The sequence below is a fragment of the Rhododendron vialii genome, chromosome 13a (assembly GCF_030253575.1).
Source record: "Rhododendron vialii isolate Sample 1 chromosome 13a, ASM3025357v1".
NCBI classification, from domain to species: domain Eukaryota; kingdom Viridiplantae; phylum Streptophyta; class Magnoliopsida; order Ericales; family Ericaceae; genus Rhododendron; species Rhododendron vialii.
Genome location: NC_080569.1, coordinates 29,582,884 through 29,653,177, shown reverse-complemented (window position 1 = coordinate 29,653,177; position 70,294 = coordinate 29,582,884). Strand labels below are relative to the sequence as shown.

Here is a 70,294-nt window from a genome sequence, read left to right as displayed (position 1 = left end):
AAAAAAAGTACAGCTTCTCCGCAAAAACCGGGCAACACTTTCCTTTTACGTTTTTCTTCCCCTCCCCTTCTCTCTCTCTCGACTTTTTCTTGGGATGTACATAGGGCTGCAAACGATCCGGGCCGCTCGCGAGCCGCTCGGAGCTCGGCTCGATAACGGCTCGGCTCGGCTCGGTTCAAGACAAAAATGAGTCGAGCTCGAGCTCGAGTCCTGGGCTCGTTTCATAAACGAGCCGAGCTCGAGCTAGTCGAAACTCGGCTCGAATTGGCTCGCGAGCTCGATTATATAATATATTTATATATATATATATATATATATATATATATATATTTTTACATATTTATATTTATTTATATATATATTTATATATATTTGTTTCATAAACAAGCCGAACGAGCCGAGCTCGAGCTCGAGTCCTGCAGCTCGTCACGAGCTCGAGCCGAGCTCGAGCCAACTAAATTTTTGCCGAGCCGAGCTCGAACACTCTAAAACTCGGCTCGGCTCGGCTCGTTTGCAGCCCTAGATGTACACCTTGCATGTATCCGTTTCGCTTTCTTTCTAAATATTCCTTTTTAAAAAGAAAGTAATTTCGAACTCATATATCATAATAATGAAAAATAGTTTTCAGATTTTTTTGCATTATTTAAAAGATTTTAATGAGATTTATCAAATAATATCAATATTGGTAGGAAAATTATTTGCGTAAACACATAATTTTTTAATTTGAATTTACCTTCTGTTTCAAAAAGAAGGTAAATTAAGCGATTTTTTTTTCCGGTATTGCTATTGTTAGTCCACTGAATTGACGAAAAACACACTAGAAGACAAGAAAAATACGTATTTTTGTGTTCTTTTTATACCCTTTAATACACATTCATACACTCACTATTATCAGTCCATTAGGCTGATTTTAGAATTTTCCTTTTTTCATTCATTAATTCTAATATATTCTATCCTAGGGGATTAGAGGAGGAGGGTGGATACTTACGAGAATCGAACTCTACCTATGCGCATGAGAGTATAGGGATATACTAACTGCACTACACTCCATTTGCATTTTTTACACGATTATTGTACACCTTTTTGTCACAGTGACATTTAAATATCTATTGATATCCATTAATTGTTATTAGGCCCCGTTCCGCAACGCGAAATAAGAACTTATTTTTTAAGAAGGTAATTTCAAGTTCAAAAATTATAAGTTTATTAAAATCTAAAAATATGCAATATGGATCTTGTTTAAAAGATCTCATTGAGATCTTTAATACGGTGCAAAAAAAATTAAAAAATTATTTTTCATTTGTATTATTTTTTAGTTTGAAAATGTGAAATAAGTACTTAGAATGATTGTCCTTAATTTGATTGGTATGACGAGTCTGCAAAGACAAGAGCTTTACTAAGAGCTCGTTCTAGAACACCTTCTCAAAAAATAAGTACTTATTTCACATTTTCAAACTAAAAAATAATACAAATGAAAAATAATTTTTTAATTTTTTTTTGCACCGTATTAAAGATCTCAATGAGATCTTTTAAACAAGATCCATATTGCATATTTTTAAATTTTAATAAACTTATAATTTTTGAGCTTGAAATTACCTTCTTAAAGGGTTTTGCTGCATATTGCCCAGTGGGCATTCTAGATATGGGTCCCAAAGGGTTATAGTTTTGACACTTGTCCTTGAAATGCACAGTAAATATGATAGTGTAAATAGCTTAAAGTTTTGCATTAAAAAGACAATGGTAGCCCTATTTCGATTTTAAATTACAATACTACCAAGCAATTCTTAGGCGGCAACAGGCAATCATTTTCCCTCGTTTTTCCTGCAACCCTTTTTCCTTTTCCCTCCTTTTTCATTTTCCTTACTTTATTCTGCTTGTACTCAGTTTTTACTGCTTCACATAGGCTTTCGAAATGCTGCCAGAAACAAGGGTTTAAAATTTGCCTTAACATTTCAGCGATACTTATTTGTTTAGGGTTTGAGCTATGGATATCTTTAAATCCTCTGTTATTTAGACAGAGATTGGTTCTTATGTACCGGCGTTATCGCTGGGCCTGCTTCGGCGGTAGGTGCCTAAGATCGACGTTTAGGTTACTTTGGTTCTTTCCTGTATCTGTTTGCCCAATGGACTTGTATTGCACGAATGACTCTTTTCAAAAAAAAAAAAAAAAACTTTGAGTGCTCTGCTACCACAAAAAAAAAAAAAAAAAGGTCGGTGTGGTTTTTTTTTTTTGGTTAAGTGGAAAATCATGCATTAATTTAAACGATCAAAGTCAACAAGCAAGATAAACGGCCTTCATTAAAGTTCAAAAAGACTATAAGAGTCGTAGACTAGATCTTAAGATGATAAAAGGTCTTTGCACACATATTCTAATAAACAGGTCATGCATAAATTTTTTGAAAAATGATTTGAAGTGTTCATTTTTCTTAAGATAATCTGAACTGTTTATTTTTCTTAAATTTTTTTATGGGGTTCAGTAAAAAAAAATCAGCTCAATCGAATGTCAGAAATAATTTTTTCAAAATTTGTAGGGCAAACAATCCAATTTCAAAAAGTTCTTATTGATATTTGATTGAGTTCATTTTTTACAGGGATCCATAAAAATATTTTATGAAAATAAACAGCTGAGATCTGATCTTTTTTATGAGACTTGGAGTGGGCTCCAAAAAATTGGATTGAGAACTAAAATCGGGTCCAAGTAAAAAAAAAAAAGCAGTAAAATCGGGGTGCAAAGCACCATCTGAAAAATAAAATCTGAAAAATAAAAAGTACGGAGTAAGGCCCCGTTCCGGAACTCAATATAAGTCTTTATTTTTTAAGAAGGCAATTTCAAGTTCAAAAATAATGTGTTTACGCATATAATTTTTCTGCCAATATGGATCTAGTTTGATAGATCTCATCGAGATCTTTTATACGGTGCAAAAAAAATTTAAAAATTATTTTCCATTTACATTATTTTTGAATTTAAAAATGTGAAATAAGTACTTATTTTTTAAAAAGGTGTTCTGAAACGGGGCCTAATAGAACAAATGAGAAAGAAAAAAACAATCAAAAGTAGCTAAGTTCTTTTCAAAGTTCAAATAAAATAATATATATGTTCTAAGGTTAAAATTGGCATTTTTAAAAATATGACAGCTAGTGTTCCATAGGTTCACAGAAAAAAAGAATAAAAAAAAGTAAAAGACTGATAAATTGTACTTTTCGGAACAGTTGTGAGAATTACCCTGTACCGAGGAGCTGCCCACTGGGCAATGACTAGCAAAACCCTTCTAAATATTGTACTCTGCCAATATTTGCCCTACTAGTATTTAACTAATATTACATGCACCACTTGACATTTGATAATAATTTGAGTGGTACTTGGGGGTCATAGAGAATTAGAGATGAGCTCGATCGGGGTGGACCCTATTAGAACTGGCTAAACAAGATACTGCCATTTCTCCTTCTCCTTGGCACGAGCCCAACTATAGCCACCCTATTTGGTGCACATAAAAAATGTACACAAAATTGTGTGGGATTCATTTCGGGATTCCAAACTAATAACCGCAACTGTTTAATCTGTTTCTGCTAATATTTTTGGATTTTTTCTCGTTTTGTTCTTATTCAACTCTTCTTCTTTTTTTTCACGTTTATCAATTTTGCGGTTAACTTTTGTGGATTTTTTAGTTTTATCTTGAATATTTTCAAAAATATTTTGTTAAAAGTCATATAATATCTTACTTTTTCGATTCGTCTTGACGAGACTAATCAATAACTCACAAACATGAAAAAATTTTGAACGACGACAAAACAAGAAAAAGCAAAACAAAAAAAAAAAAAAAACCCTTAATCAACTCATTTTGATATCGATAAATGCTCGATCAATTCATTCAATTTTTATCCCTGCAAATTCAAAGACAAAAATCGATCAATTCCTTATCGATATCCGAACGAGTTTTTCTTACATGGACTCTTAAAAACATACTTTCAAATCAATTTAACGACTCCGATCATTCATGTGAAATTACGAGATAGGTCCCACCCAATCCGGTACACACCAAATGGGGAAAAAACCCTTTCTTTGGTTTTTTTTCCCCCCTTTTTGGCACAAGTGCAACCCCACCATGTTCGGGTTGTTTCACAATTAAAACCTCGTACTACTAGTACATCAAACTTACCTCAAACAGCACGTGACCTTCCCTCACCTACCATTCCACCTAAAATGTTCGCTCATCTATTCTCTGCTTTATTACTACAAAAAGGCCTTCAATTCGAATAGTACTTGCTGCAGGGGCTAAAGTCAAGAAGTACATAAAATCTAAATCAGCAGTCAGCATCATGGCCACACCACAAGAATATCACCCTCTCCTACCGGAAGTAGTTGGTGATCATGAGGGACCTCTGGGGTCCGCCGAGGTGGAAGAGATCCTGGGGCGAAAGTCAGTGGGAGCGCGGCGGTACGTCCGGCTCTTCGGCTGGGAATCGAAGCTGCTGTGGATCCTGTCGGGGTCCTCCATCGTCGTCTCCATTTGCAACTACATGCTCAGTTTCGTGACGCTCTCGTTTGCGGGTCATTTGAGTGCGCTGGAGCTGGCTGGTGCGTCCATTGCTATGGTGGGAGCTCAAGGACTTTCTTATGGGATCATGGTAAGTACTTTTTAATTCCGAAAATGCAATGACAGGGACACGATTTTAAAGCACAAATTTGGGCTTGAATGTATTCAGAATCGTTCGATGCTTGTGTGTCCAAATGCATCCAACAATTCCAAACATGGTTGTGTTTGGAAGTGTGTTCCTGGACTTTTTCTCTTAGAAAATACATAGCTGTAATACTAAAACAACTTTAAAACACAAACATATGCAAGCTCCAAGGGGTTGGTGAAGAAAGTATGAGAAAACAATAAGTGTTTGATTATTAGGTCGCATGTTCAAATTCCATCGAGGCCATTCAACCCAAACTTTAGGGTCATTGGAGGTTATGTCAGATCGTTATCTTCAAGATCTCAAAACTAATCGAGGTGCATGCGCGCTAGTTAGTCCAGATATCCGGTTATCAAACAATTGTACGCATATGGGTCCAGGTACATTGTCATTTCCCTCCCTAATGTCTTAGCAAAATGACAAGTGGTTCGGGCCCTGCGGGATCAGCATGTTATTCCGGGTCTGGTTTTTTTGTGGGCTCAGATATCCTGTCCAGTGTAAGCTTCCTTTTTCAGTGTAAGCTTCCTTTAACCCTCGTTCAGTTTTGCCCTTTTGTGGCAACAATGATCGGGAATCGTTCACGTCTTAAATCTCATTGAGAATAATGATCACGTCAAAAATCACGTGAAGATCGAATATCGTTTGATAAGATTTTTTAATGCATTAATTAAATTTTGAAGAAATGTGTTGAAAGAATTGCAATCATGTGTCTTACACCTTTTTTTTTTATACAACATTAATATATTTTGAAATGAAATCAAATGGCATGCGATTGACGTAATTTTTTAGGTAGTCAAAGTTCTCAATAATCTCTAAAAAGAAAGGTAAAAAAGGACCCGAAATGCAGTCAAAGTTCTCAATAACCTCTACAAAAAAGGTAAAAACAAATTCGAAACTGAACGGGACTAGAAGGATGCATAATAGACGGTATTGAGTCCTTTTTTTTATTTTTTATTTGGTGCCCAGTGGCCCCGTGAGAAAAAGATAGTTATAGATTAGAGAAGCTGGAAAGTACCGAAAGGGGCAGAGTATTCAAAGCCAAGCCCCACCTTCCCAGTAAACTTTTAAAGAATGCGGATTCCCATAAATGTGATTTTCCCGAAGTACCAAAAATAAAATAAAATAATGATACTGACCAGTTAACGGGCCATCACTATGGTGTCGGATGTGGGATGATATCCACAAACTGTTTGATAGAGACACCCACATTTTAAAGGGCAAAATGACAGTCGAAGAGGTTTTTTGATAACTAATACTATCTATCACTAAAGATATGTTGACAATATTTTTTAATATAAAAAATATTCTTAACGAGTATTAATTATAAAAATACGTCATGAGACGTCATTTTCCTATTTTAAAGTTGAATAGACCCTGGTCCGGCAAGCCGTCGCTCAAAATGCCGCCTCAAATATGCTTCCGGAAGAGAGTGGAGATCTCTGTGGATATCAACGGCTAAACATGGAGGGAGAGGATTTTCCGATGTACCAATAAAATGAAAAAACATGGAGGGACCGAGGGTGATCAGTTCTTGGTTTTTTCTTTTATAATTACTCGGGTGTTCGAACAGCTTAAGCACGCTCCTCGACTAATCCCAACGTTTCATTGGCGGGCGTCTCAATTGAAGCCGGAACAAAAGCTTTGTATGGATTGGTCTAAAAGTGTTGATAGCAGTTGAGATTGCGAACATGAGACTTAGGGTGGAGAAAACTTAGTCTCAGGTTCACCACCTCTTAAAAAGTTGTTATTTCTCAAAATATTCGGATAAAAGTGCCAAAATTTTACTTTTCTGATTCCTCTCATCGAGACGAATCAATAACTCAAAAAAGTTTGACGAAAAATTAAAAAATGCAAAAAAAAATGCAGCCATAGTATTGTTTGATTAACACCTTGGGAGAGGAGTTTGAATTCCTGACCTCCTTACTCCAAGCACGTAAGGACACTTGATGCCACTGGGCCGAAGGCACCTCCTTACTCCAAGCACCTAAGGACACCTGATGCCATTGGGCCGAAGGCCTCTTGGCAGGGTGAGTTCTTGGTTACAAGCAACTCGTGAAACAAAATTGCCCCCATTTCAGTGGAAATATTATTCGATTTCTTTCACAATTATTGTTTTAAATAGCGGTGTCGCGATATGTTGCATCGGTTGCGGTATAATGGTAGCCGGAGTACTGAGCGATACGTATCAGGAATCGGATGTAGCAGTCATGATTTTTAAGTATATATATTTTTAAATCACGAGAGATGCTTCTAAAACTCATCGATGAACATTTTGCTAGTAATTGACTTGTTTTGCACCATTTTAACACTTGCCGTGGCATGTAAAAGCAGCATTTTGGATGGTTTCTCTAGACTTTAAACCATAATAGCTTTGTAATGAAAATTTATGAAAATGTAATGTTAATCAAAGTCGATGATGATTTTAGAAAGTTCATCTACCAAAGACAGGCGTCGTAGATGGGGGATTGTGGCTCGTGCTGAATGTTGCTCTGCCATTCAGGAATTGAGTCTCACGACCACGTCTGTTTTGGGACCATTTCATGAGGAAAAATGGGATCGAAAGATTTTCCTTTTGTCTAGCTCAGGCAATAGAAATGGTCTAGAGTTCACGAGGAGGGGTCCGAGTCCGAGGGGAATAACCTACAATGTTTTGATGTGTTTAAAGTCTCCCTGGCTGCAGTGCTCTATCATGTGTGGGTGAAAGGAATGCTCAAATTTTCCGGCATAAACAATGCAGGGGAGAGATGGTCACAGCCAGAATTGAATCTGATATTAGGTCCCTTATACTTTGCTAGTTGTGGTTCTTTATCCAAGAGGCTTTGTTGTAACGGCGGCAAACTCTTTGGAGTGGCCGGTGGCAAGAATTACGTTCTAAAAATAGTGTCTTGCCTCAAAGCCCAAGGATAAGTTCTTTGACTTCCGCCACATGCGTCCCAAGCGCTATATATTGATCTAAGACATTCCCATATCGATCTGTTTATCTAAAAACACTTTCTTATATATGTAGTTGGGAATGGCTAGTGCTGTGCAAACTGTTTGCGGCCAAGCATACGGGGCAAAACAATATGGGACAATGGGCATTATTTGCCAGAGGGCAATAATCTTGCATTTGGGAGCAGCTATTCTCCTCACATTTCTCTACGTCTACTTCGGGGAAGTCCTAAAACTAATTGGGCAAGCAGAAGACATAGCTGCGAAAGGCCAAATCTTTGTGCGAGGAATGATTCCTCAACTCTATGCATTTGCCATAAGTTGCCCCCTTCAGAGGTTCCTTCAAGCACAGAATATCGTAAACCCTCTGGCATACATGTCCTTCTCTGTGTTCCTTGTTCATATTTTTCTCAGTTGGCTAGTAGTTGTCTACTTGGACTATGGACTCCTTGGAGCAGCTCTTACACTTAGCCTCTCTTGGTGGTTTTTGGTCGTACTGCAAGGACTTTACATTCTTTTGAGCCCCTCTTGCAAGAATACTTGGACGGGCTTCTCGGTTAGAGCAGTTCATGGGATTTGGCCTTACTTCAAGCTAACTTTTGCTTCTGCGGTTATGTTGTGGTATGTAGCATGCTTTCTTTTTTGAGTAATGATATACAAACGCAAGGATTGTACAGAATTGTCCTTTTGTAGTCCTTTTATTTTCGAACACACTATCTTCATTGTGGCTCATAATTTCAAGAAAAACTTTATTGCATCATGCTAGATGAGTACCTAATGAAAAAAATATTTGAAAGCAGAATTTTTATATTGTAAACTCATCCAACATGATATGACAGATTTTTGCAAATTTTGTACTGTATGCGTTTGGGTTTGAAATGGAAGGACTGAGACGGCCAAATCGTTTTGTGAAAGAGTTTTGTACAAAAGTTTTGCTTAACGAGCATTACCCGTTCTCAGTAAAGACAAATAGTATCGTAGTTAGTTATGTCAATCCCTTTCCTGATGCAGTCTAGAGATATGGTACGTCCAAGGGCTAGTTCTGGTGTCAGGATTGCTTCCCAACCCCACCATCGCGCTAGACTCACTTTCCATCAGGTATTCTTAAATTCTGTTTCGATTTCCTATGTTTTCCGAATTTGAATTATCAACGTCTGATGATGCCAAATTTCAGTTTGAATTACTGGACTTGGGACCTTGAGTTCATGCTGGGGTTGAGTGCTGCAGTGAGGTAATTTGGCAAATACAAGTTGATTTAACTTAGTTGTCCGGCTTGTTTAGATGCCTAGATATTATTCTTATCTATTGATTTCTGGGGTGAATTGCAGCGTTCGAGTAAGTAATGAGGTTGGAGCAGGCCATCCAATGGTAGCAAAATTTTCGGTGATTGTAGTCAACATGACAACCATTCTCATCAGTGCATTTTTTAGTGCAATTGTTCTGGTTTTCCGGGTTGGGTTAAGCAAACTCTTTACAAGTGATGAGGAGGTTATCGCGGCTGTGTCTAGTTTGACTCCATTGCTTGCCATATCTGTCTTCTTGAACGGTGTTCAACCTATTCTTTCTGGTAAATACCTTTATCTATGGCTTTGGATGTGAGAGTCTCGCGACTCAAGAAATCCAGCAAGTATCGAGGCTTCATTGTTTTCTTCCTGACCTATGTGTTTTCCGAATTTCAGGTGTGGCCATTGGGAGTGGATGGCAAGGCGTCGTAGCTTATGTTAATCTAACGACTTATTATATTATTGGTCTGCCTATTGGATGTGTTCTTGGCTTCAAAACTAGTTTAGGAGCTGCAGTAAGTCAAATCTCTCTCTCTCTCTCTCTCTCTCTCTCTCTCTCTCTCTGCATGTGAGCACACATAGTTAAGGTCAAAATATACATGAAATCCAAAAATTTGTGTCTGAGGATTTTTCAATTATTTTTCATATCCCTTTTTTTTTTGTAAATCGAAGATCCAAAAAAAAGCACGAAAGTCGAAACCACAGAAAAGAATGACATGGGTGTTTTTGTTATCTAGGGGATCTGGTGGGGAATGATTCTAGGAGTCATCCTACAAACAGCTACTCTAATTTTCATAACCGCCAGAACAAACTGGAATGCAGAGGTAATAACACAATCTTGCTTGATGAAATCCTCTGTGTTATTCTAAATCATAATCATTTTTTTAAATTTATTTTGGCCATACGGTGACGGTTCCTCATGCCATTGCAGGCTGTCAAAGCTATTGACCGCTTAAAGACGGCTGCAAAAAGCTCGACGTTAGAACGCTTGGTCAGCGTATGACGAAGGATTTTCTTCCCGCAATTTCGGGTGGAGTTTTATCCTTTGTTGCTTGCGGGATTTTGTTTTGCGCTTTCGCCGTGTTCCTCTCCCCTGCATATCTTTGTGTCCCATTTTTTCCCCTCTGTATTAGATTTCTCTTTTGGGTCCTATGGAAGAATGAGGTTTTGATCCTTGCAGTTTATTGTAAAGTGCAGCCAAATATTATACAAAGAAGAAGTTCCTTTTTGGCTCTGTTGGAAAAATTGGCCGCTGCAATTTTGAACTGTTGGCGAAACCTCTACAAATGCTGAAATACACTTCGAGTCACGACTATGTCGCTTTCCTAAAGACAGTATTTGCCCCCACCAATTTCGGTATGCAAAGGGTTACAACAAACCTGCCTTCAAGATAAATCGAAGCCCGAACTTGATGTTCTTTCCGTTTTCGTTTGTACTAACGAAACAGACAGAATATCTGCTTGAACGAATATAGGAACCGAGAACCACTGTGTTCTATTTTCTGCAGCAAAACAGAACGCAGAATGAATGCTAGAAAATATAGAGAGAGATGTGAGAGAAATTCGGATTATGTGTGTAATTATCAGCACTGGATTCTGCTAAGTAGTGGTCTATTTATAGGCCACTACGCACCCATTGAGAATGGATATGCACCCGATCTAATCTGACCGTTGGATCGGATCCTACGGCCTAGATCGATCAGTCACACCCAGTCACACCGAACTGGTGTGCTGTTTCACTCACACCCAATCGATGCACCACAGCCCACGCCGCGCGCGCGCGTGCGTGTGTACCGGCTCTGCCGGTATGATGCGAAGCACCAAAGGGCTGCACCACACTAGATCATTAGTTACTTATATTAGGAATGTTTCCTAATATATACCACTCCAACATCTCTCAGCTTACCAATGTGGGACAAAGCTCACAAAGAGGAAAAACAAGCATTCTGAGGAAACAAGAAATTTTACAAAACCAAAAACGAGACTCTTTTATTTTGAAAATCTCCAACAGGCTCTACATCACAAAGTCTTGTTTCTTTTCTTCCAAAATTCTTTGTCTAGCTAGAAGCCTTGTTGAATATGCTTTTATAGGGAGACATGGCCTGCACTTTTAGATTGGTGATGCTGATAACTGACCCTAATAGTTTGCTCTGTGTCCATACTTGGCCACTCAAATCCCCCTTCACGAGTGTGCAGGGGCGGGACCACGATTTTGTAAACGCAGGGGCCGAACTCTAAAGAACAAGATTTTGAAATTTCGAGGTACGGAAATCTAATAGTTTGTTTGGTTTTGATTTTGAGGGAGGTTTTTTGAGTAATGAGCGGAGAGAGATAGAAAGAAAAACTTATGGAAGACCGTGCGCAGAGAGTGGGATTGGATTTTGGGATCCAAAACGAACACATTCATTTAAATGTCTAAATAACATCAATTACAAAATACAATATCTAAGTGTTATTAACAAACAAAAAATAACTAATATTGGTATTTGAAAAAATAAAAAACTGAAACAATTGTGTCTGAGTTCTAGTCGAGAGTTGTGTATTTAGCATTCCTTTGGTGGTGGTGGTGGTGGTGGTGGTAGGGGAGAGACGTGTAGTATACATATTTATAGAGAGTGTACAATGGCTACAATTCATGCCTGTTAACTAGGGAAAAGTATTACTACTTGATCATAGAGCACCGTCACGTGGTACTCAATAACATCATCAATAACACATTTGTGTGGATTTCACTACAAAGTTTGTGGCTGTCATTCAAATTTGTGGTGGAAATGCCTGTGAAGCGCCATGTGGTGGTGCTCTAATAGCACTAAATGATCACCTGTTAAATGTAAATTCAACTTTGGAGGGCAAATAAAAATTTATCGAATTTTGAAAATAAGAAATAGAGATGGAATTAAAGGTGTGTGGTTGGACTGGAGATGAATAGTAACATCCTCCATATTTACTCTCAATAAGGAAACCCGGGGGCGGAGGTATGTAGGGGCCTGGGGGACCCCGGCCCCGGCTTCCCGAGCATTCGAATTTTAAATTTTTTATTTTATATATGCTTGATTTTAAATATTATTGATAATTATTCGTGTATAATTACTTATAATCTTAATAATTTTGCTTCGATTTGATAAAAAAAATTGGTTATTTTATATTCTCATTTCACAATTTCTTTCATAAATAAAAAATAAGCACGTGAAAGTTGAAATAGCCTAAAGAATCAATTCAATGTCCAAATGTAATGAACTGAAAAGCAAAAACCTTATTATAATAATTATACGTTCCGATAAAAAATATATGTCTATTAAGCCGTTCCCGGTAACAAAATCTTAACTCCGCCACTGAAAAACTTGATCTATACCGAAAGTCGGAAAACGACTTATCGAGATTAGAGCGGTAAGCCAATTTATGTCGGCCTCTTTTACAATTTCTCTAACCGAATGCCGGAAATTAGGAAAATGATTTCAGGGAACACATGTTCAGGGCAGACAAACAGAGCCTAAAAGAAGAAGACGAGCTTTCCTCAATTTGCGCCCACTTGGAGCCATGTGCTTGCTTTTTATGAAACAAGTAAATTCCTGGTCAAGATAGTATAACCGACAATGATTTGGATGTCGGTACTGTTACATTTTTTTTAACCCTTCTAACAATCTTTGTTAGATTCTCCGGCATTTTTATAGAGTATCTGAGAAGATTTTGGTATGGATAACTCTTTTTCTAGTGAGAGAGAGAACAAAATTTATACACAAACACTACCAATGGACTGTGGTCCCAGTTGGTAGCTCATGTTTTTTCCACGTAAAAGTCAAAGTTTGAGCCTCGTCGTAGGCGTTTGGGATTCAATCCTATGAGTAGCCTTTGATATCTATGTGGAATAACATATTAACACTCTACTAACCTCCGCTCCGCTGATGTATACAATATTGGCAAACCAAAAAAAAAAAAAAAACACACAAACACTTATAAACTCACAGTTTGAGTAATATATTATTCATCGTTTCAGGAATAGTATTATATATGTGGCGTTGTCTGCGTCATACTCCCAATCATTTATGTAGCCACAAATTATTCATCAGGAATATGATCATTCACTTTTTGATGGGCAGTTAGGAGACAAAGAGTGATCACATGGTGTGGTGGCGATTTTTTATTTCGAAAAGTTACGTTCCACATTGCAATGCTACGTAATACAATACCTGAGAAGACCCAATAGTTTTTTCTTACAAGAGCGGTGGGTTCCCGAGATGGATCCCACACAATTCGATGTACAAATTTTTTTTTTTATCAGATTTGTTGTACATTTGGTGTACGCTGTTACGACCTTTTTTTTTTTTTTTTTTTTGAAATATCATTTTCATAAATTCTTTGCCTGTTTAGAGTATTTTTTTTTTTTCCCCTTCTGCTGGTGGGGTAGAGCAAATTAAGGAGTTGATTTCGGAACTGATGAAAGGTATGTTAGGTATTTCCCCCCTACTTCATATCCAAGTGCCTTTACTTTGATTCAAGTTTCACCAATAGGCAATAACTTAAGTTTTGACAGGTTAAGCTCCCCGGCCATCATACCCTAATCCTCTATACCTCTTCAAATTCTTAATTTTTGCCTTTTCAGATTTTCAATAATGATTCAAGCTGTTTAACTCATAGGGCTTGCAGGAAAACGACATTTCTAAAATAAATTAATTTGGCCGAACATGGATAGGTCCATGAATTGATCGGATTTCATTTTGAAAACTGCGTGGCAAAACTATCATTTTTTTAACTTAATAAAAAAAACCATGTAGTAAGCCAATCGCTTGTGTATTTACTAACATTTGATTGACTTTTCTTTTTTAGATTAGACAAGTTGTTTTCGGCCTGCAATGCAACAGCTATGACATGCATGCTTTGGATCTTTATGGGAGGGTGAAAATTAAAGATTTGGAGGGTAGGGAGGATTAAAGTAGGGCACTGAATTACACTATAAAAGTTGGACAATCGTATCAAGTATTTACAGTTATCCGATTGAGTTGATCAATATATTTGGATCAACTCAAATGGTTATTTCAAAATCAACGAGCAACTCAAATCATTCGCGCAAAACTCAAAAGTGGGTCTCGTACATCTGTTGGTAACTTGGTACCCTCTCAGTCAAGTGATGAGGCTTGTGCCATACGAGACTTCTCAATTAGTGCCGAAGAAACCGGTAAATTTAAATGGGCCCCATACAGGGTCCTACTAACTCCCAACCCGCCCAAGTCATCGTCATAATAAATAGGCAGACCAGGCCATAATAATGAAAGGCAACATCAATGAGTCGTCATTATACCAGCTTCTTGGTGAGGTTAAAAATATAGTATTCATTACACTGTTCGTATGTGGTGAGACTTTAGTTTTGGTCCCGACCTAGGTATGGTAAAATTTTCTACAGATAATTGTGTAATGTGATGTGACAATACTTTCTACGAAAAAGGTTTCTCCTAGCAGATGAGATATCATACCTGCATTTTCCTTTATTTCTTTTATAAAAGAAAATGCAATCCCCTAGTTAATCCTCCCTACATCAGAAATTATTCGTCTTTTTTGTGATGTCGTGCCACTTTAAAAATTGACTATATTTCATAATATATAATACGTTATTGTAGTTTTGAAATTTTTGTTTCATTAAAATAAATTGAGATGTATCAGATGAGATCTATATTAATTATTATAGGTATAAATAGTCCAATAATAATGTCACTTTTCAAATTTATAATGTCACCCCTAGGAGAGTGGCAAAATCAATTCCATATAGATATTGATAATGCCACTTCCCAAATTGATAACCATACTCTCCTTTAAAAGTGGCATTATAAATTTTCATAAAATCTACCTAATAAAACATAAGGGTATGGGGACCACATAAACACAAGTTGAAATAAGGGTTGAGATTCATTTGATCCAAGAACTGATGTGTGCTCTCCATCTCTCTTAAGAAAATACCCACACTCTTATAAATATATTACAAAAATGTCATCAGTTCTTTTTACTCACTACTCGACTTCTGGCATTGACATAAAAAAATAAAAATATATTATTAAAATACCAGTGTCTACGGCACTACCGAAATGTGTAGTGCCGTGTGCACATAAAAACACCAGTATCTCAAAAATTACTCCTAAAAAAGATAGACAATGTTTTGAAAAGAACGAAATAGTGAAAAGAGAGGAGTAATTTCGGACGGAGGGAGAAATATACTGAGAGAGATAGAGAGAGAGTATTGCACAAAAATAAAATGAAGGCAATGAAATAAAGAGAGAGAGAGAGAGAGAGAGAGGGTTGGGGTGGTCCGGTGGTGTGATCATCGACATCAGGGATTCCGTCCATTGTAATGCTGGAACCAAACCCTAATTCAAAAAGGATTTTGGGTCACATATCTGTCTCCCATTCTCTCTTCTCGGACCTCCTCAGTTTTTTCTCGTCTGGTTCTTCAACGTCTCTATCAAAGCCTCCTAAAACTCACGACATTGTCAGGTCTCTTGGATGTTGAATTCTTACCCTCTTAGGTTCGTTCAATTTCTTGCATTTTCTTGATACGTGATAAAATTTTCTTTTTCTTGGCCATCTCTGTTTCTTGGTACATTCTTGAAAATGGGATTATATAGTAATCTCTTGATGTCGAGAGGTTTCTGACAGCTAAAACCATGGAGGGTCGTGAGGGAATTATCCACATTGCTATATTTTTCTGCCTCTTGAATTTGGCCTTCAGTAAAACAGACCCTAACGATGCGAAAGTCCTGAGTGATTTCAGAGAAGGGTTGAAAAACCCAGACCTCTTGAAATGGCCAGACAACGGAAATGACCCTTGTGGCCCTCCCTCATGGCCTCATGTATACTGCTCTAACGGCAGGGTCACTCAGATTCAGGTGGCCAACTTGGGTCTGAAAGGTACCCTCCCTCAAGACTTCAACCAGCTCACAAAGCTCTACAATTTGGGCCTTCAAAAGAACCATTTTAGTGGGAAATTGCCCACTTTCAGTGGGTTGTCTGAACTTCAGTTTGCTTACTTGGATTTCAATGAATTTGACACCATCCCTTCGGATTTCTTCCACGGGCTTAGCAGTGTCCGTGTCCTTGCTTTGGATGATAATCCATTTAATGCCACTATTGGTTGGTCTATACCTAATGAGCTAGAGGATTCATCTCAGTTAACAAATTTTTCATGCTCGAGTTGTAACATAGCCGGACCTATACCAGATTTTTTCGGGAGACTTCCATCTCTCAATTCGTTGAGACTTTCGTATAACAGATTAACCGGTGAAATACCCGCGAGTTTCCATGACTCAATGATGCAGGTTTTGTGGTTAAACGATCAAGACGGTGGCGGATTGAGTGGTTCAATCGATGTAATTGGCTCAATGCTATCTCTTACTCAAGCATGGCTTCATGGAAACCAGTTCACAGGATCAATTCCGGATGACATTGGCGCACTTACTTCATTAAGAGAACTCAACCTTAATAGAAACCAACTTGTTGGTATGATTCCACCGAGTTTAGCTACTATGGACTTGCATTTATTGGATTTGAACAATAACATGCTGATGGGTTCCATCCCCAAGTTTAGAGCTGTAAATGTTACTTTATCTTCGAATTCGTTTTGCCAACTTACACCAGGGGTGCCATGTGCTCCTGAAGTTAACGCGCTTTTGGATTTCCTTCGTGCTTTGAATTACCCATCAGATCTTGCTTCTGAATGGACGGGTAACAACCCGTGTGAAGGACCATGGTTGGGAGTGAGTTGCAATTCGAAAGGTGAGGTTACTATTATAAATTTGCAGAAGCGAATGCTTAATGGTACTCTCAGTCCTTCACTTGCAAACCTAGACTCGCTTATGGAAATTCATCTTGGGGGAAACAATATTGGAGGGCAAATCCCCACAAATTTTACTCAGTTGAAAGGCCTGAGATTGTTGGATATAAGTGGGAATAATTTCCAGCCTCCATTTCCCAATTTCAGCGACACAGTTAAGGTCATTAATACAGATGGCAATCCACTATTGGTCGCTAACGGGACAAAAGCCTCTCCCCCACTAGTTAGCACCCCATCAGCTCCTTCACCAACTGTTGGACAATCCCCTCCCTCGCTATCACCGTCAAATAGCTCATCATCTGGAGATTCTCAATCACCGTCTCCCTCATCTGGAAACTCAAAATCTCATTCTCCTAGTTCTTCTGAAGATGAAATGGTAAAAACAGGATATCATAAGAGATCAAACGTGGTTGTCATTTTGAGTGCAGCCACGGGCACTGCGATTATGGTTCTTCTGTTGTTTCTTTTCTTTCTGTACCAGAAGAAAAACAAAGGCAAAGTAGCAGCTCCTGGTGCCATTGTTGTCCACCCAAGATCCCCTTCTGATTCAGATAACTTGGTTAAGATTGCAGTCTCTGACAACACCCAAAGAAGCGTAGAATCCAAAAGCAGTAATTGTAATGGGTTTGAAAATACTCATGTGATCGAGTCTGGAAACTTGGTCATTTCAGTTCAGGTTCTGAGAAAGGTTACTAATAATTTTGCACCAGAAAATGAGCTTGGGCGTGGCGGTTTTGGTGTCGTTTACAAGGGTGAGCTGGAAGATGGGACCCAGATAGCAGTTAAGAGAATGGAAGGTGGGGTCATTAGTAGCAAAGCGTTGGACGAATTTCAGTCTGAAATTGTTGTTCTTTCAAAGGTCAGACACCGCCATCTGGTGTCTCTTTTGGGTTACTCCATTCAAGGCAATGAGAGACTTTTGGTTTACGAGTATGTGACACAGGGGGCTCTAAGCAGGCATCTTTTCCATTGGGAAAGCCTGAACTTGGAACCTCTTTCTTGGACTAAGAGGCTTAATATTGCCTTGGATGTTGCTAGAGGGATGGAGTATCTTCACAATCTTGCACAGGAAAGCTTCATTCATCGAGATCTCAAATCTTCAAATATTCTTCTGAGCGATGACTTTAGGGCAAAAGTTTCTGATTTCGGGTTGGTGAAACTTGCTCCTGATAGAGAGAAGTCTGTCGCAACCAGGCTTGCTGGAACATTTGGTTACCTTGCACCTGAATATGCTGGTAAAATAAGCCTTTATTTTTGTACATCCTTTGCGAATGGTGTTGTAGGTTTTGATGTCTCATTTTCAAATAACATGCTTGCTGTAGTTAACACATTAGGCCTCTAGCTAAAGAGTTCCCTTTAACCTTTACAGATTCAAGAAATACATATCACTTTATTTATTACGTGGTTGCATTTTTCACATCTTACATGAGGAAGGAAAATCACAAGGAAAATTATATTTGATGAAAACTGGTATAACCACAAGATGTACTAAAAAATGAAGCAATATTTCTGTCTCTCCTCTATTTTAAGAATAGCTACATCTCATGCTGATGTAGAACATCCATATTGAAGCCATAAACTAAATTTTTTTCCCCTCTTGCAATTCTGGTTGAAACGGATGTGTCTAATTTCGTTCCGTTTCAACGAAGCGCATGCATGTACTTCGATTAACCTACTCAGGCAAAGCACATTCAGCACGAGAAAGCAATGTGTTTATGGCAGCTTAAGTGCTGCAACTTTTGATTTTATTTTTATTCTTTTGAGCTAAAATCACCTTTAAAAAGCTGAAAAAGAATAAGCTTTAATTTGAATCTTGACTTTGGTTTTCAATAGCCAACTTTTACAGTAAGTTTAGCTGCAACAAACATCCGCTCAAGATGAACCTAATGTCCTCCAAATGTCTGACATATGAAAATGGTAAAACGCATCTGGAAACCCCCAGATGGAATTGATCATAAAGCTGTGAGTTTTTTCTCATGCTGAGGATTCATATGGTTTGATTATTTTTTGTCATGTTCAACTTTTGTTGGCGAAGAACTGGGGGCCTTTTGGTGCAACCATCCAGTATGACACCGACATCCAACTACGAGTCCATAATCTCAATGTTAGAGGGGCTAATGTATATACAACAAAAACGTTTTCCAAGAAATATTTAAATGGCCTTGTTCATCTAACTCCTAATAACCAAAGTTTATTTGGGTTTCAGTGACTGGAAAAATTACAACTAAAGCCGATGTCTTCAGTTATGGAGTGGTGCTAATGGAACTTTTGACTGGACTGGTGGCACTTGATGAGGATCGGTCTGAAGAGAGTCGGTACTTGGCTGAGTGGTTCTGGAAAATAAACTCAAACAAGGAAAGGCTAATTTCTGTTATTGACCCGACTCTTGATGCCAAAGAGGAGATTTCCGATAGCATATTCATCATTGCTGAGCTGGCTGGACACTGTACTGCTAGAGAACCAAACCACAGGCCTGATATGGGGCATGCAGTTAATGTGCTGGCCCCACTGGTTGAGAAGTGGAGACCGTTTGACAGAGAAACAGAGGAATATTCCGAAATTGTTGATTACGCTCAGCCTCTACCTGAATTGTTGAAAGTGTGGCAAGAAGCTGAAACGAAAGATTTCACAGGAACTAGTCTTGAGGATAGTAAGGGAAGTATTCCAGCATTGCCAGCTGCATTTGAAGGGTTATTCACATCTGCTGAAGCTCGATGACTGAAGTTAGTATTGCACGATCACACCTTTTCCCACTTGAAAAAAATTGCTCATATTTAAAGGAAAGGTAATATTGGTTTGCACTTTGTGGATAAAACATGGAGCATTTTGTCTAGCTAATAGATTTTCCTGTGTGAGAACGATATGCATCTGCTTTGAGATGTCAAATTATTCAGATATGGACCATATGGTGATGTAGATATATTAGGCAAAAGGGAATTGTTGTTGCCACTTTTTACTTTGTTACTTCTTGATGAATGCTTGTCGCTTCTTTTCCGTTCAGAGAGTTTGCCAATATGCTTTATCACACAATATATTATAATGTTATTGAAGCTCTGGCGTCGACCAATTGAAAGATACCTACAAGAACTGCATGTATGGCATGAAGAACTTAGTGAAACACTCCTCTTTTCAAATTGAAGCAGCTTGTTCTATTTCTAGTATAGTAGTTGACGGAAAACATGGATCACCTCACATGCAGGCTATTTGCGATTTTGCCCTTCATTTTGAAGGAAGTTTTATTCATGTGGAATTTTGATTACTGTCAGATTTTCGGGTTTGGTATAGTAGTCTTTTTGTATTTGTATCGCCACTTTTTAGTGATCTCTATTAAGGATTTGCTTATGCATAGGCTGATTGTTCTTGAATAATTCTCTCTGAAGAATTGAAAATGTACAAGAGTGTGTGATGGCCCTTTTCACTGCTTGCGGATTTCTGGAGTTCTGTTTCTCCTTAATTGTGGATGCTCGGATGGATGTGTTGTGTCGTTCTGTGAATCAACGATTCTCAATTATGAGACACTCAAAAATTTGTGAAAGTATTTCGGGGATGTGAAAAAAAGTTACTCATGTCACCAGCGATGGGAGTGCTGTTGATTATAAGGTAGATTTTGAATTGAAAACAGTAGTCAGCCGCCACCACCGCCACCACCTCTCTCTCTCTCTCTCTCTCTCTCTCTCGAATCACCACTACCACTGATGCCAGCCTGACCTGAGACCTCCCCATCGCTTTTGACCTCTATGTTTTGACTCTCCCCAGATTCTCTCCCTCTTGCGATTTTGATCCTTCACAGGCCGTCGCAGGAAAGCCGTCGCAGGAGGACCTCATGACGGCTAGGGAGGCTATGACTTCGGCCCCATTACTTTCTGCTGCTTCTACCGCTGCTCCTACAACCGAGTGTTATGGGCATTTGCAGTTTCCTACAGCCAAGGAGGCGAAGCTTGCTGGGCTCCCCATGAGCGAGCTGCAGTTGTTGACCCTCGACAAACCAAGGGACATGCCCCAGCACCTTTCGACCTTCCCTCTATGCTTCTCCGATGCACGTTATTCGCCGCGGCCTTTGATACCACGCACCATTAGATGCCATAGTTGGGCGAAAAGGAGTCACAGTTCTCTTGACTTCGGCCCCATTACTTTCAATTCCTGCAAACGAAATTAGATAGTTGGAATATGTATGAATTGCTAACTTAGAATAGAACCAGACAAGCGAGGGATTAGCTAGCGGCCATATTCCCTTTGAATGCTACGCAAACCTCCCCGGGTATGATTTCATGCAAGGAATCCCTCGGGTTGATATCACTGCCTCTGTTCCTTCGGGGACATTCGATAAAATTGGAATGATACAGAGAAGATATAACTGCCTCTTAGAACCCCTGTCCGTTTTCACTCAACCCTTGATTCACGTTAAATTCGTTATGTACTTATAGATGTCCGGTCTGTTAAAACAAATTTTGGGACCGATAAGGATTTTGACGAGGTCTAAAAACAGGAAATGATTCTGATTACGAAATTAAGGACGGTATCGGGAGACACAGAGTTGAACGGCACCCAGCATTATACCACCATGACCAGAAGCCATGTCCATTTTCTGAAAAAAAAAGAGAGAGAGATCCTATAGAGTTACGTGGAATTACTCTCTTGCCCTCTTTCAAAGCTTTCCTTCGTACCCTTATCTTCCATACTCCGTCAAACTAAATTTTTCGGACTTCATCTCGGGCCTACAAAGAAGATCCATACCGTTCATCTTGTAAGTCTGCCCTTAAGAATAGGCAGTGTACAAAAACTCAGCTTGATCCTAGGTTGCTAGGTATATGAACAAATTGTTTAAAGATATTGACGGGCTAGTTTTAACAATTTTCTAATATAGACTACTGATATCGGATCAAGTTGATTTCTTATGAACATGTTCTTGAGAGCCAAGACATATGCGATGGATGGTATCTTCTTTGTGGGCTCGGGATGGAGCCAAAAATGTTGAATTCGGCGGGGTATGGAAGATAAAAGTACAGTATGAAGGTTAACTTAAGGGATGTGATTTTTGCACTCCAGTTTTAACCAATGACACTTCACCTTTAGTTTTGTTTTCTCACATGATCAAGACACAAAGTGGAGTGTCAAAATCAATTTCTATTAACTCATTATTATTAATCATGAAAAAGATCATTGTTTAGGGTCAGAGATACTGTAGGGAAGCCCGTCCTAAAGCCGTGTCGTGCGACCGATCCGATTGTCTATTTCTATAACATACAACTCGAATTTTAATCCAAGCAATGGACGATTTACATCAATAGAAGTTCTGAGTAAATATAAACCGTCTGTAACGAACTGGACGGTGGGATCGGCCTTGTGTATTTTGACACACCCTCAACTGCTGCGCGTGCGGGTTGGGTGGGCAAATTAAAACCCTTTCCGTCCCTTTCCGTACGTAGACGTCTGTGCCGAGTCTACTCTGTCAATTCTAAAAACCCCATTTCATTAGATCTCCCCAAAAAAAAATGCGTTAACAATGGAAAATCAATCTCGGCCAGCAACCGCCTACCCTGCGTCCGCCTACCCCCACCCGCCGCCACCCAATACTTACCCCAACTCCGCCACTGCCGCCGCCGCCACCGCCGCTACCGGTTACCCTTACGCCGCCCCCCCGCCCCCTCACCCCACCTACTACTACCCCAACAACAACCCTCACTACCCCCAGCCCTACCCCGATCCCCGCGCCACCTTCGCCCGCCGCCTCTTCGCCGTCCTCATCGCCTCCTTCCTCATCGCCCTCACCGTCGCCCTCGCCCTCTGGCTCATCCTCCGCCCCCGACTCCCCGACTTCCGCGTCGACTCGCTCACCCTCTCCAACCTCAACCTCTCCTCCTCCTCCATCACCGCCAACTGGGCCATCAACTTCACCGTCGTCAACCCCAACAAGAAGATCACCTTCTACTACGACCAGGTCCAGGCCTTCGTCTTCTACACCGACGTTTCCCTCTCTCAGACCACCGTGCCGCCCTTCGTCCAGCCCACGAGGAACCAGACGCCGGTCAGGGCCACGTTCGCAGCCGCGGGGGCGTACGTGGGCAAACCGGTGGTGGAGGGGATTAACGGGAGTCGTGGTAGCGTGAATTTTAACGTGAGGGTTTTGGCTAGGGTTAGGTTGAAGGCCGGGTGGTGGCGGGCCAGGCAGCGGAACTTGAGGGTTTATTGTGGAGATTTGGCTGTTGGGATGAACTCGTCGAGTAGCGCCGGAGGGACGCTGGTCGGTGGACCGAGGGATTGCAGGGTTGCTCTGTGAGGGCAAATTAGGTATTTTCTGTTATTTCTTTGAGCAATGTTACCGTGATCACATTTGCTGACCGTGTTTAGGTTATCCCGTGAGTTGTTATTCATGCATTGGTGAAAACCGCGACAGGTGGGGTCCATTACATGATGCTTTGGATACCAATGAGTTGTCTTTATTTTTAGCCCATTGGTGGAATGGGCCCACCTGACATGGTTTTTATCCTGCTGCTCATGTGGTATTCGAAACATGGTCAGCCAAATATGGTCACCGCATTATTGTATTTCCTTTGACTTGCTCTAAAAATAACAAATAATACATTGTAGTATGTTCTTACAAATTGATTGGCCGGATTGAGGGTGGTTGCGTACTGTAACTGTTGATTCACTCAGGCTTAAGGTTCATGTATGCTGATTGGTTGACTACTGTACAGCTTTTTGTGGTTTCCATATGTTGTTTAACGTGCGACTTCGTTCATTGTATCTCTGCCGGTTTGGTATTTCTGAGGTTAAATTGTTTGTGTAGTCTATGCGGCTGCATTTTCTTCAACCTGGAACGAGGGGGATATTATTGCAGTTAGTTTGTTAGATTTTTCGTTGACTCGTGTAATGGAAACAGACCCCTTGGAAGTTAAAAGATAAAATTGATGTCAAGTTGGCAACAGAATGGATGTACTTTGTGGTTGGTACATTGTTGAGAGTGATTTTCTTTGGATGTATGCGTTTGTTCAAAGAATGCCCGAATAGATGCCTTCTCGGCACACAGAGTCGGTTTAAGAAGTATATGACCAATGGAGTGTTTGGTGAGAATGCCCTACAACGAGCAACTTCGTCTCTTGGGCAAGGAATACCCTTCAATACATTACTCAGACAAGTCACCAATCGATAAAGCATGCACCTCCAAAGTGATCTCTGCATGTCACATCAACGACTCCTGCGTTACGTTGATACTTAGTACAATGAGATATCCAAAAAGATAGTACTGATCATTGTTAACCGTGGTTAGGTAGGGGGTAATGGTGTGTAACACACCTTGGTTAAATAGGAGCAGCAACCAAAGGGGAAGGGGTCCAGAAATTTCTTGCCTTGTGAGCAATACACTCTTTCTCCTCTCTCCACTTTTAAGGCATACATTATTGGTACTCTCTTTCTTAGCTTGGTCGAGCTCAATCAACAAAGTCCCTTCGCTCCATTGCTAACTTAACCATCGGAGGACATTCCAACTAATTGGCTTGCCTCTGACATGGTTCATTGGTTCTTAGTTTTGACAGTAGGAAAGTCATTATAGAGGAAAGTCCAAGCTCTGTTAAAGCTAATCAAGTTTTATTCCCGTGAGTAAGTAGGGGCACAAAAACTATGGGAGTCATAAGATCTTGTATCTTATAGTTTCGAAAGCAAAACCTTTTCTTTTCGCCTTGCTCTAAAAATGACAAAATATTGAAAAATAACACACAGTAGTAAGTTTGTACAAATTGATTGGCGGATTGAGAATTGGTGGTATGTCAACTACTGTACTGCTTTTTGTGGTTTACATATGTCGTTTAACGTGCGACATTGTTCTTTGCATCTCTGCCAGTTTGATATTTCTGATGTTAAATTGTTTATGTAGATTGTAGTCTATGTGGCTGCGTTTTCTCCAACCTGAAACAAGGAGGATAATACTGCAGTTACTTTGTTAGCTTTTTCATTGACTTATGTGATGGAAACAGACCCCTTAGAAGTTAGAAAAAACGGAAAGCGAATGCAACAGAATGGATGTATTTTGTGGTTGTTGCATGATTGAAAGTGATTCTGTTTGGATTTAAACTATATTTGAATGGTGCTTTGGGCTTGTTTGCCAACATTGGCAAACAGAGTGGGCATACGCTCGTTCTACATTGCACTAACTGCTGGCATAATGGTCGTAGGCTTGTAGCGTGGGTGATGGTATATCAATTTCTTAAGCGATACACAATGGGTTTGATGCCGCTGCCTTGCTTTTCATGTGCCAGAAATTGTCGGGGAACTCATTGACAATGATACTTTGACCTTATTTGTTCGTTGTGAAGAAAAAATTTGATGTGGCTGCAAATAAACATGTTTTTTTTTTTTTTGGCTCAGCTGCAAATAAACATGTTGCTTACTAGGAAATCCACTTTTGACACTAACGATGTGCAGCTATGTAGCACAAATACGAACACGGAAAGGGATATGAACATGGATACGGGGCACGACAATTCTCAAAAGTTGGGACACGGAAAGGGACACGACAAATTTCTTTTAATAACTTTTTTAGTTTGACAAATTAACATGGTATTCACTAAATACTTATGTTAGGACTCCAATCGAATCCATACTGTGTACGCATATTATATGTATATGTTTTATATTACACTTTCGTTTCAATGCTTTTGAATTTATAAATATTTTTCTCCAGAAAAGATTATAAACTTTATAGTAATCACCCCGTTGTGTCCCCTTGTGCGTCCCCGGTGTGTTTTAGGCATGTCCCACAATAAAAATATTAAAGTATAATGGGCAGGCCACGTGTCACCATAAGTTAAGCATATCTTTTCTTTGGGAACCATCTTTGCTCGAAACAGATGTTTTGAAGCGTCACTTTTAAGCATATAGTGGCCATGTTGATGCTGAGGTTCGATTTGTACCTACGCTTTCCCAAAAATATGAAAAAATCAACTGATTTTGGCACATAAGAAGGTGGAGGAAATTGAATCCAGGGCTACTTACTCTAGTATCTCTATGGAGTCAGGTGGGGCCTCGGGGTCAAATGTTTTATGGGGGGTAAACTGCGTAGGGTGGAACCGTGGAAGTGGAACCGAAATTAGTTCTGTCTCAAAACGGATTTGTGTAGCCAATCCCAAATTGATTAGGATTGACCTCGTTTTATTTTCGTTCAACAAGTCCGAATGGAGCTAGCAAGAAGTTGGTACAAAAATAGAGGTTATCTCGATGACAAATGCACATAGCTCAGAGGCCCAATTTTACATCTTCACTTCACCTGCAGTGCACTCTCACTAACAGGAGGTGATTTCTTGCAAGCCCTTTCCTTTTCCAACTTATTGAATCAAGGGACAAGGGCTTACTGAAAATCCCAGAACTGTCTCATCTCTAACTTTAGGTGTGTATTTTCTCTGTCTGAATTGCGTACACCATTACTCGTTTGAAAGGAGGAAGATCATGAATGTTTCATTTCAGGGACGACGATCTCACTAGGGACTTGGTTAATTAGGATCTTCTTTGATGAAAAACAGAGGAATGGTAAGTCTCCGTTGACTTGGACGAATGTTGTCTTATGTGCGTTGCTGATGTCTCATGTGTTTGTACTAATTGAACTTGAGTTGTACTCTTTGATTTGTTCAATAGTCACGCCCAATCGTATTGTTCACAGTTTTTATGGTCTGCACTGGGCTGAGCCCAGCAGAAAACATAGTGCGGAATTAGACATGGTGTAAATGATCTCATTGCTCTTGAAGATGAAGAAGGGCAAACTGAAACTGAAGAAGAAGAGGATGAAGCAGGAAGTTAACTTTTCCGCTTAGCTGAAGACACTCCCATAAGCCATTTTCTCGCTGTAGAATTTCTTTCAACTAATGAATATCAGAGGAGCAACAGCGGCAGTTATAGCAAGCTAACTGCTCGGAGAAAGGTTAGCGTACCACAACGGAGGAAGGTCGTACAAGTGGTATAAGAGATTGGAAATCTAATGAATGTTAGGATATGCTTCTTGAAACTGTCTCACCCTATTCAATTATTAAGGAGGATACCCCGTTTGCCTAAAGTAAGAGGTAATCGTAGAAAATGCAAAACAGGACCCTTTTGGGTATCCAAGAATATGCGAGGAACTCGAATGCTAAAACGGTCACGTGGAACTGAGAGTGAAATGCAACGGTCGAGTGTATGCCATTGCTCATCCGGATGCAGGTTTGTTGACTCTTTCGACACAGCTCAAGTGAATTATCCAGGATGACAAGTATATATTGGTTGGTAAAGAATTAGGGAATTAGTAAATGACGTACCGTCTCTTGCTCACTCAATTCCAATCAACCCTCGCTTTGAGTTTCCTCACCAAAATTTTTCTTTGTTTATGATCAGTTCAACCAAAGGTCTAACCGAAATTCAAACCCTTAATCGCTAGGTTGAAGGGGTTTTTTTTTTTTCAATTGGTAAAAGGAATGTTTCCAGTATTGGTTCAGGCAGCTCATCAGAGTTTTATGTCTGAGATCGATATGCATGCACCTCCTGCACTTGCTCTAGTGACGACGACAATAGAGTCTGGCACGATCAAACATGGTGTATACCTTGTTGAACCTGGTGTGTTCCCTTTGTTTGATCGTGTCAGACTGTACCCTTTGTTTGACTTTTAACTTGTGACGTTGTACACCCTATGAATGCGGCATACACCAGTCTGTCATAATGCTTGGTCAGGTTTTAAAACATCATTGTATTACTTTGAAAATCTCTACGCTTAATCCGAAGCTTTCTCGACAATTTTAACTGCTTTCATCATCGAGGAGGTGCCCGAACCATCGCTTAGGACTAACCCGGAGGTCAAAACTGGGGTGTCTATATACCAAACATCCATGATTGCTTTGGTAGAATTTGACAACTTTCTGAGTGGTGTTTCCTGCTGTTGTCAATTTTGTGAAAGGAAAAGTTGTAGTGCACCTGGTATATGATTCTTGAATGAATCCCAGCTTGGATTCTTTTCTTTCTTCCTGAATCCTTTTTTCCATCTGGGCTTTACACCTTTGGAATATCCCACCAGTGAAGTGACTAATAATTCATTCTTTTTCTCTTTATTCTCTTCACTTTACGGATTTTGTCTTCTCTTCTGACCTTGACTGTTCGTTGAAGAGAAGCATCACAGTTGCTCTTAATGATCTAGAGATTGGGGCAGAAATAAATCAAGATTTCAAAGAAGATCTTGTTGCCAATTTGTGAGTGGATAATGGTTATTTTTTATGTACCTGTAACATAATCATTGAAAAAGAATAGAGGAAGCTAAAAAGTTTCATTAAACCATGCAGGACCTTTGAATATTCTTAGCTTGTAAAAACGATCCACAAAGGTGAGAAAAAAGAGAGATGGAAAAAGTATAGGAGGACTGTTACGCAAACGACTTTAAAACACAATTCCGGACAGGCGGACACAATTACCCTGGTAGTGAAAGTTGAAATGCTTCATTTCCTTACGATGATCGGATCTCTGTGACCGTTCAATGCACATGGGTACACATGATGTATCTAACGATTCCAGACGCAATCGTGTTCGGAATTGTGTTTTAAAATTGTGTGCTTAGAGCTTCCGAAAAAGATTGCCCGTAAAAATGGTTGGATTCGAAACATGTGATAGCAATTAATGGTGGGAATGGTATCTGTATCATCCAATTGAATGAGCGGGATGGTATCTATTTGGCTCTCAGGTCCCACATGTATCACACAGATTTTGTTAGTTTATTTTGATAACTTAAGTGTTCGGACCAGTTTACGTGCATTTCGATTAATTTTAGGAGATCAATCTCACCGTTCAAAATTAAGGGACAAATTAAAGTCGGAGTAAGATTTTGTGTGGCGAATTTAGCATACATACAATTAGCTGGTGAATTTAGTGTTAAAATTAAACACATACAAAGTGTGTTGTTAATTGAGTGTGTTGTTAATTGAGTTAGCATGAGATCCCTCACACCAGATTAATTTAGTCTAATTCAAATTATCTTCACTTATGAAACCAAGTCCTAATCCCATATAAACTAAGGGAAATTCTTTCCCAATGTATGACTTCAGCTTCATTCATTTTCTTATTATACAGTACTGATCCAACTGTATATATCCGTGTGTATATAGGAAAAACTATTCATTGCTCCTAGTTCTCCTCGACCACAAAATTCTGCGGGACACGAGATTAAGTGTGCGGACCCCATTGTAATATGTGGTGGAAAGAAGCTTGGAGCACTTAACAATCTCTCGCTTGTACCGTTTAGTGTAGCTAACTTGTAAAAAACTTCAAAAAAACAAGAATCCAAAGACAAGAGAATAGAAAGGAAGTCTGTTATAAAAAAGCATGATTGTCTAAATGTTTCCCTTCAAAGCCACGGCATGAAATTTGTCTTGACCAAAATGTTTCTTTTTCCCCACATCCATCACCCCACCCCACAACCACCAATTCTAATCTAAACGGAATTGATTTTCACACTCTCCTTTTTACAACTAACACTCTCCTTTTTGTCTTTATCAACTTGGATTTACTATCTTGCCATTTATTCAATACACTTTTTCATACATTCAAGGACAATATTTCAAACACATGTGGACAAAAACAAAAAAGGGAATCTGAATAATTAAAAGGCGGGTGTGAAAATCATTTTCCTTAACTAGTCTGCACGAACCCACAAGTAGCTTTTAACTAACTAGTCTTGTCATCAAAATATTACTAATGTTTTAGTGGGGACATGAATGAGATTGGAATGTGGAAGCTTTCCTAATCAATATCATCAAATATATTCACCTACTCACAATCATATTTTTCAAGTGTTTGTTGGCTCTCCATGAAAATTGTTGTTGGTCGGTTGAGCGTCATATTGATTTTCTAAGACACTGTCCACATCCAACTTGGAATAGAAACGTAATAGATAGTTGTTGGATCTTGCAAAGATCGAGCTTCCCGCGCGCGAATATGTCAGCGCACTTGGTTGTCTTCACGGAAAGGCATGTTTCACTGGAAGGGACCCGAGATCTCCTGATGAGAGGCGATCTATACTGTTTCACATCTGTTGTGTACTTGTTTACGTAATTTGATGTGTGATTGCAGGTACCTGCTTGAGAGCTTCGCATCAATGAAGATTATTAACGTGGATTCCGATCTCTGAGAGGTGTACAAGTGCGCGGACCTACCAGCTAAAGGCTCTATCAGTCGTTAGGATTTCGCTTAATTAGTTTATTGTACCTCCTGCGTTGTTATTTCAATCATAAGATCGAATGCTCTGTAGGGGCTAAATAGTAAATACCCCAGAGTTGTTACTCCTATTTCGTAATCTAGTTTACTCATGCACGTGAATTACAATTTCAGTTCAACAAAGCACTTTAAACTACTAACAAACATCACCTGCTATATATTTTAATACATAGATTTATTAAAACACATCTTCTACTAGAAAAGGGTTGGTGGGACCGTGGGTGGCCCAATTAAGGAGTAGTTTTTTTCAAATTTTTTTTCCCCCTATAGAGTGAACGTCAAATACATGAAATCTAAATCCAGTGTCAGGCCAGCATGCGCACCTCGACTTGTCCTGGAATTCGGAAGATAACGATCAGGCACATCTCGAGTGGCTCTACAAGAATTAATAACACCTGAGAGCAGTGGCGCAGCCAGGAATAAAGACCTCTGGGGGCACTACAGAAACACCACCTTTATAAATAAATAAAAAATTCTGTGACAAAATGATACGACGATATATACGAGCTTTCTTTGCTAAAAATACTAGCAAAAACCAACATATTCATCAACCCACATAAGAAGTTAATAAAATGTCCACAAAAATTATCGTAGTCATGATTAAACAAAAGTTAGAAACGGTGGGGGACTCGGATCCTTTGTCCGTCTGGGCCTGTCTGAGTACACTGTCCGACTCCTATACGACGTCGTTTTGGGTGTTGAAACGGCAAGATAGAAACTTTCTCTTCATTTGGTACTATGGTTCTCTTAGAGCTCTTAAACGAGAGCCCTAGGTTATGAAGTCTGATCATTATTACCCCCCTCTTTTTTTTTTTGATCGGCATCGTTATTACCCGTTACTCAGTGATTTTATAGAGAAACTAATATATGCTGGTCAATAATAAGTAATATATCATCTAGACTCAATTAAATTGCAAGTCATCTCGAGTAAACTTTTAAGCAAATTAAAGCAACTATCTCCTTCCTAGTTTTGCAATGATTAGGTTTTCTTACTTTAACACATACATTGCAATCACAGCAAAGTGCAGAGATGATTGTAACTTGTAAGATTGAAATGTGTTCCCCCTACTCCTAAACAATTGGTTGCAGACACAAATTAATTTTAATATTTTGTTCATGGATATGAAATGCAACGATAAAACAAAAAAGGCTAAGAGTATCAAAACGCACACAAGTTACTGAGAAATTAATTTCGAGCAATTGAACAATCCTGCAGCCAAGCTACTATATGAACCTGACTGTATTACCCAAACCTCCGGGGGAGCTAACGCGGCCACACCAATCACAGTCTCCCACTTACTGCAAGATACTCATCCGGTGGAGAATCGAACCCATGACCTTGAGAAGTATTCCCACAGCCTGGACATCTGCCCAAACCACTAGGACAACCCCAGAGTGTGTTGAATATAATGAGTGTGTTGGATATAATAAGTTGGGAGAAATAGATAAATTGACTAGAAACTTATTGAAAATCATCCCCTTGGGAGAACCCAAATGAAACAAAAGCCATGATTGGGGTACATCCGCCAGTTCACTCATGTCTAGTTATTAAACTAATTAAACTAATCTTTTGCAGCTTTAACCATTTTATTTGGTGGTGGGGCAGTGCTCAACACTCATATTCACCACATATTTTTTTGAAATCAAATATTAAGTGTATTTTCGGTAGCAGGATTAATAATAGATATTAAGTGCATAAACTCCAAAAAAAATATGATGGAGATAAAATTATTAGAGCATCACGGGACAATGCTCTAAAATCACTGAATAATTAGTCGACACTGCCAATTCAATAAAGTTATGCACTAACCTCCATGTGGGCAAGTCACATGCATGAATGTGACAGATAAATTAATTACACCAATTAATGACTCAATCTGTTCTTTACGTATCTATGTCGAAGTCTACACTCTGAAGTCTGAACCCATCTCATACGCTCGACAATTAAGTGGTTGAAAGTAATTAAGGCAGCTCGGTTCGGTTCATAAAAGCTCATTGATTTCAAAAAAAAAAAAAAAAAACTGAATTCAAGCTTGGGCTGGATTATTTTTAGTTCATCGTTATACAGCTTATTTTAAGTTTACGAGCATAATCGAACCAGATACTCTAAAGGTTGGACTTGCTCACTTATGATACCAGACTAAAAATGAGGCATGGGTTTGGTTTGATTCATTAATAAATGAATCTAATTCAAAACAAGATTTTTTAAAATCGAGTCTCGAACAATTCACGAACAACTCAGACTTACGGTCCTTTACTACACTCAATACTCCTTCCCTCTGCCCCCTCTCTTATAATAACACTATCCTCCATGTGACCCTCCCCATCTGAAACACAAACACGCAAAATCGCTCATCCCTTCCGACTAAAATATCCTCTCTCTCTCTCTCTCTCTGTCCACCACCCCACCGCCGTAACAATGACAGTCAAGGACTGCGGCTACCACCACGACCACCGGAAAACCCTCTACCGCAACATCGTCGCCGCCCTCGTTGCCTTCGTACTCCTCGTCCTCCTCACCATCCTCCTCATCTTCCTCATCCTCCGCCCAACAAAACCCAAGTTCATCCTCATCGACGCCACCGTCTACGCCTTCAACGTCTCCGCCCCCAACTTCCTCACCACCACCCTCCAGGTCAGTGACAATGACGGAACTAGTAGCTGGCTTATGGTGGCCAAGGCCGCCCCCAATTCCAAAATCTCGATAATTATCTACTACTTCTTTTTAAAAAACAAAAAACTTTACATGATGACACCAATTTTATTAGTTTTTTTTGTTCAATAAGATCTCCTAGATATAGTGTTTTGTATTGTGTATTATTTTGACATTGAAATGTTTTAGATTACTGAATCTTGAAATTTCCAAATTGCGGGCCTCTCCCGTATGAAATCATGGTTCCATTCCTGCAGGTCACCCTCTCCTCCCGGAACCCAAACGACCGCGTCGGAGTCTTCTACGACAGGGTCGACGTCTACGCCACGTACCGTGGCCAGCAGATCACCATCCCAACCGTGCTGCCGCCAACCTACCAGGGACACAAGGACGTCAACGTCTGGTCGCCGTTCATCTACGGCAACGCTGTGCCGGTGGCGCCATACCTGGCGGCTGCGCTGGGGGAGGACCAGGTGACCGGGAGGGTGCTGCTGAATGTGAAGGTGGACGGGAGGGTGAGGTGGAAGGTGGGGACGTGGGTGTCCGGGAGGTACCACTTGTACGTCAACTGTCCGGCTTATATCGTGTTCGGCGGCGACAGGGTGAACAGCGGTGGCGGGATTGCTGTTGGATCGGGTGTTAAGTTCCAGTTGGTGCAGAGTTGCCATGTTGATGTTTGAGCCTAGTTATTTAGGAGTACTTAGCAATATAGTTCTCGAAAATTTGTTCGGTAGTCTCGGGTCACACCCACGTGATGTCCCGACGTCTTTTTCCACCGGTCAATTTCGTGAAGTCCGGTTCGAATGTATGGACTCCGCAATAATGTGTTAGAAAAGGACGGTGAAGCACTACTTGATAGTTGCCCAGTAGTTTCCTTTCATTTTTATTTGCAAAAGGGAAGAAAGACACGTAGAATTTATGTATATTTTCGTTTGATTAAGGGGAAAGGAAAATTGATTAATTAATTCGTTTTCTACTGGTATATGATTACTGTTTTTTTGTTTTCATTAATTTGCATCTTTTGCGTAATTGGTTTATCAATCATTGATCAATCTTTGTTGTGGTCAGGGACGATTCTCTGTGAATGATATATCTACTCTTTTTCCAGTGCATTTTACAAATGGACGATGTAATCAAGGGCGGAGGTATATGAAGGGGGAGTAGCACGTATCACCCAAATCTCAAAATTAAAAAGTTAGTTTACAAGAGAAGTCGATTAAGAACTTGTCAATTACTCCGTATCAGTATCCGAATAATTTGATCTTTTACTTAGACAAGTGATGGAAAAATATCAAATTGAAAAATAAAGAGTTTGGGATCATAAAAATAGTCTCTCAATAAAGAGTTTGATTCTACAATTGACATTTCTCTTTATATTTCAAGAAACCACATGCTCGGAATAGTAGATAACTCCCATCAAATAACATCATTCTCAATCTAAATCCTAACTCCGCCACCGAATGCAATAGGAGAAAACTTATTCACGGCTCCGCGCGATCTCGGCTGCTCGTTTCAGCTTTGGACGGTCCGGATTTAAATGAAACTTTTTCGGGAAAGAGTTAAAACTTTTCTCCAAAGAAGTTGTACTTCTATTGACATCCGGACCGTCCAAAATACTTTTGGACGATCGAGATTGATTCCGTAAACAACTATTCACGGCTCCGCCATTAAAAAGGTTTTCTCATGCAATAGTGTAGGCAATTATGGGGTTACCCCTTCGCTGTACATAGAACTCTCTGTGGCCCTGCGTAGAATTTCGTGTTCTTCAACACTTGAGAATTGGAAAAGCGCAAATCGGTGTCCCCCGGGACACTCCTTCAACTATGGGTGAGATAAATTTTGAAAGTTCATATTTGACTGGAGTTTCATGATCATTAAACACCTTCAAAAGTTCCCCATGTAGCTTAGTATAAGTGTTTGTTATTCATGAGGTCGCATGTTCGAATTTTTCGGAGTCTAAACATTCTAAACGTTGAGGCTCCGCTTCCAGAGGGTTTGTCCGATCGTAAACTTCAAGGGCTTCAAGATTAGTTGAGGCACGCGCAAACTGACCCGAACATCGAGTTATCAATGGAAAAAAAAAAAAAAAACCACATTTAGAGTTTCCACGTTGATGTTTGAGGAGTTGGTTCTCTGTCCCTCTCTCGAGTTAGTTTCCTTCATTTCTTTTTGCAAAGGAAAGTTGAAAGTTAAAGCTTAAAAGTTCTAATGGTTTTGTAATGGGCTTTTGTATGGCTTTCAAGTCCATGGAATGTACTCCCTCCTTCTCAAATTCTTTGTCCGGTCCGCAAAATAAAGTGTTAAAAATAATATAATTTTTGCTAGAAAAAATCAAAAGTTTTTCAACAACTTACTAGATATCAATAAGTACTTTTAATTTGTGAAAAAAATTTGAATTTTTTCTTGAAAAAATTGTATTATTTTTAACACTTCGTTTTGCGGATCGGACAAAGAATTTGGGACGGAGGGAATATATATATCCGTAAAGTATGATCAAGAGGAAAGGAAAGTTGATAAATTCGGTGTCCCCTTGGACACGCTTTCAACTAGTGTAAGTAATGAGGGTGACTTTAATTTTAGAAGTGTCAATGACGGTAGTAGTAATTGACTAGAGTTTACCTTCAAAAGTTGTACTCCTTCTTTTCCAACTACTAGTAGTTGTTACGGAAACAATTGGAAGACTCTGTTTGGCTTGGAATTTGGATTTTAATGGAGGTTTTTAAAATAACAAGTGTAGAAAAATAGATAGAGAATATGAGTAATAATTGAAGAGAAAACTTACTGAGTACCGTACACAGAGAGAAGAGTTTGTTCTAGAAACCCGAAGCGAACGCAGTCTTCGAGCTTACATACCGAAGCTATCTGTTTTGGACTGTCATTTTTTTATTTTTAAAGAGGAGTACTAATTTATTTCCTCTTTTTCTGTTGCTACTTTTTGCTTCAGCCATTTTTTTTTTTTGCCACACTTTATACATCAATGGGGATTATGGAGAGTTTGTAAGTTAGTCTAGAAGAGATTCAGAGACAATCCATAGCCCTGGATCCACAAACGACCACGACGGGACTTAAACCCTGACCTCCCACAAGGAAGGACCCGAAAATACCATTGAGCTACGGGCCCTTTGGCGCTTCAGCCATTTGTCCAGGCATTTTCTCTCAATAATGGCAACAAGAATCGTAGCATTTTTCGTCGCTCACTCTTTGAAAAAGATGAATCAAGCAAAATAATATTTCATCGAATAAGTTGGGATCCAAACACAGACTTCAATTCTGAGGCACAAAATCGATGTGTTTCTTTTGGGTCACCTACTTCTACTCTCACCCACGTGGGAGCATGTAATTATTAGTATTAGGTTTTAGGTGCACCTGGAATTATTGGTACCCAATTGAAAGCCCAAAGTTGGTAAAAAAAAAAAAAACTGTTCTTTTTCCACTTACCTGCCATGCCTAACACGCAACTTCCGCAAAAGATAGCAGCATGATGCAAGTGACACTCCCACGGTTTCTTCCTATGGGCAAAAGAAAGTGTTATTGATAACTCGATAAGCTTACATCGAGGTAACGTAAATAGCTTTCGCATACCAACTTAAGAATATGCATCACGGCCTTAGCCACATATAATTTTTTAAAATGTCTTGCACTACTGCTCTCAATCTTCACATTGCGCTCACGCTTTCGTACGTCGGTCTCGCAAATTTTTAGTAGTAATTTAAGAAGTGTATAAAAATGTTTTTACGCTCGTGCACCCGCTTCTGTACAAGCACATGAATTATGTGACTTAGATCCACCCATACCATTACCCAAGAAAAATCATGTGCCGAAGCTATCACCGAAGAGAAAAAACAAAATCATCCAACAAAACAAACACTTGATCCTAACGAGTGGTATTAGAGTCAAATGTCCAGAGTTTAACTCTCCTGGATAACACGTTGCTTTTGGGCAAGTGCTGGAGAGGAGGATTGTTGGGCGGAGGCCTGGGGGCCAAGTCTCAACTGACCCGTTGGCACTTGGGCACAATAATGGCATAAGGAAATAAAATTGCGCCTTCATTTACACCTGCGGATTTCAGTGAGATGATAAGCGTTTGCTCCTAACATAAACATCTGCCTAAGGCATCCACAGAGGTGGCTTCAATATTAAATTTTCCCTCGATACAAATTGCAACCCTTGTTTTAATCAACTCCCCAATTCATTCCAATCCGAAGCAATAATATTAAAAACCTGAAACAATGATATTACAAAAATATCAGCCAATAGGATCTGCTGGAACATAACATCACAATAGTACAGTTGGGTCCCCTGTTTGCAGATGTTCAAGGGCAGGGCTGCAGCTTCTGCAGATAGAAGATGCATCCCTTGCATTTACAGGAAACCATCAAACATCAACCACGCCGAAAGAAATAATCGAAGTGAGAAAATTGATTGGATGACCCAAAAGATAAGATGACTAGAGACTCTTTATTGTTGGCCTAACAAGGGAACGGGAAGTGACCTCATGCGTTTAGTTGGATGGAATGAAATGTAAATCGGAATGGAATGGAATTTGAGGAATTGAGACTGGAATAATCATTCTCATTCCCATGTTTTGTTGTGGCTAGAAATCAATAGCAAGAATAAACTTCGCATTCCAATTCCTATGTTTGGTATGCTAGAATCACAACTCAATAGAATGAAATTTGTAGTGGCATTAGCAAATTTTGGAGTGGCATTAGTAATTATGTGAGTGCCGTTAACAATCCAAATGGGGATGATGGAATGAAATTGTAATTCTCTACCTTTCAAATGGAATAGCTATTCCTTTACATTTGGAATGGCTATTCCTTCAATTTTTAGTATATCGAACATCTGAGTAGACATTCCATGGGAATAATAACCATTCCATTCCACTTCTCATTCCATCAAACCAAACCTTGCCTAAAGAGTACCAGACAGCTACAGACAATAGACAGGGATTTACTGTTCCTTCACCCTCTTCCGTGCTAGAAAGCGTTCTTTAGCGGCAGCAACTGAATCTTCATTTCTCTTATGGTGGTGATCACGTCTTGGTTGGTCTGCCAATGGTTGTTCACCAACAGCTTGTGCGGAAGCATCAGGAATTGGTTTTGCCTCTATGGGCTCAGATCTCTCCTCAGAAATCCTAGAAGCAGGTTTTGCCTCTATGGGCTCAAATCTCTCCTCTGCAACCCTAGAAGCCTCATCCCGATGCCCCTTGCTCAGCTCCGTAGACTCCAAGGACGATTTAGTCAATTGAGGTCTTTCTTCTGATGTACCAACACTCGCTTCTTTTTGCCGCTTCCCGGATTTCCTTGTCTCAGCCTCTTGGGCACCAAATGCAACATTCTTTGATAGGTTGAAGTAAAAGTCAGTGATGTCTTTCTTCTTGGTCACCTTCCAGCAGAAATAGAAAGACAAATAGATCATCAATGAACAATGATCCCACAAAACAAAGTCGATGAAGTAAGTTTATTGATTTTCTAACATCTGCTAATAATAACCAGATAGGAATATCATACCAAGGGAACAAAAAAGCAAGGCAGACAAGAGTAAGAAATCGTGCTAATATGAAGATTCAACAAATTTAGGAACCAGTGAGGAAAATTCCAATGAACCTATCCACAAGTTTGAAAGGACACTGAAAAAGATGAACACACGCACGTAAGAAACACCATTTTTTTATCGGCACGTAAGAAACGCCATTCCCTGGTTCTGCACCTCTTCAGCTGATGTTGCTTGGAATGCTGGAGTGAATACAGACACATTGAATAGACACATCAAAGAGAGTCGCACTGTAAGCGATATAGTGTTTGACAGTATCTTCACCAAAAAGTGCTCATGCAACATGATCTACAGAAGCATTACAAAATGCCCAGGCAACTATCTTTGGGGACAACAATCCTATTCTCCAAAGCAGGACTAAACCAAACTGTTTTACCATCCCAAAACGTACAAAGAATGGATTTTGCTTAGGAAAAAGTACAGGAGAATGCATGCAAGAGTTGTTTCCAAAGAAGATTTGCACCACCATTCCACTAGAACAATGGGAAATCAGCAAGTACAGAGAAATAAAAAACAACCAAACTTCTATTTCCTATTACAGTTCACATGGAAGGAACTCTCCCTCTCTCTTCTTCGATTCATGCTCTTAACTTAATTCCTCCTTTGTATTGTGTTCTAGGAACAATATTGCAAGGATGTGACACAGTAAGCAACAGTGTCTTGTTAACATTTCAAAAAAAAAGGAAGCCCTATTGTACTAATTTTATATATTTTCTGCCGATCAAAAAAAAAAACATTCAAAAAGAAAGAGTTCTATAGCATCCTCTAATATTTTTCATAATCATTAGGGGATAAGAAAAAGACTAGTTGCAACCCACAAAAATCGGGAACTACATATGCCTTGCAATTTGCACAGAACAGGTGAATACAAGACAGAAAAATTCAGCATGCTAATCTAGCAACACATATTAAAATAAGGGATACAAAACCCCCAGGGGTTGGCGCAGTGGTAGTCATTTGGCAACAGGGGCCTCGGAAGCCTTTGGTCTAGGGTTCATCTCTCATCGCATGCTATTAATTCATGTGTTTGGGCAGTCAATTCGGGGCTTTGCCTTGGCTTTAATTTGGCCTCATGCTAGTGGACGTTGGGATTTGTCCCCGACTCCCCGGATCAGTCAGTCCATTCGGCCAAACATCGAGTTATCCAAGAAAAAAGCGTGATCCAAAGTCCATTTTAATTTCCACAACGGAAAAAAAAAAAAAAATTCCCACCCACTCATGCATTTAAAGGTGGGGGTGGCTGTGGAGGGGCTGGAGAGAGGAAAAGAAAAAAAATATTGCAGTTAAATACAATTATGGAAACATGAATAACATTTAGTATTAAATCCATAAGTTGATAAGGTTTCAACAAATTCAGATAACTGTTTACTGTGACTTCTAGATGAGAAAAAGAAAGATTGATGCATCCATTGAAGGTAGCACAAGGCAGTGGCACAACACCAGGTACAACTGGATTTTATAATTTATCAAACATGCTAACTTAAAAGAGCTGTACAAAATAAACCATACTAACGTTTAGCCAAATCTTGTTACATCCAGTAAAATCTACCAATTCCTATTTCCCCACCAGTGAAACAATAGTTACATGACCTGTCCATCCTGAATTCATCAGCAGAACTCCTCTGATGTTATTTGAATGTTTTAATGTGATAAACCAACCGGGTATACAACTCTTTAGTGATGTATTGGCCAACAAGTTTTTCTCTGGATCCTGCTACATCAAGTAAGATGCAACCATTCCTATTTATCTACCCAGTGAACCAAACAATTATTCTTTTCTACTAAATTATCACACTAACATGATCGCTAAGACGATGTCTAAAATTATATGTGAACCATAAGCAATGGAAAAATATTCTAGGTAGATTTCTTTACTGGACAATCAGAAAATATAACTGCATGTAATATCGTAGGAAGACCAAACATAAAGCAAACATACATCCTCTTTTTCTTCTCGGAGTTGACGCAGACGTTCTTCCTCCAGCCACATAGCCTGCTCAGCAAGTTTCTTTTTGTAAGCACTGGTAACAAATTTGTCCTTGTCTGCAAAGAGGTGGTCATCTTTGTCTCTCTCTTTAGCAAGTTTTCTCTCATACACTATCTCTTGCTCTCGCTCCCGTTGTTTGGCTTTGTCAATCAGTGCTTGAATATATTTAGGCTGCACAAGAAAATAAAGAGCGGTTAACAAATAGAAGAAGACCTTAAAGCTTGCTTGTTTTCCCCACATGCATGCAAGCAACATACAATCACAGAAACACACAAGAGAGATCAAACGGAAAAATCTAACATCAGTCAGTAAATTTAACAAACTGATGATATCCTTCATGTTTAAGAGAATTACCAGCACATTTAAAAACTTGATTTAGCCAAGATTATTGGACAGATAATAAACTAGCAAGGAACTTAATCAGTATCAAAACACAGTTCAAGACAGAAAATAGGCAGATTCAAATGTATATGAAATTTGAATAGAAAATACATAAACATATAGTTCCTCCTTCAACCTACTACAAGAAGTTGCACCAAAGAAAAGAGAAAGAACTAAGAAAAATATTAGCAAATATTAAGTCAAGAAGCAATGGGTCATAAGGTGATTAGTATATGTTGCATGACAAAATCCCATGAATATGATTGGCACGTTTCAAAACAACGGACATTCTGCCAGTTTTCTCACTTGCGGCAGAAAGTAGCAGCTTGTTTCTGGATCCATTCAAACTGGTCCAAAGTACACTTCTTAAATATTGTCGGGCTTTAGTATATAGATAACAACTAGAAAAAAGGTCTACTGCGGCATTCTGGTATTACGTGACAGCTACAAACTTTCCATCTTGAGTAGGTTATACTCTAATGAAATAGCTTTTCAGTCAGAAGATGCTTTAAGAATGTTTCCAATGTCCAACAAAAGAATGATAGTGCTACAAATTTTTATCAGGTCTGTCATTGCAGAGGTACAAAAGAGATTTCCAGGAACTTCCATCGCCTTACATTACATAAAACTCTTTTCATAACTGAACAAACTCTAACTTACTGCGTTGCCAACGCAATAACGATTCAAAAGGTCACCTTTCCAATTGAGTTACAGTAGTAACTCATATAACATCTATGACTAACTTAAAATGAAGAAGTGCGTAAAATGCACTGAATCAGAGTATTAAGTTCGGCATACTTATCAAAGTAATAGTGGTCTTATTCTTAAAAAACAGTGTCCAACAGATTGTGATCTGAATAATACACCAAAATATTCAGTCAATTCTAAAAGTACAAATGTGGTTATGCTTTCTGAAAAGTGTTGTAAGAAGCAAATGACCTAAGATACCTTTCTCTCCTGCCGATCATGGGCCAAAGGGCGAGCCACTTTCTGTTTCATGTCCTCATATACTCCGTCATAATCAAATACAGAGGGATCCTCTTCCAACGCTTTCTTATGCTGCTCCTCAATCTTGTGAAGAGAAGAAAACAAATATTATTCAGGAAACAGAAATGAAATCAGTTGTAAAATTGATATCCATTTGTGTAAAACTCACATCCTTGAGAGCCTTGTTCTTGCTCGCCTGGCGAGAAATCTCTCTCTCAACGTCATCGTCATCCTCATCATGGAAACCAAGAGGAGTTGGGAGTGGAGGTCTTCCTGGCTGCTTCTTTTGCTGGGATGACTGAGCCCTAAGTTGCAAGCCATACTTCTTCATTTTACTTCTACTATTCTGAAGTTACAAAATAAGAAACCAGAATATCATTACAATGCAGAACTGCATTAAATCAGTAGAATGCTTAATGATATCTTGGTGCACCACATTAAGATCAACAAGCTGGACATGTGGGATTGAGCATGCAACGACCCGTGCCAATTGACCTGCTAACCTTAGCCTAACCACGTGGCTCAAAAGGTTAACCTCAGGTTATACAGTAGCTGCTCGCAAAGCCTTATATACCGTTCCAACGTTTTCCAAATTTTCCAATGTGGGACTTCGTTTTGGGGTCTCACAATCTTCCCACCTTATGATGCAACGTCCCTTGCATTAGCCCAGTAACCTTCCCCTGGTGGTCATGGTGTGACACTTACACATCATCAGGCTCGTACCAAATCCTAAAGGTGCCCCCCCCCCCCCCCCCCCCCTCTTAGACCAGAGTTGTGCTATGATACCAACTATAACGACCCGCGCCAACTGACCTGCTAACCTTAGCCTAACCACGTGGCTCAAAAGGTTAACCTCAAGTTATTCAGTAGCTACTCGCGAAGCCTTATATACCATTTTACATTTTCCAAATTTCCCGATGTGGGACTTTGTTTTGGGGTCTCACAGAGCAACAGTACAAGGCAGAAGATTTAAACTCCCCAGCACATGGGTCACAAACGCAAAAGCCAATTGAATCCTTATTCGAATTGGATATCGAGTATTGTATCCTCAAAAGAGGGGGTGGCCCAAGAATATCCAGGGTTAATTTCATATCAAAATAGGATTTCAACACGGACAAGAACATTTGAACAAAACTAACGTTTTTACAGGAGTACTACACATGAAAATAAAAACTCACTCACTTTATAAGCCGGGGAAAAAAAACTGAAATTCCTGGTCAAGCAAGCTGAACTAAAAACTGCACAGCCAATACCAATTACCAACAGATAGAGATTTTTCGTCTAAACAAACCAATAGTTGTTTCGTTTACTAAATTCTTGTTCCATTGTTTATGTAGAGGTATCTTTTGTTCTACATAATAAAACTAATTATATCCATCAGCGATTATTGTACCAAGAGCAATACAGTCGAAAGATACATCAAACTAGTTTTCAGTTGACTTCCTACAACATAAAAGACTCTATCTTCTTGTCAAGAATGTAAAAGACTATCTTCTTGTTAATTTCCATTATTTTTGTGACTGAAAATTGTAGTTCTGTTGTTATAATATCCTGAAACAAATTCACGATCACTGCTTTGGTACTTCCAGTGAAAGGCCAATATTAGACAAGGCATCCAAGTACACAAACTTCATTGTTCGTGACTATCATCTAACAAGTGTTACCTGAGCATCAATTTCCCTTTTCTCCAACAGCTAACTTACCAGTTCAAAGTGGAGGAGATGACATGGGAACATATGACTAAATCAAGTGAAACTCGGAGCGGTGAGGGATCTATGTATCCAAAAGCATAAGGCTTCGCAACTATACATGGACTTGGATTTCAAACCGACCTGGCTTACAAACAATACCATAGTTTTCTATAGGTACATACCTGGTATCGGTCAGATACCGGTTACCCTTCCGGATTTAGCGCTGCAAACATTACATATAATTACAAATAGAAAATTTTCCCCATACAATCCAATTCATAATAACATAAACTTTGATTAGACAACGAAATATCACATAAACAACAGTAGGACTATGCTCCAAGTTTTGACATCCATAGCCGAAATCAAACACTTTGTAGGCACTCAGGAAATTATTTTCCGGTTCTGGCCGAAAGAAGAGAAAAATCAGTCTTTACTCAAGCTCAAAAAAAAGATAATCCTTTATACCCATTGCCTATCTCAAACCAGGTTCTAAAAACCTTAGGGCTCCGTATCTCGACACGTAAATAAATACATGTAATTTGTCATGTGAATCTAGTAGCATACGCATCAAGAAACCATAGTTAGTGCATTGAAATAGAAGAAAAATAGAATTTGCAACAAAGGGCTTTGTGCTTTAGGGTCGAGAGACTTACTGTTGTCGGCGGAAGGTCGCCGGAGACGAGAAACACAGAGAGCGTTCACGGCGAGAAACGCATAAGTGGAATATAAATAAGGTGAACGATAGTGCACTTGGAAATCGAACCCTGCGGAAAACCCTAGACCTGGTTTCGAATTGCTTCTCTCTCTCTCTCTCTCTCTCTCTCTCTCTCTCTCTCCTGCTTCTGGTCTTCTTTCTCCGTTCTCTGCTTTCTCTCTTCCAAATTCCTTAATTCGCCCCCTTTCTATCAATTGTACTTATGTAGTCCCTCATCTATTCAATTGATTTCAATGTAGTCCAGACGCAGTTAACAATCCGTTACCTGTTCGAACTTTAAAAATACGTATGTAGGAGTCATTATCTAAGTCATTATCTAGGGGTGGCAAATGAGCCGGTTTGGGCTAAAATAGATAAGTTGCAAGTGGATTGGGTCTTTAATGGGGCAATGACCTATTTAGAATTCATTAATTATAAGTCAAATTACTCATACCCAACCCGACTCATTTATTTAAAATAAAACTCGACACGCTCATTAACCTAATTATATACTATATACTAAAATTTAAAAGGACTAAAATACCAATTTACACTAAAATGACCCTATTACCCCGGTAAATCTAAATGACTAAAATACCTCATATATACTAAAATTACCATACAGACAGGCATGTAGACAATATTTCATTGCGTATTTTCCATTTTATGGTTCTTTCAACTATTGACAAAAAAATTCTTTTTATTTTTTATTTTTTGTTTGTTTTAATACAAACGGAAACGAGAGAGAGTGAGAGACTGATGTGTTCAACCAAATCTTTCACCCCAATCCACTTAGAGCATTTCCAATCCAATACTCTAATTGAGAGTATCAAAATACTCTATTTTATTCATAAAGTGATTTTAGAGGAAATCACTATTTCTATTTACTCCAACCACAAATCTTTTATTTTTCCCTCTAAAATCACTTTACGAAAAAAAAATCTTTTTTTATACTCTCATAAGGATATGGTTGGTATAAAAATTTAGTTAGAAAAGCTTACAAGGACAAAAATGTCTTTTAAAAAAGTGAATAGTGTTATGGAGATGATCCTCTATATTTTCTCTTACCCTCTAAATATAGAGGATCAAAATCTAATACTCTCAAATAGAGGAAGGTTGAGAGGATGGATTGAAATGTCTTGATACTCTCAAATAGAGATATAGAGTATGGATAGGAGATGCTCTTACGACAGAAACAAAGGAAATACTCTATCTGAGAAGATACCAACATAACAAATGACATACAGCATGTCCACTACATAGCTAATTTCAAACACTAAAACAAAGAGTACTGATGTGAAGCAGCAGCAGAATTGAGTGAAGCAAAGTAATCCAAGTTTCCAAGCAAAAAATCACCACCCATGGACGCCAAGTAGAAAAAAAAATCTCCAAATCACTCGAATCTGTCTTTCTAGCTACAAAACACTACAAGATTTGCAAGAGCCCTAAACTCAACCGATTGCCAATTGCGTCGACTAATTTAGACTGAATTTCCAGGCATCCAAAACACTACGAAACACAGATGAGAGAGAGAGAGAGATGTACCTGAGATGATTCAGCGAGAGAGGTCGAGACGCGAGACGATTCAGAGCAGAATCAGGAGGAGATCGAGGATAAAAAGATTTTTTTTTATGGGTTATATGCATGACTTATTAGGTCATTTAAGTGGACGCATTAAGATCCAATTAATAAATAGCTTAGATGGGTTAAATCTATTCTGATTTGACTCCATTTTGTAGGTCTTTATTGAAAAAGACCATCTATCCAAAGGGAAAATGACGGCCAATGACGTGTTTTAATAATTAATACTCCCTCTGTCCCGATTTGTTTGTCTCATTTTTAACTTTTTGAGAGCGTTTGACCTCTCAAAGAATTGACTATAATTTTCAATTCTTAATATTTTTAATATGCAATATGGATCTTGTTTGATAGGCCTCAATTAGTTTTATTATACAAAATCATAAAAAAACATTATAAAATATAAGATATAAGTATATTTTTGAAAGACACGTATTTCGACATTTGGACAAACAAATTGGGACGGAGGGAGTACCCGCCAAGGACATTTTCAACATTAACAAATATTCTTAGCACGTCTTTGACGAGTATTAATTATCAAAATACGTCCTGAACCGTCATTTTCCCCTATCCAAAAGTATAGTTATCAGATACAGTATATATCTATATAAGTGGGCTTTATTGTTGTATTTTGATTTTGAGTTTCTTGTGGGCTTTATTGTTATATTTATATCTATTTAGACCCTTTCGGTGATCTGGGCTTCGCCCATTGGGTGCTCTGTTAGTTTTTTGACAACTTGAGCTTTGCTTTGTAATCCTTTTTTCTTATCAATATTTTTTTTTTTGCTTCGTTGTTCAAAAAAAATATCTATATAAGTGTAAGAACTATTTTTTAAATTTTAATTTGTTTAGTGACTTATTTTTCTATGTAAATGATAGTTCAACCTAACGCTGCCTGATGAACCATTAGATTCAAATTGAAATCATTATAAAATTCCGTATAAATATTTTGTTCTGCGTGGTTTTCATCCAAATATTAACCGATTATGAACATCAGTAATTGGACTACGTGACTATACACAACAGTTTCAATTCATAATTAGGGGACAAATTAATAGTAAAATTTAGAATTGTTTTGGGATGAAACGGATAATTAACCTATTCTTTTTTTCTTGAAAATATGTTCTCTCCAGTCCGCCCCCCACCCCCACCGCTCTCCTTTTTTAACAGTAGGAAAAATGGCCTCTTTTGAGTGATAATTCTTCTCCCCCACAACCCAAAGAAGTTGATGCAAACAAACCTATCTGGAATCACAGGCATTGAAAAATGGTGAAATTTACTAGTACGTGGCAATTCGGGACTCAGCTTCAGTGACGCAGAGGAAAATATTACTACATGGCAATTTGGGACTCAGGAAGCCTATCCTTTGTTGTTGTCGTCTGCATTGCAGAAAGACTGCTGTTTGTTTCGACATTATATATATTTTTCATATGCTTCGATTATCGATAAAATTCATCTATCATGTTGACAGCAGAATAAGAAGCCACCCCTTTCTACCACTATTTAAGACTATAGTTATACTGTTTGTCTATTTTCTCGCTTATAGTCGGCGAATCGAATAAGGGTCGTTGCATGTGTATGTGCTGGAATGTGGGTGTTTGTGGTGGTAGAGTTTGGTTCCTTGCCGTATTTCAGGACTTCTCTAGAAGCAAACTTAATGAAGTGAATGGAGATGAAAGAAAAATAACAAAATGAACTTTATTATTCTTCAGAATAGAAGTCGATCGACGGTGGGAACACAATCGAACAGACAATTACGTTACAAACTACTCCTAGAGCAAGAAATGTAAAGTACAAATAAAAGTAGAAGCCTTTGGGCGATTGATTGGGGGGTCTCTAAATGTCTTCTATTCTTGTATTTATAGGCTGTCTTCGATTTGAAATTCAAACCAGATAAAATTCCCTCCTTTGATTTGAATTGAGTGGTTACTTTCATACTTCCTTATATTGCTCCACTATCTGCACGAGACAGTTACTTCTCCATGATCTCACACGTCCCCAATGTTGTAATTGCTTCAACTGCCTGCATTAACTGTCTTGTCCACGATCTACATGTAACTTATGCTCTGAAACGTGTTCCGGAGTTGAATATTAACCGTCGACCGGTCCATTTGATTTTCCTTAATAGGCTTCATATTGCATTTACATTAACTAGTCTAAAATGTGCTGACACGTGTAACATTTTGACCTAGTCGATCATATTAGACTAAATTATGGTGTAAACACATACATCACAAACCATTGCTAGAAAGTCTTGTATTCGGCCAGTGATAAAGAAGAATAAGCAGTGTCTTCATTCCAAGATAGTCATTTCGAATCTCAGGGTCCACACTACACTCGTCCTACCCCTACTACTACTTTCAGAGTTTTCGCCTTTAATTTGTACAGGGCTAACAAAACACCCTAACCCTATATTAACCAAAACACTCCGCGGTGTTAAGGAAGCATGTTGATACCTTTTTTCAGCTTGCCTGGGACTCCCAGCATACTAAAACAAAAAATCAGCAGAGTCAAAAAAACCAAGAACATGGATAAGGAGCGGCGACTGATTCTCCTGCCTGATAACAACCTCTCGAAATATTTTGGTGACCTCTCTGTGGATTCGTCGCTGAATTCATCCTCAACATATTTATTCTTGCCGATTTCAACCTCCAATACGTTAGCTCGGTGTTTTCGAATCTGGTGCATACTCAATCTGATTCTTCGGTTAGCTGTGCCCTGGAAAGGGAAGACAGGTGAATGGAATTCTTGTATTGGTTGTACAGATCTCTCATCCTCTGACTTTCCGAGAGCAGGAGGCAGAAAAAGGTCAACAATATCATCTTTTAGTATCTCAGCATAACAGTCATCATCGTAACAGCCCTGCAATTTAGAACTGCTATTCAAAAACCATAGGAAAGTGCATGGCTTTGAGTATAACAGCGCTTAGCTGTTGGGGTCCTTGGGGAAAACAAGAACCATCGACTATTTGGCTCATTTTTAGCTCATTCTTGCCTTTTCTGAACTTTTTTTGCGAGTTGGGTCCATAATCTTTTACTTTTCCGAGTCTTCTCATGGATACGAATCAGATAATGAAATAAAGTTGACCAAAAACTCTTTGAAAAACAGCTCACTGAAGACGATAATGACCATTGTGAAGAAATTAATCCAAACTCAATTATGGGGAAATGAGTACAAACTCGATCAAATTAGGTTGTAAAAAAGTTACAACAGGAAAATTTTTTTTTTTTTAATCAGCTAGTTTCAACTCCATAATCAAAAGGTCCCATAAGATAAGGACTTCAAACTATGATAACAAATCTAAGGCTCCTGTAAAAATGAACACAGGAAGAAAATAGAAGGCGGAAAGAAATAAAAAACCAACCTGGTGGCTAGAACCCGGCTGAGAAAGCTCGTTTACTTGTTTCTGATCAGATACAGAACCAGATACACTCTGTTGCTCAACGGAATTATGACCGCTGCTTTCCTTTGAAAAGCATGCAGCTGCATTGGCTCCTCCAAATTTGCTATCATTTTCGATCAATAAAGTCCTTTCATTCGAAGAACTTGGTCTTGGAGTATCATTTAATCGAAAATCAATGTTCCTCCGAAGGCGACAAATAACCAACGAATCCTGAAGAGATACAATGTCAGACTTGGTCAAACAAATTATAGATTTCCTTAACAAGATCTATACATAATTTTAGCAAGTGCGGACATAAAAGGGAAACAAATCAAAGATGTTGGAACGTTATACTTGAGGCTAAATTTGCAAGAGAACATCATATCACATTCATAAACACCAGAAAATGGAAATAGACAACAATGCACGCTGGAGTTAACGAAGTATCTTAAATCTTGAAATATGGAGTTCTTACATATCAATCCCCACAAATACCCAAATCATTATTCTTGTTGCTCTCATCTTTTCATGCTTAATCACGGTTGCACGCGCATCACACAAACGAGTAAAAACAAAGGTAACCAAGTAGTCACACACAGATGGTGTATCTAGGTAAAAATCATCTTTCTTGTTTATCCCATATTCCAAGATGATGTTTCCCAGTCAATGGAGCATTGAAATTGGTTAAATTTTTCTTCTCTTCATGAGAAATCGAAAAAGAAGTGTCAGTGCCATAATTACAAAGAAAACCTTCTCTATGATAGTGTCTCTCACGGATATTTGTATGCCCGTTCCAAAAGGTGGGGCAAAATATATAATGATCGATTGTAGTTCCACGAGTTTTTTCATCTAAAATGGAACACAATTGCCTAGTTCCATTCCTGGCATATATTCCATCTCCTTCCTCCGCTTCTTTTTTTCTAAAACAGATCACGTTGAGATTTATTTACAGGAAGATAAGAATTGAAAAAAAGATGTATGAGCATAAAACAAACTTCCATAACTGGATTCCTCTAATTTTTCAGGCCAACATTTAAATCATAACTGAAGAGCACTAAATAAATTTTGTTTAAGAACTAGTTCTTTTCCCATATTTTTATGGCATGTGAAACCCTAAAGACTGTCTCCTCCATGATCTAGTAGAAAACCTGGAGTGTTGCAGCAGGCTATCAACACATGATAACCATAAACAGAAAGCAAAAACTGGGAAGTATGCATTTCTAGCTCACCATAATGTGTGCAAAACCCCAGGAACCCAACACCTATAAGCAACTTCAAGCAACTTCAGAAACATTTTAAAAAAAAAGCACCACACAAAGAAGAACAACGGCAAGAACACAATGTCAGTGTCATTCAGTGAACACCAGTGATCATCCATCTTCCTAGCTAACTGTAGTCTATTGCTCCACAATATTTACCAGTGACAATGCTACAGAGTGTGATTCTAATTGTAACAGCCAAAACATGGACTATCCATTAAATACAATCCACTCTTTCTAATCCACGTTGATCTTGCATGGAGTAACTAGTGAATACCTGTTGCCGGAGCAGGAATTCACGTGACAACCTTCACATCATAAGACTGTCCGTTAAATGTATGTACTCTAGTTACTTCTTGCATAAAATAACTCAAACGATTTATCCCAGAACATAAAACATTATCAAAAAGATAGTAATCACCTGAGATTTTCCACTCAGACAATACTCATGCATTATCCATTCTGTCCTCTCCCCTTTTGGTGCACGACCAGTGTGGAACACCAGGGTCCTTTTTGAGCCTATCACATTTGAACCTGCCTTAACATTTCGTTCTTTTCCAGTGGCTTTCCAATAGCCAGATTCAGTTGCCCTCTTATTTTGTGATCCATTTGGGTATTTCCTTCCACGAGGAGAGAAGAAGAACCACTCATTTTCTGATTGAATGACTGATTTGGCTGGTAATATGAGAAAGTAACTAATCAACCTTCGTAATTGATAGAGCATTTAAGCAGGTAAACAACCAAATCAATACAAAAAAATATTGCACTTAATACCCACAACAATGAAATTAAATCACAGTAATCCTGTAGTCTAGATCTATAACTTAAATATTAGCCAGAAAAGATCTGCTGGCTGCGCCTCGTCCCAACTCCACGCACTCTGTGTTCGAACCTGAGAGCTCCCAACTCCACGCGCTCTGTGTTCGAACCTGAGAGATTAGCTTAGGAGGGAGCAAACCCTCAAGTCTCAGTCCTAACCAAAATATTAGTTGCTGCAATGTAGGTTTGCTATCTAAAAGAACCATATAAAAAGGATTGTTGTGTCCCCTGCCATGTCCATTTCCCCATGTTTTGAGAATAGTCATGTCCCGTGTCCATCTCTGTGTCCCCTGCCTTGTCCATTTTTCATACCCGTTACATAGGTGAAAGAGTGATACAAGTTAAAGATTTTTTTCACCACGAGAAATTGTCCTGTAGTGACAGTGACACACACATTGTGGTAATTCCTAAGGTCAAGCTACCAATGAATATGGGGAGCTTAAGCCTATAAGAGCATCCACAATGTAATAATCAAAACCAAAAGGTTGTTAAAGTTAGCAATGTTTGCTCAAAAAAGTGCTCACATTGTAATAACCAAACTTAGCAACCTCTTAGCAACTCATCAAATTTTGACCTTTAAATAACCAAACTTAACAACTTTTACCAATAACCAAAACTCAATAACCAAACCCAATAACCAAATTCATAACTAAAAAATTAAAAAACACCTCACATTAGAATCGTTTCATCGAGACGAATAATTTGGTGTGGTCGGGTGCGTGATTGGAACTCGTTTGCAATTGGACATAGGTGCATTGCGTATTGTGGGGAGGTTTTTTATAGGGATACAAAAATAACCAATGTGGAGATCAAATTTGTTAGGTTTGATTATGAACTAAATGGATAATCAAATGCTGACGTGGCACATTTTGGTTATCGATTTTGATTATTCCCATTGCAGATGCTCTAAGCCTACATAATACTAGATACTAGATACAAGATATTTGTAAAAGTATCTGTTGCTGAATGCAGCCATTTTTGCTGATTGCTCATGGAAATGAACGTACATATGTCTGCAAGACTCATTTCTCACAATATTGATTCCACATTTCAACTTAGGAAGCCATCCACAACAAGAATGGAAAAGTTATGGGAACAACTGTTCGGTGGCCATGAAACTCGATATTAGCAAAACTTGTGACACAGAAGGGAAGTTTTGGAGAGCGATGCTTCTCAAATTGGGCTCTGATGAGGTGGATTATGAAATGTGTTACATCAGAGTCTTACTCATTGCTGATTAACGACCAGAGTGTGGGAATGGAATGGACAGATTTCAGGGTTGGGTTCTCCAGTTTGTCATTTGCTTTCCACGGATTAAACCCAGATTTCATAAGGCAAGCCAAGAAGGAGGGCTGGAAGTTCATAAAATTCTTGGGGATTACTGTAGACAACAATATGGTACCCATATATTCGCAATCGATGGGGGCATGGACGGGGGAAGACTGGAGACAAGCCTAGCCTTTGACAAGATAAGCACAAAATGACTTCTCTCAGACAGTTTACCACTTAAATAGCAGCTTCCCTATACCTCCAAAAATCGAGGAACTCGAGACGTTATGTTGGGAAACCATGCCCCCAAATCAAAGCCCAATTCCAAAACAACGGTGTAAAATTGAAAAGGTTTCACACAATGTCTCCACTTCCAATATTAGACTTCACCCCAAATCAAGATATCATTTTCAAGGTAAGTTGCACATTGTGTACCGTTCTAACCAACTGAACAAGGAATGAACTACAACTTTAAAGCTACGCACATGGAGGGACCCAATAGTCCCAATCCGTGTGCCTTACCAATAAACTTTTCCAATTCAACGTAATTAGACTCTGATTAGACAGCAATTCTCTCCAACTCTTATTGCCATGAGAACTTCAACTTTCCATCAAGAAACTCCGTTCCCACATTTTATTTCTGTCCTTGTTATAGTCTCAAGATTTCATTTAACCAACTTGATTTTAAGCTCTGTAATTGGTACCCTGAGATCAATCATTCTAGTTCTATCCGACCACCTTTAACTCAATAACTAATCAAGCAAAAGTGTGCAGAAATACAGCCAAATTAGTTTCCTAATGAACAACTAATATTACGTAAGATGATAAGACCATGTATAATGTGAATAACATTATGAACTGGCAAAATCCCAATTGTATCACCAATCAAAATGCAAAAAGTACAATTCATATCAAGTACTTTAGATGCAAAAGAACAATAATAAGGCTCCGTTGGGTAGATTTGGATATCAAATACCAATTAGAATTAAGCATTAGGGTTAGGGAGCTTTGTGACGACCTTTAATAAATAAAGAATATTTAATCGGAAAGGATTGTTCTTACCAATAAAATACATTTCACCTACCTCCGATACATCTCAGTCTCAAGTTTTACAAGCTGCTAAGAGCACCTCCACCCCTTACTCTTTTACTCACAATTTGCTCCAATCCTTGACTCGAACTCATACCCAAATGAGTTTTACTCAAATTTCTCACTAGAACAATAGGAACTCAAATTTTTCACTTAAATTCTTAAGGCTTGTTTTGCTCCTCACAAATTACAGCTAATGAAGCTTTTACTCAAATCTGTACTTATATTTGCGCTTGTCCATTCAAGTACAACATACAAAATGAAGCCTTTTTTATTTTATTTTGGCATGCAGTGTGTCTCGGCCGGCTTGCTCGCACCTCAGAGGAAGGAGCAAACTCCTAAGTCCTTAAATTCTTACTCAAATTTGTCTGAAAACTTGAGCAAGGGCTGGAGATGCCCTAACAATAGCTAAAGTTAAACATCATTTCCTTCTATTCAAGCAATTCGCATAATCTAACCTGGAAGGTCCCAAGGCTCGTATCTGTTAATCTCGAGCTCCGAAATCACCTCCACGCACCTATCGGAGCCTTCGAGCTTCTTCTTGAGGTAGTACGACAGCAACTCCTCGTCCGTCGGCGAGAACTTAAACCCCGGGAACACGGACGACGCCGCTATCGATAGCTCCGTCTCTCTCGTCATCTCAGCCATCTATCTCCACATTCAGCTCAGCTGCTCTTCTAGGGTTTTCTAGCTCGCTCTCCCTCTCTCTCTCTCTCTCTATGCTTTTGGTTGCTTTTGGCGATGGCGGAAAGAAAGGGTAAAAATGAGTGCGGAAAGGAAAGAGCTTGACTCGGGTCTCTCTCCGCCTCTGTCAGTCCGTGCGCTTTGGCAACAGGACACGGCGTGAATGGCACGTGAGGCCACGTTTGTATGGATCCGGGGACCCTGCTGGCTCCCCAAGGTCAGCACTGGCGCTTAGGGCAGCAAACGAGTCGAGCCGAGCCGAGTTTTAGAGTGTTCAAGCTCGGCTCGCCAAAAATTTAGTTGGCTCGAGCTTGGCTCGAGCTTGTGACGAGTTGTAGGACTCGAGCTCGAGCTCGATTCGAGAAGTATTTACAGAGCTCGAGCTCGGCTCGCTCGGCTCGTTTATGAAACAAATATATATATAAATAAATATAAATATATATATATATATAATATAATATAGATGAGCTCGCGAGCCAATTCGAGCCGAGTTTCGACTAGCTCGAGCTCGTTCGTTTGTGTCTCGAGCCGAGCCGTTGTCGAGCCGAGCTCCGAGCCGCTCGCGAGCGGCTCGGATCGTTTGCAGCCCTACAGTGGCGCCAAATACAGCGTCCTTTTTCGTTCCAAACTCTGAATGGAAAAGTAAAGTAATTTATTTTATTATTATTATTTGAATTTATTTGAAATTTTTAAATATTCATTCTTAGAATTTATTTCACGTAAGTATTCACCAGGTGTTTTTTTGAACAGTTATGTTTTTATTCTTTCAGATGATGAATTACCTATTTTATTTTTTTAATAAGATATTCATATGTATGAATATGAATGAATATATATTTTCTTCCTAAATTAGTGGAATTGTAGTAAGCAAGTTGATTTTCGCGCTTCAAAAAAATCCGAGGCTTTTGTTTTCATTAGGAAAATTTCTTGAATTACTCTCTCAATCTAAAACTTTTCCCCTAGAAGAGTTTTTATAAATTTCCGCGCTCCATAAAACCCTTCAGGCACTCAACCTTTTTCACATACTTGAAAGAACTTTTTCGGAAAAAAGTTTTAGATTGAAAGGATAATTCAAGAAGTTTGCCAAATGAAGAAAAAAAGTGGAGTGCCTGAGGATTTTTTTGGAGTGCGAAAATCAATTCCCTTGTAGTAATTACATAATGTATAATATAGGAACAGTCTTGATATTATGAAAAAGTAGGATGAAATCATAAGTGCAAAAAAAGTGCCGAATGAAAACTTACAAAGAGCGGTACCTGAGGATGATTTTTTAAGTCTCCTTTTATTCTTTGACTTAGGAGAAAATGTATTATTGATAAAGCGTTAAAGATATATGCATAGGGGTAGTGTTAGAAAAATATGTGCACAATATATTCTGTAGGTCGTTATGTTAACGAAATTGAAAAAAGTGAAAAATGAAAAGTAAAAAATACTTCTATCCCCTTATTTTTTCCTTTTGCTCTCTTCCACAAAAAACCACAGATGCATTTTGTTGGAATTCAGTTTGGAAGGGGAAAGCCAAACAAGCAAAATAGGAAAATGATAAAACGTAAATGGAATAACCTCCAAAACACCTCCATAATAGAAGGGAAATTGATTTTGCCACTCTTCTTTTTGTTAATGTCACTCCTCTTCTGTCACAAAACAAATCATCTAATATAGACACAAAAGAGAGTGACATTAACAAAAAGGAGAGTGGCAAAATCACTCCCCTAATTATATAAGAGCTGATTAGTTATAGGGTTTGTTTTAGTAAGGAAGATATGGATGAATAATGGCATTTCTGTAAATATGAATAATAATGCCAAGTAGTAATTTTAAATATCAATATGAAGGGTGATATAATTTGGATAGGGTGAGGGGTGTCCAAATTATATTTGGGTGTGGGGCAGATATAAATATCCCCGAATTTCTTACCCCTCATATCCGGCTCCCAAACACCGAGTATGAAGAGGGGAGAACTAATTATCCAACCGCATTTCTTACCCTCCCCCATTGGACCCTAAAAAACCATCCGAGCTGTTTATTAATTTTAAGACAATTTTGAGTTGTTCTAAAAAAAACAGCTCAATCATATAATTGTAAACAAATTATCCAATCTTTTAATTTTTCACTCAGGACTTAGAATCTCATGAATTTTGATTACTGTTATCCGAATGTGATTTTTTTAGAAGTTGAAAATTTATTTTAATATCAATAAATTGCTCAAATCATTTTGTGTAGGATCTCGTAGTGGGCCCCACACATCCATCAGTACACTATCATTGTCCATAGTATCTCTGGTCAAGAACCGACAACAGACCAGACCCACTCGCCTCAGACGAATACTTGTTCAGACCTATACGTGGCTGACCTGCAGGATTCCTAATGGATAACAAAATCGAACCAGGATCTTCATGGGGTTGGCCTACGAAAAGAATTGCTACAAGAAAGGGACTAAAGTGGATGGCTATAGATGTCATGATCATGAAATCACTACATTTTAAGGACCAATGGATTCCTAACCTCTTTGTCCTCGACTCTGGCCAATCAGTTCTTGTTTTGAGGTGACTTCCCAGTGTCCAAACTCATTGATCACGGCTCTAGATTCATGGAGGGAACCTCTGGTTAAGGCCATCTTTCCTGCAACATTATCCCAGGCCATCAACATCCCCAACTATTGAAACCACATTCATCTGGTGAGATGGTTTGAGGGCATTGGAAAAATGGTAAAATGTCTGTAAAATCTTCGTGGCGTTATAGCTTCGGCATCTGAGATAGGATTCTAAGAAAAGTGTGGACAAAATTGCGGGCCTTAAAAATTTCTTCAAAAAAAATTGTTTTTTGTGTGGGAGTTGCTTCACCCGATTCGTTCGGTTTTGACTACCCTGCAGGGTTCAAGTCGATCTGTTATGCCCAACGTGCAAACAAGAGGAGACTTGTGTTTTGGTTGTGGAATTGGACTGGATTTTGGAGTGGATAATCTTTGTGACTTGGGTGTTTCAGGTTCACCGCAATCAAGCTTTCTATGGGGGCTCTTCGGTTTCGTTGGAAGGAAGCTACGCTATGTTCCAAGAGACTAAGAACTTTGAGCACTCATAACACAGGAAGTACTACCCAGACTTAGGATGAAAGTGTGGAGCAATTCACCTTTCCAAATCCAACTGGTAATCTGCCAAGAAATCCTTCTGGGCAGCACAAGGGATTGGTCACAACAGATGGACCATGGGATGAAAATGGTTTGCATTCTAGAATAGCATGTCTCCTTGATGCAGAAGACGGTCAACTGGTTGAACAACAGGGCCCAAGTGTCATCGCATCGTCGGCATTTCATTAGCAGAATGCCTTATCCAACAGCAATTCGTAGGGGGCAAGCCGCAGAGTGGCCCTGCTATCCGCGATAGCTGATAGCGGGAATTATGTAGTTTGTTTGATGGAATTTCTTTTCGTAATGTTAATAAGGGCACTCGTGCACATGTAATAGCAGTAGGACAAAAGAAACACCAACGAATACTCTTATATAGAATAAAATCTAATCTGCAAACTACAAACCAACGAAACACCTCAAATAAAACATCAATCCAGGGATCCCACTTAAATCACGAACACAAATCAACCACAAAGGCTCAAATACTGTAGACTCGATAGCGTGATTGTAACAGAAAAGTGAAACAGATCCAATCACAGAACGCACATACACTGCAATTTTGTGTACGTAGAATAGAATCACATGGTTAAACCCTGTATTGTGTCGGTCAGGGGGAGAGAACAGAGAGAGAAACAAGTCTGCCTGGTGTAGCTAAAGAACAAAGGATAGACGAGAGAAAATGGGGACCAGACAAGACAGAAAGTCAGAAAGAAGGTAGAAATGTAAAGGAGCTGAAATGATCATGGCATAAACAAAAGGAGTTGCGGCATTATCACCACCCTTTGAAAAACATGCATCAAGTTTCAAAAGTGTGTCATGATGTTTTTGTTTCTACTTTCTCAAAAAGTTTCCAAACCAAGGCTCCAAAAAACACATGCATATCTTTTCACCAAAAAGAAAAAAATCTCTGCAAAACAATGACAACCAAAATAAAAAAAACTACAAAATATTTGTGCCCAAAATATTAAAAACAGTGCAAAAATACGTTTGATGCATGTTTTTATTCACATTTTGAATGAAAAGAAAAGACAATTCCAAAACAAGGCTACAAATGGAAACCCGATCATATTATTGGTTTGTTTAAGAAAATATTTTCAATAAAAACCTGATGTCAAAACAAGGCTCGAAATGAGCACAAAGAAGAGCAGATGAACAGTATATGTAAGCCATTCCAGCTTTGGAATATCTTGGGGGAAAACAAAGTATGGTTTCTTAAAACCAATAAATAAGAAGTAAGCATCTTGATACTACAAACAATGAAAACAGACGACGATGCACAAACCGTTAGGCAAGTAGATATTTTCAAATTGCTTCAGCACCGACAAATTCAACGCACTAAAAAAGTAAACCACAACCATAGTAAGCATAAATTGTCTAGTCATCCTAGCACAGATTACATTAAAACAAACTAACTTGTACATAAACCATCAGATTAATCACCAAAAGAAAGTAAGAAAAGAAACCAAGCCTATTGTTTCAAGGAAATCTATCAAACGAACAAAGAATGTTCCACTTTGAGGCTAAAATTGTATAAGTGATTTCAAGTCAAGTTAGAGAGCTGGAGTTGGGGAAAATCCTGTGGAGTGAGAGATTATGCCCTAAACAATTAGAACATCAAACGAAAGTGCCTTCCCTTACGCTGTCCTGAAAGTATCCCTTATCCGCAAGAGAATTGAAACGCAGCATTCCACTCTTGCCTCGTGGATTTAGGTATGATTTTGTCACCAACAAATGGTGTCCATTGATCTTTTACTGCATCAGTCAGTACCCAACGGACCTTTTCTGGCGGATTGTTAAAATCAAAGTTCAAAGGAGCAGATTTCTTCTTCTTTGAACCAGATTTCTCTTGACGCTGCAAAAACAATTTTGCCACATGTTAGGAAGAAATAATAAATATATGCAGAGAGTGAGCGAGCGAGCATCTGAACTGTTATTTGCCAAAAATTCAACCCCATGTCTTTAACTACTTAACTCACATTGGCATCGGCATCAGGTTTTGCTTTCTTGTTTGGCTTATTCCCTGTTTGAAGAAAATAATCCACCTCTACTTTTGACCTGAATCTGCGGCCCGATACTGGTTCAATATAATACTGCACAACACAGAATCAGTTTGATTTTAGACATTGATGAAGAATTGCTATATTCAGGCACATCAAGCTTTTTAAACTAGATACAAATCCCACAAGACATCGACGAATAAAAATTGAATACCCATCCAAACCCCCCAAAGGGGAAAAAAAAAGAGAATTAAAAAAAAAAAAGGGAAAAAAGGAACTCAGTGTGTGACGTATGATTGAAGCACATTCAAATGTAGGTCATTACCATATACAATAAAGAAACCCCACTAAGAGAATGAAGGCATTAAAACATAAATGACTATAAATTTCCTTCAATGTAAGTACCTCAATGGTTAAGCATTCAAAAACAAAAGAGGATAAGAACCACCATGAAAGGTTGTTCGGGCTTTCTTCTCCTTTTCTTTCTCTTCTTTCTCAGCACTGTTTGGAGGCCGTTCTGGGTTCGGCAGGGGGTATTTTGTAATGGTTTTGGAATGGTGGTGCAGTGGCCAGAGGTGGTTCTCGGCTGGCAGTGTTGTTTCATGGTGGGGTGCTTAACAAGTGGTAATGGGGAGATAAGGTGGTGGTTTGTGGTGAAAATGGTGACTAGAGAGGTGTTTCTGGTTCCTTGGAGGGGCTGGTGTGCATCGCAAACTGGGCAAAAAGAGGGCTGCGGTGGTACATGAAGTGGTGAGTTTGGGGTGTTTATCGCTGGGGTGAGGTAGTGGTGGTGGTGTTTATGGGACTCGGTGAAGATGGGATGACGTTTTGAAGGTCAGAGATTTAGTGGCATCCGGGCCAAAAATTCTAGTGGGTGGTGCGTAGGGTGGTTTTCAACAATTGTGGTTTCCAAAGGATGTTCAAAGGATGAAGGTCACTGATTCATGTATAACACAGCTAAAATTGAAACTTCAATTATCCAAAAAATAAATTTTGTAACCAAATAGATTCAAAACTCACTAATACTTACAGAAATACTATTAAGACGGAGATATAATGTGGTGTCTACAAGACTGGAAAATGGTAAATATTTAAAAGAGGATATTTTGTCTTTTAAACATCAAGCGCCGGGGGGGGGGGGGGGGTGGCGGGTGTGTGTGTGTGTGTTAGCAATTTGTTCTGAAACCACAGAGGGGCATTTGCAGATTTTCAAACGATGGGGAGGTAAATTGCTGATGGACCAAGCCAGAGGGGGGCTTGAACAGATTTTGCCCATGAAATTAGACCTGATCTTGTCGTAATCCTAACGAAAAAGAAGAGTTAGATAAGGAGGAATACTTACAAAACACGGCCTGAAACTCAGAAACCCACAACACATTTAATGTTTCAGTATCAGCTTGTCCCACAACCTAGTATCAATCGGAACCTTAGCCACACACTTCATGTGTTGAGGGTGACGAATACAAGTGGACCGTTAAATTCTGTTGAATAAATACAGAATTCACTTTTGCCAATGGCTTGAACCGTAGTCACACACTTCGTGTGCTGAGGGTGACAAATATGCACCCACGGTGGATTGTGAAATTCTGCACAAATCCACAAAGTCACTTTTGCCAACTGGCAAATTCAGTCTCAAGATCTACGGATTTCTAACAAGCCAAGAAATAACTATACCCATGGATTATTTGATAACATGGGCTGCAACGCCAGGACACAAAAACACATATGCAATTCTATATGCGAATGACCTCTAGAGGAGTTGAACCAACAACTTCAGTGTATAAAAAGTTCTCTGTCGACCACCTGACTACCTTGAATTGATGAGTTATGCTGCGAATACTCGTTAAGGGAATCATCTATTTCAAATATAAACAGCATTTCTGCAAAGAAATCAACAAGATATTCATATGTAGTTAATAGATGCTCTGGAGACGCTTTCAATCCGAAGCACGACTAACATTGACCTGCTCTAGCTCACCCTCCTGGTCGCTGAACATTTGACTTAGACTGGGTCATTGAACTTAAGGATCAAACCCAGAGTTGCTAGAGGCAAGAGGCGCACCGAAGCGCCAAGGGTCTCTTGGTGTCTAGGAGCGGGGACTTATTCAAGTGAGGTGCAAACTAGTCAAATAAAATAGCAACAATGATATAGACAAATAATTTTAGTCTAAATAGCCAAAAACATGAGCAAATTGAAATAACAATGACTGAATGACATACAAAATTAGATAAGTGCCTACCAACCTAAAAAAAAAATAACCAAGAAAGAAAAAGAGAGTGGATTGTTCTTTTAGCCTTTAGGTAGGTTTCTTTTAATTAGACAAAGGTTCAATAGAGAACAAAAATTCACCAAGGGGAACAGTCCTTGGTGAACAGGCAGGCAATCGAACCAGACTTTGACAGCAAACAAAGCTTCACCAAGACTTCAATTGAATCAACCAAATATCAATTGTATGTTATCGACTGGTGTTGTGGAGAACAAGTATAGATCGACTGTAGGCCCCATAGGATCTCAATATTCGAACCGTTTTCCTTTGCTATTTTTACTGCGACTTGCAAGAGGAGACCCCACTTGTGCCTTTTGTCCCCGCAAAGGCACGCGCCACTCATGCCTATTCTGCGCCTTTTCCATATCGCCTTGGACTCGCCCCACCCTGGTAGAGGCGCAAACCCTTTGCCTCAATGCGCCTTTTACAATTATGATCAAAACTAACCTCAATCACTTGATTTTGCATTTAGTAGATTCTTAAATTCAAAAAACTGATTTACCAAAAAAGAGAGAAATTTTAACTTTTCCAACAAAAAACATATAAAATCGTTATTATTCTTCGAACATAGCAGCAGATTATAAAGAAAAAGAACATCTTGATAAATGAAAAGGAACAATTTCAGAAAATAAGTGTATAGTAAATGAGAATGTTCATATGATATAAATGGTGTGACCAAGAAAAGATAAGAAATGAAGCAATTAGAAAGAAGTTAGAAGTGAAACGCTTGAACATAAACACATTTCATTTGCATGTAAGGAGGAACATTTTTCATATATGTGGAAGGTGGTAAAAGATGAAAGGAAGACCATTGAGTCCATGGTTGATACCAAGAAAAAAGAGCTATCAATGACCGTTCGCGAATTGGGCAATCCAATCATTAGAAGACCCATCACTGTCTCGAAATATGTTGGACCCAGACGAGGCCCTATCCAACACGAAGCCGTCAGTCTAGACGCACAAGAAAAATAAAATTGCTCCAAAACCAACACTTGCGCCCACATGATGTAACAAAATATTGCACAAAAGATGTAACAAACTACAGTCAGCATATTTCATTTAATACAAATATAGTTGAGTACATCATATAGAAGAAGATCAAGGGATAGGCGGTAAAAGAAAGGCGAGAAACCTACACCCACAAGAGGCCTTGAATCCAGACACAGAGGAGTAAGGGTGACATCGGTTTGGTCGGTTCGGTTTTGGGAGATTTTAACAACCAAAAAATTGGTTCGATTTTCCTTATGTAGCTACCAAAACCGACTGAAAAGGTAATCGGTTCATTCGGTTCTGGTCGGGATTTTTCGGTTTAAACCTCTCGAGCTTCTTCTTTCCCTTCCCTTCTTCACTCCGAGTACCCAATCAAAGAAAAACAGAAACTAAAAGTTTAAGACAATCTCAGACCGTAATACCGCATCCTTACAAAATGGTCCATACAAACTGAAACAGATCATCAAACTTCATAAGCACAGAAAAAAATAAGCAAACCCCCCCAAAATCTGAGACCTTTTAGGGTTTAAACTTTACCTGATCCATCGATCTTGAAGGACGCGACAGAGAGAGATGGAGTTGATTGATCTTGAAGTTGAACGGTAGGTTTCGCAGTGGTGAGTGAGGTCGATCGGTGGTTTTCGCAGTGGTGAGTGAAGGAAACGAGAGAGAGAGAGAGAGAGAGAGAGAGAGAGAGAGAGAGAGAGAGAGAAGGAACAATGCTGCTGCTGTTCTGTGTTTTGGGGGTAATGTGAAGTAGGGTTTGAGGCTTTCAATGGTAGATATCTCATTTAGATATCAACGGTGGAGATCAGAGATGTATATGTCAAGTTCGGTTCGGTTTGGTTTGGTTTTGACCTCCCTAAAACCAAAACCAAACAGAAAAAAATATATTTCATAAAGCAAAACCAAACCAAACCGAAGCTATCCCCCAAACAGAACCGAACCTACAATTTTGGTCAGTTTTTTTGGTCGATTCGGTTTTGTCGGTTTGGAAAAACTCCAGAAGATCTAGGGGCCTTGAATCACACAAGGTGAAGAAGAGGAGAAGGGGAAGGAAAATAATGAGCCACAACCGACGCAAAAACAATATGGTTTCTCACATTTTGACCTCCCCCAATTGAAAGTCATAACTCCTATTCATATACTCTTTGAAAACCTTCAACATAAAAAGACAAAAATTACCTTCCTATTACAAGATAATGAAAATCTTCTTCATCATCCTTCAGCTTTTCAGCTTGACACGGTATGATGGATCATAAATTACACCTAAAGATTACCCAACTAGTATGACTTTCAATAACAATCTTGAAAATATAACAATGACCTAAACTACCTTCCATAACAATTGTGGAGATCAAAAAATGACCTAAACGAGGACACTAAATGAAATGATGACCAAATGTTCCACAATGTGTTGTTTTGATCGATGAATTTCAACATCCTAAAGACTGTTAGGTGTAAGCGTGTATTCTGTTGCTTTAATGTGTAGCCTCACTTGTTCAAATCTTCTAAAATTTCATGTATGCTTCAAATCCTTCTCTTGTTTTTCTCACTTTCTAGTTGCTACTACCCTCTTGTCCATCCAGTTGTTATAGTTAAACCCTTTATAGTTGGCATCAGCTCTATATATAACAGCTCAACGATAATTGCATCGAAGGAAAACGGACCTCCAGAAGTATGCCAATATCTGTAATATGACATTCAGCAAAGTAAATAGGATGACCTCAGTTTTAAGTTCAGGAATACATAGGAACTCCAAGATTACTCGTATACTAAGATAGTAAACGTTGCAAAATATCTATGTTTTAATTTGATGATATCCATCATTAGAAGCAAACTTCATCCAAAAGGTAATTACAACTCTTGAATCTTAAATGAGCTCTCACTCAACCTTTTCCATACTGACAAAGGCATAGGAACAATGGTATCAAATTAATCTTTTATTCGTCGCCGTTTCAATAGGATATGGACCAGCAACCAGGGCTCTTTCTTCCTTTCGAATGGAATAAAAAAAACACATGATCTTAATAAGTTCCACAAAAACCCCTTTTGGAACTCTACTTGTATCGCAAAATTGAAAGGCAGAAGGATGATGCAACCTTAACCTTAATCTCCTAAGAACATCTATATGAACATAACAGCTAATCATAATAAGGCCATTCCAGAACTGGTGAAACTCTCAACTGCGTACCTTAAAATTGCTTAGCACAATGGTGATTCGAGAAATCAAACTCTCCGGCCATAAGCCCATAACTAACCCTATCTGTCTCATAAACACTCAACTCATATACAGATATCGAAAGCACAGTCCAGGATTCTTGCAAGTCCAAAAAAAGATGGAATAACGACGATAATTTCTCATGCTGCGCATAAATAACTTTTTTTGTCCAAATTGCACCCAACATCTACCTAAATTGGAAACTAATTGATTATTTTCTCCAAAATTGTGCCAAGTTTGAACTGAAGTGTAAAGTATACCGCAGCAATCTCTTCGCCTTCTTTATAATAATTGGTTTCAAGCATCACTACTTATTCCCGGAAATTAATTGTGTTAAAGACAGTTGGCGTTATTTCACTTTTAGTTAACTTTTTTTTACGTTTTCGTCACAGTTTTAACATCACATCTTTTCTCGACCAGTACAATTAGAATAGTAAAAACAAAATATAGACCGGAGTTGAAAAAAATTCAAATACAACGACACTAAAAGACTGTCTTCTTCGAACTTTTATTGTCTTTAATGGGATTTTTCTCTTCTTTTTCGTTCTATAACTTTTATACTTTCCCGATTTCTCCAGTCGGTCAAGGAACCCCGATTTCTCTGGTCGGTCAAGGAACAATTAACAAGGATGCGTTCCATCAACTAAAATAAGTACTTATTTTTTAATAAATTAAAGGTGATGAATTGTCTCGGAAATAAAGTTCCTAAAAAATAATAACATTAGCGGAACGGGGTCTAAACAAATTATACCCCAATCTAATAAAAACTGTACTAGAAAACAACCAAGAAATTACCCTGTCGAAAGATCCAGCAGTGGCACCAGACGTCCGGACCTTACATTCCATCCTCCAACCCTCCGGCAACCAATTCGGCCTCTCGGGCGTCGCCCCCGGAACCCCCGCCTGCGCCGGCTTCTGTCCCTTCCTACCCGACGACGGCGCCGATGTCTCCGCAGCAACCGCCGCCGCGACAGACGACGGCGACGCCGTCCCTCTCTCCGCCGCACTCTTCGACGGAGGGCTCGCAAACCTCTCCGGCTCGCGATCAGCGCGATCTGCCGCGGCGCCGTTCTGGGCTGGTTGTTGGGGCGGTGGCTGGTCGGCGGCCAGGGTTGGACCGGTGGTGGGTTCGAGGATGAACGTGCCGGACTTCAGGAGCGGGTCGGGTGGGATGCCGTCGCCGTCCTCGCCGTCGGCGAAGAATTCGGGCTCGGACGGGTCTTCGTCGTCGTCGTAGCCGAAGAGGTGGGCGTGGTCGCCGCCGGAGGGGGGTTCATAGGACGACATGAGTGAAGGGGAAGAGTGCGAGCGATGCGAGACTGAAACCCAGGAACTCAGGAAGGATAGAGATAGAGGTAGGTCTCGGAAAGAGCGTTCTTTCTGGGATTTGCAGTTCTTTCAGTCTCTCTCACTTCTTTTAATGAGAGCACAGTTCAAACATATTTTATTTTGAGAGATGCTCCATGCACTATAATCCATCTACTATACCATCCATTACATTTTTTGTAGGGCTCATTCCGGGTCCAAAAAAATATTAAAAAATATCCATAAATTTTAGAATAATATTTTATGGGGCCTTGTAAAAAATCAGCTCCAACGAATATCGGTAAGTATTATTTCTTGATTTGTAGAGGCGAAACTGCTCAATTGTACAGTTTCGCCCCTATGAATCAAAAAATAATATTTACCGATATTTGTTGCAACCGATTTTTTACAAGGCCCCATAATATATTATTTTAAAATTTATGAACATTTTTTTGTATTTTTTTGAAACTCGAGGTGGACCCTACAAAAAATGCAATGAATGATGTAGTGGTTGGAGGTAGTGTACCTAGACTTATTGTTTTATTTTCTCCCCAACCAAGATAGGGTTTAGCCTAGTTTAGGCTTCTTTTTTTTATTTTTTTTAAGAGATGCTACATATATTACATCCATTCACTACATTATTCATTATATTTTTTGTGGAATTCACTTTGGATATTAAAAAAATACATAAAAATGTTCATAAATTTTAAAATAATATTTTATGGGATCCTATAAAAATTCAGTTCAAACGGATTTCGATAAATATTATTTCTTGATTTGTAGGGGCAAACTGCTCAACTGCACAGTTTCACCCCTATGAATCTAGAAATAATATTTACTGATATTTGTTGGAGCTGATTTCGTATGATGCCCCATAAAATATTATTTTAAAATTTATGGCTATTTTTTTATATTTTGTAAAATCTGAGATGGGCCCTACAAAAAATGTAGTGGACGATGTAGTGTAACTAGACTTATTATTTTTTTATTTAAAAAACTATCGCATTTGTTAGCATATTTTTGTTTTTATTCAAAAAAATTATTTTTTGATCATATTTTTTTTCAATTTCATTGAAAGGATTTAATAATTCATAAATTCTAAAATTTTAACAAAAAGCTAACAAATGTGATTTTTTTTTTTTGGCATTTTTTGTATATATTCAAAAAAAATTTGAGCTTGAATAATAATTTTTTTACTTTTTTGATTCCTCTCGCAGAAACGAAATAATAATCCACAAAAATTTTACGAAAAATTTACAAATGAGAGAAAATTGAATAAAGACAATAAATTTTGCCAATGATGATGAAATTTAACACAATAACATTTTAAAAAAATTAGTCTAGAGTCCACTATAGAGAACTTGTAACCCAGTTAGTCCACTTCTAATGTTTGTAACCCCTCTAGTCCACTAATATAGTTTAGTAAGGTTGTAAGTCCATTTCTTTTAAAAAAGATATTAAATCAAAACAAAAATATCCTTTTATATAAGCTGAGAAACCCTAGACCACAAACAAATCTAGAGTACAGCCTCCTCTCTCTCTCTCTCTCTCTCAAACTCATAGCCTCCAAGCTCCGCTCCCTAGTCGCCGACTCCCTCGTGCCCATGATCGCCGCTGTCTCCGGCCATGCCTCCGCCGCCGACTGCATCCTCGCCCTCTCCCACAACTACGTCCTGATGCGAAAGGACCCATGTCACATTTGATCGATTCAATGGGTTCTTTGGTCTCCCTGTCGAGTTCGAAGTTGAGATTCCTTGTAGAATTCCCGGCCAGTGCTAGGTAATTTTAGAATTTCCAATTTCCTTTTTGCCGCTTGGATTTTCTTGAAATTCAAAATCTTGAATTGGGTTTCTCTTTAAATTTCAAGATCTTGGGTTTCCCTTGCAGTTAGACAAGAAATTAATGTTGCACACTTGTAACTTGGATTTCCTTGAGAGAGAGATTTATTAATTAATCCCCTTCCATTTTTACTAATTATGGTTCAACAAACCTCCGTCGAACTTTCCGTTGTTTTTGACGCCATTTCATTTTGATTTAACCGATTTAAGTTTTTTTTTTTGTTTTTGGTTGTTTTTACGCAGCCCGATGGGCAAATGCCAAGCGACAAGACAGTGGGCGGTGGCAACGATGCGTTCAACATCTTCTTCAGCGAGATCGGCGTCGGAAAGCACGTACCCCGCATCGTCTTCGTCGATCTGTAGCCCACCGTCATTGACGAGGTCAGGATCGGCGCCTACCGCCAACTCATTGGTGTTGTTCTAGTGGTGGTATGTAGCAAGATTCCTTCTCAAAGTCACCAATGAGTCTTCTGCAAATCAATCAAGGTTAATGCAACTTACTGCTTCGACATCAAAGATCTCTTTGATATTTAAGGTTACAGTCTTTATCTTGCACTAATCTTGAACGAATTTGGATTTTCGACTTGTTATGTGTGTGGAATTTGTAGTATCAATCAATTATATAACGTTATTTCGATTTTTCATAAACGCGCTTTAAAGTTGGTTTGTCTATCTATTAAGAAGATTGATCCGGTCTTATATTTGTTTTACTGAAGAGAAATCTGGAGTAGTAAAAATAAAAAATATAATATTATAAGAAGGTTGATCCGGTCTTTTGTTTGTCCCGTGTCCGGTTATCATCAGATTTGGAGGTTTTTGAATAAATACATAAGGTTATATGTGTGCTTTTCCTAGGGTTAGAGATCTGAAGTTTTTTGAATAAATATATAAGGTTATATTTGTGTTTTTCATCAATCACTTATTGATTTGGTCCGCACAGCGACCTCTCCGACTAATAACGTTATATGTTATATGTGACAATCTGTACTTGGTACCTAATTTTGTTCTGTAAAACTCCAAAACAAAGGAACTAATAACGTTATATATTCTCTTATTGAATTAGTCCGCGCAGCGGCCTCTCAAAAATACATATGTATATATGTATATATGATTATATGAGAATATTTGTGACCATATATACATATATATATATATATATATATAGTTATAACGTTATATATATGAGCTTGTAATGACATAAAAAAAATATTTCAATTTGCATAGAGAACATATAACGTTGTATATGAGATATTGTCCTGTAAAACTATAAAAAAAAGAAGAGAGGAACTAATAACGTTTTATGTTCTCTTATTGAATAGGTCCACGCAGCAACCTCTCAAAAGCACATATGAATATATCCATATATTATCAGAAGCAAGTCGAAAAAGCCGTTGCGTGGACCAATTCAATAAGTGATGGACAAAGGAGTATATAACGTTACATGTGAACTTCTGTCATGTGTAATATGTGTCTTTCCTAGAGTTAGACATATAATATTATATCTCGTTTTTGAGATATATTAATATTGTTTATGTTGTTTTGAATATGTATATATGTAGATATAGAGGTTATGGGAATGCTATTCGGAGACAGAAAATCAAAATTTTGAAGGATCGATGAAGGTTTTGATGAAGAAACGGTGAAAAAATGAAGCTTGACCCACTGTGGCCTCATCAACATTCAACTTGGAATTCAAGGCGCGACTGGAAAAAAAAAATGGTTGCATGATATGTGAACATATAATGTTATTTTTTAAGATATAAAATATTGTTGGAAAGATATGATGTTGTTTTGAGAACATATAATTTTATGTCATGTTTTGTGAGACTTAGAGTTACAGAAGCTCAGATATAATGTTATATATTCTCTCTCTTTTTTTTTTTTGTGAAATTTAGAATTACAGAAGCTCACATATAATGTTATATGTTCTGTTCTATTTTTTTTGTGAGATTCAGAGCTACAAAAGCTCAAATATAATTTTATATGTTCTATTTTTTTTTTTGGCAATATTTAGATATTCAAAAACTCACATATAATGTTATATGTTTTGTATGGACCAGTATATAACGTTAAAGACTAAAAATAAATAAATAAATAAATAAATGTTGCATATTAGAAATTTTTTGCCACATATAATGTTGTATGCTAGGAAATTTTTATCACTCATATAACGTTTAAAAATCAATACAAGAAAAATAGAAAAAAACAAAAAGAGAAATTTGTCACATATATAACGTTAAATGTTAAGTGTAACGGGTTCAATAAAAAAATCGAAAAAAATTTACACATATAACGTTATATGTGGCGTGATGGCAACGGCGACGGTGGTGGTGGCAGCTTGATTGCCAAAAAAACAAAAAAACAAAATGAATAAAATACTTTTTCGTGTTAGCCAAACAAGACCCTTGTTTCTTAGGTGGGGTATTTTTATCATTAAAATTATTAGTGGACTTAGTGGGTTATAGGATTTAGAAATGGACTTAAGGGGTTTGGAAAGTGCTATAGTGGACTTATGAAAAATTCTTCCTAATTTTTTTGGCTTGTATTGTTTTGCATTCATATTTACTGGGCTTTTATTTTCATGCTACCTCGTAAA

The 70,294-nt window shown here is 38.6% G+C and overlaps 7 protein-coding genes across 15 annotated transcripts; 4 read left to right on the top strand and 3 right to left on the bottom strand.

Moving 5' to 3' along the window:
- Window positions 1-4,277: 4,277 nt before the first annotated feature.
- LOC131312444 (protein DETOXIFICATION 41-like) lies at window positions 4,278-10,129 on the top strand. Its single transcript, XM_058340189.1, has 8 exons — window positions 4,278-4,626; window positions 7,688-8,232; window positions 8,623-8,709; window positions 8,786-8,842; window positions 8,940-9,178; window positions 9,291-9,409; window positions 9,632-9,718; window positions 9,826-10,129. The coding sequence occupies exons 1-8, from the start codon at window positions 4,318-4,320 to the stop codon at window positions 9,895-9,897; spliced, it is 1,515 nt and encodes a 504-aa protein (XP_058196172.1). The 5' UTR covers window positions 4,278-4,317; the 3' UTR covers window positions 9,898-10,129.
- Window positions 10,130-15,118: 4,989 nt separating this feature from the next.
- LOC131312443 (receptor protein kinase TMK1-like) lies at window positions 15,119-19,709 on the top strand. The gene is made up of 2 exons (XM_058340188.1): window positions 15,119-17,944; window positions 18,916-19,709. The coding sequence occupies exons 1-2, from the start codon at window positions 15,544-15,546 to the stop codon at window positions 19,425-19,427; spliced, it is 2,913 nt and encodes a 970-aa protein (XP_058196171.1). The 5' UTR covers window positions 15,119-15,543; the 3' UTR covers window positions 19,428-19,709.
- Window positions 19,710-22,136: 2,427 nt separating this feature from the next.
- LOC131312441 (NDR1/HIN1-like protein 10) lies at window positions 22,137-26,460 on the top strand. 8 transcript variants are annotated; one of them, XM_058340185.1, is made up of 2 exons: window positions 22,137-22,997; window positions 26,444-26,460. In XM_058340185.1, exon 1 carries the CDS (start codon window positions 22,213-22,215, stop codon window positions 22,984-22,986), a length of 774 nt encoding a protein of 257 aa, XP_058196168.1. In that variant the 5' UTR covers window positions 22,137-22,212; the 3' UTR covers window positions 22,987-22,997; window positions 26,444-26,460. The 8 variants fall into 8 exon arrangements, with proteins under 8 accessions (XP_058196168.1, XP_058196166.1, XP_058196169.1 ...); XM_058340183.1 differs by lacking the exon at window positions 26,444-26,460 and adding an exon at window positions 26,359-26,376; XM_058340186.1 differs by lacking the exon at window positions 26,444-26,460 and adding an exon at window positions 26,166-26,182.
- Window positions 26,461-32,247: 5,787 nt separating this feature from the next.
- LOC131312440 (NDR1/HIN1-like protein 1) lies at window positions 32,248-33,556 on the top strand. The gene is made up of 2 exons (XM_058340179.1): window positions 32,248-32,556; window positions 32,832-33,556. Exons 1-2 carry the CDS (start codon window positions 32,341-32,343, stop codon window positions 33,252-33,254), a joined length of 639 nt encoding a protein of 212 aa, XP_058196162.1. The 5' UTR covers window positions 32,248-32,340; the 3' UTR covers window positions 33,255-33,556.
- Window positions 33,557-37,241: 3,685 nt separating this feature from the next.
- LOC131312439 (uncharacterized) lies at window positions 37,242-45,477 on the bottom strand. Of its 2 annotated transcripts, none has more exons than XM_058340177.1 (6): window positions 45,419-45,477; window positions 43,833-44,159; window positions 41,655-41,831; window positions 41,447-41,569; window positions 40,070-40,288; window positions 37,242-37,962 (listed from the first exon to the last, which is right to left on the bottom strand). In XM_058340177.1, the coding sequence occupies exons 3-6, from the start codon at window positions 41,814-41,816 to the stop codon at window positions 37,528-37,530; spliced, it is 939 nt and encodes a 312-aa protein (XP_058196160.1). In that variant the 5' UTR covers window positions 41,817-41,831; window positions 43,833-44,159; window positions 45,419-45,477; the 3' UTR covers window positions 37,242-37,527. The 2 variants fall into 2 exon arrangements, with proteins under 2 accessions (XP_058196160.1, XP_058196161.1); XM_058340178.1 differs by lacking the exon at window positions 45,419-45,477 and adding an exon at window positions 43,359-43,399 and having other exon boundaries at window positions 43,833-44,047.
- A 2,245-nt stretch (window positions 45,478-47,722) lies between these two features.
- On the bottom strand, window positions 47,723-54,109 carry LOC131312438 (NAC domain-containing protein 40-like). Its single transcript, XM_058340176.1, has 4 exons — window positions 53,728-54,109; window positions 50,514-50,767; window positions 48,816-49,064; window positions 47,723-48,313 (listed from the first exon to the last, which is right to left on the bottom strand). The coding sequence occupies exons 1-4, from the start codon at window positions 53,915-53,917 to the stop codon at window positions 47,888-47,890; spliced, it is 1,119 nt and encodes a 372-aa protein (XP_058196159.1). The 5' UTR covers window positions 53,918-54,109; the 3' UTR covers window positions 47,723-47,887.
- A 4,331-nt stretch (window positions 54,110-58,440) lies between these two features.
- Window positions 58,441-65,981, bottom strand: LOC131312437 (methyl-CpG-binding domain-containing protein 6-like). The gene is made up of 3 exons (XM_058340175.1): window positions 65,351-65,981; window positions 59,057-59,170; window positions 58,441-58,932 (listed from the first exon to the last, which is right to left on the bottom strand). The coding sequence occupies exons 1-3, from the start codon at window positions 65,840-65,842 to the stop codon at window positions 58,738-58,740; spliced, it is 801 nt and encodes a 266-aa protein (XP_058196158.1). The 5' UTR covers window positions 65,843-65,981; the 3' UTR covers window positions 58,441-58,737.
- Between the last annotated feature and the right edge of the window lie 4,313 nt (window positions 65,982-70,294).

Bases quoted from the DNA above. Each gene is read 5' to 3' on its own strand.
- LOC131312444 (XM_058340189.1), top strand. From the start codon at position 4,318: ATGGCCACACCACAAGAATATCACCCTCTCCTACCGGAAGTAGTTGGT. The intron at 8,233-8,622 runs GTATGTAGCATG...TTCCTGATGCAG, and splicing joins GCTTCTGCGGTTATGTTGTG to TCTAGAGATATGGTACGTCC. The intron at 9,410-9,631 runs GTAAGTCAAATC...TTTGTTATCTAG, and splicing joins AAACTAGTTTAGGAGCTGCA to GGGATCTGGTGGGGAATGAT.
- LOC131312443 (XM_058340188.1), top strand. From the start codon at position 15,544: ATGGAGGGTCGTGAGGGAATTATCCACATTGCTATATTTTTCTGCCTC. The intron at 17,945-18,915 runs GTAAAATAAGCC...TTTGGGTTTCAG, and splicing joins CCTTGCACCTGAATATGCTG to TGACTGGAAAAATTACAACT.
- LOC131312441 (XM_058340185.1), top strand. From the start codon at position 22,213: ATGGAAAATCAATCTCGGCCAGCAACCGCCTACCCTGCGTCCGCCTAC.
- LOC131312440 (XM_058340179.1), top strand. From the start codon at position 32,341: ATGACAGTCAAGGACTGCGGCTACCACCACGACCACCGGAAAACCCTC. The intron at 32,557-32,831 runs GTCAGTGACAAT...CCATTCCTGCAG, and splicing joins TCCTCACCACCACCCTCCAG to GTCACCCTCTCCTCCCGGAA.
- LOC131312439 (XM_058340177.1), bottom strand. From the start codon at position 41,816: ATGAAGAAGTATGGCTTGCAACTTAGGGCTCAGTCATCCCAGCAAAAG. The intron at 41,570-41,654 runs GTGAGTTTTACA...TCTCTTCACAAG, and splicing joins AGAACAAGGCTCTCAAGGAT to ATTGAGGAGCAGCATAAGAA. The intron at 37,963-40,069 runs GTATGTTTGCTT...TTCTGCTGGAAG, and splicing joins TCCGAGAAGAAAAAGAGGAT to GTGACCAAGAAGAAAGACAT.
- LOC131312438 (XM_058340176.1), bottom strand. From the start codon at position 53,917: ATGGCTGAGATGACGAGAGAGACGGAGCTATCGATAGCGGCGTCGTCC. The intron at 50,768-53,727 runs GTTAGATTATGC...TCATATTACCAG, and splicing joins CGAGCCTTGGGACCTTCCAG to CCAAATCAGTCATTCAATCA. The intron at 48,314-48,815 runs GTTGGTTTTTTA...TCTAAATTGCAG, and splicing joins AGCCGGGTTCTAGCCACCAG to GGCTGTTACGATGATGACTG.
- LOC131312437 (XM_058340175.1), bottom strand. From the start codon at position 65,842: ATGTCGTCCTATGAACCCCCCTCCGGCGGCGACCACGCCCACCTCTTC. The intron at 59,171-65,350 runs GTAATTTCTTGG...TGTGTTGTGCAG, and splicing joins CTGCTGGATCTTTCGACAGG to TATTATATTGAACCAGTATC. The intron at 58,933-59,056 runs GTGAGTTAAGTA...TTGTTTTTGCAG, and splicing joins AACCTGATGCCGATGCCAAT to CGTCAAGAGAAATCTGGTTC.